We start from the raw sequence: 72,089 nt of genomic DNA on the forward strand, positions 1-72,089 counted from the left end.
ATTATGGCATTTGCAAGCAAATGGATGGAACTAGAGAATATCATGCTAAGTGAAATAAGCCAATCCCAAGAAACCAAAAGCCAAATGTTTTCTCTGATAAGCTGATCCACAGTGGGGATGGGGGTAGGGAAGAATGAAGGAACTTTGGATTGTGCAGAGGGGAGTGAGGGGAGGGGTAGGGCGGTGGGGATGAGAAAGACGGTAGAATGAGACAGACATTATTACCCTAAATACATGTACTGGTGTGACTCTGCACCATGTATAGCCAGAGGAGGGAAAAGTTGTGCTCCATTTGTGTACAATGTGTCAAAATGCATTCTGCTGACACTATAACTAATTAGAACAAATTAAAAAGAAAAACAAGACTTAAGACAACAGGGCATGGTGGCACACTCCTGTATTACCTGAGAGTAGAGAGGCTAAGGCAGAAGAATCGCAAGTTTGAGGCCAGCCTTAGCCATTTAACAAGCCCCCTCAGCAACTTAGACCCTGTCTCAAAATAAAAATGGAAAAAAGGACTGGGAGTAGAGCTTGGTGTTAAACCTCATCCCAAGTTAAATTTCCAGTACCAAAAAAACAGAAAAAAGAAAAAAAAATAAGAGAATAATCAGGGGGGTGAGGTGGTGGTGGCTCAATGGTAGAGAGCTTGCCTAGCATGTGTGAGACACTGGGTTCCATTCTCAGCACCACATATAAATAAATAAAATAAAGGTCCATTGACAACTAAAAAAAAATTTTAAAAAAGAGAATCAGTTCATTACACTATATCAGGATAAGTTATACTCATAGGATGGATTCTCAATTAGATAGGTTTTCAAAATAATAAATAGGAACATGGGAAAATTAGGAGTTGAGAAAGTCAGCAATGTGTACAGTTCTTTTAGCTCAGCAGTATGCCCTGTTGTTAGAGCTAGTTTTGTGTTTGGTGTTAATTTTTGTTTTGTTCATCACTCCCGGTGGGGCGGGGGTGGTGGTGGAAGGAATTGCAGAATTTTTTTTTTTTTTTAAACTGTGATGGAGAGTAATAAAGATGATCAGGCATTCCTTGTAGTATGTTTATTTAATGAACTCTCATGTAACATTTCTTCTTTATTAGTTTTTCAAATTTCTGTTTGGGATGTTATTAAATCAACAGAGCACTTAAACAATTCAGCCAGTTTCTGAATGGCAGTAGGTATTTTTCTACTGTATTTAATGAGGCGTCTCACCCAAATGGTTTCTGTTGTCTTGGATTTTTTTTTTCAGGGTTTGCAGCAGTTTTATACATTCTTTGGAGAGGGCAGGGACTTCACATACATCATAGCCTCTTTTAGCAAATCATCACACACCGCGGGAAAATCAAATAACAACTCTAAAACATGATTAGCACATTCACTGGCGGGAACAAGTTGGGTAGGGGTGATTGGTCAGTACAAAAGGGGTATTCATTTGAACTGATTGGTTTAAGCCATGAGGGGTGTATGTGCTGAACTACATGGTTTCCCAACTTGTTATCAACCACCGTAAACTACTGGGAGGGTTATCTAGCTTGTTGTCTTGGATTTTTATGCAGTGTTGTACAGACTGCACGCATTACATGTGGACAGAACACTTCTTCTTACTAGATTCTTATCTGAATGAATAGTCCCATTCCAAATCATAAGATATTGAGATTGGATAATAAATGACTCCAAATCGACAAAAGACTGAGTCTGTATCTGAAATGTCACTGCTGGCCTTTAGTTCCTCAGAAAGAAGGAATATCTCAAAAATAGAATGGAGGGGCTGGGGATGTGGCTCAGTACTAAAGTGTGCTTGCCTAGCATGCATGAGACTGTGGGTTTGATCCCCAGCACTGCAAAAATAAGTAGATAAAAAATGTAATGGAACACTCTTGTGGAGTGGGGAGTGGAGGCCTTTCTAGGTATCCACTTCTTCTCTGACTCATGTTCCTTTCTCTGTAGCATCCTTCCTCCTTATATTCTTAGGGAATATTGCCAGATGGAGGGAGTGAAAGTGCTTACCTTGAAAGTACAGCCTCTTTTTTTTTTAAACTCTTTTTTCTTAATATTTATTTTTTAGGTGTAGATGGACACAACACAATACCTTTATTTTTATGCAGTGCTGAGGATCAAACCCATGTCCCGCCTGTGCTAGGCGAGCATGCTACCACTGAGCCACAATCCCAGCCCCAGAGAAGTACAACCTCTTAAAGCTTTAACACTGCAGGGTGGTCCTCACATCAAGGTGGACTGCATATTTGTATAATTCTTCAAAATTGTCTTCTGTTGGAACAGTGACAGCTGCAAGAATATATTCTGTCTCACATGGTATTCAAAATATAACCTTGGCATTCCTTTTATGGAAGAGGACTATAATCCTTATGCTTTAAATCCGGGTGTGCTTGTGAATTCCGTTTAACCAACAATGTGACAAATGGATACTGCGTCACTTTGGAGGCTTGATTAGAAAAGGTGATGTAACTTCTGCCTAGTCCCCTGGCTACTTTCAATGGAGCCCTGAGCTGCTCTGAAAGCATTCTGACTGCTCTGAAGGATTTGAGAGGAAGCCCAAAGTAGCCCCCAATTTAGAGTCCTTGTGGAGAAGCCCTGCAAGTTGCCAAAGAGAAGAGAGAAATGCCCTGCGGATACCTAGCTGCTTCCGCCCCTGCTACTCCAGCTCCACCTACTGATTGCTGGGAGACCCTGAGTCAGAAATGTCCAGTCAGGAACTCTCAAGGTTCCTGACCCACAAAAATCACTGGATAGTAAAGTGATTACTACTATTTCCTCCTCTGTCCCCCCACGCCCCTAATGCTGGGGATCAAATCCAAAGCCTCCTGTGCATGCTAGGCAGGTGCTTTACTACTGAGCTACATCCCCAGCCCTGATGGTTGTTACTTTAAACCACTAAGTTTATGGAGTGATTTGTGGTACTGCTGTAGTTACTGGAACATTTCCTAAAATAAGTGAGAATGAGTGAAAGCAATTCTATCAGTGAAGTTTCCTTAGTTACAAATAGGAGAAACTGACTCTGACTAATGAAGCAGATTTATATGGTAAACTGACAAATTTAGAAGTAAGAGGGAGAGGTGGCCCATGCCTGTAATTCCAGCAGCCGGGGAGGCTGAAGCAGGAGGATTGAGAGTTCAAAGCCAGCCTTAGCAACTCAGCAAGGACCTCAGAGAGACCCTGTCTCAAAATTTAAAAAAGGCCGGGGATGTGGCTCAGAGGTAAAGCATATGTGGGGTCAATCTCCAGTTCAAAAAAAAAAAAAAAAAGAGGAATTGAAGAGAGGAAGAGAAAATAAGTCTGTAAATCTGGAACAGCTGTCACCAGCTACATGTGGCTATTGATGCTTGAAACAGGGCTACCATAACTGAGGGACAAAAGTTTACTTTTTATTTGTGAATAACTTAAAATTAAAACTGATAACTTGTAGATTACTTTTCCATTAAACACGCTGTTCTGATAGGACTCTACTTCACTCTAACCATTGCATCTCAGAAGATATCATTTTTGCATGGCGGTGTGTGTGTGTGTAGGGGGGGTGTAAAGTTTGTAGTATTGTCCATAAATATTTCACGGATCTTGTTGGTGTTAATGGATTGATTTGGACTGAATGGATTTTTTTCTATGAGCAGATGTAATATTGGAATGTGTTTATTTGAATATTTTATGAAGACATAAAACAAAAAGGCATGATTTACATAGTAATTCATTCGTAACTCATAACTGGTAATTAAATTGAAACATTTATTACTTAGTTATGACAGTTTTTCTAATTAAAAAATAAGAATAGATAAAATTTTGAATTTAAAATAAAGGCATATGATTGATGAAGAATTTGGGTGCTATATAGAAGCTGCTATAATGATCAGAACAGTAAAGAAAAAGGGAACCTGAAGAAGATAAGCCACAAATGTCACCAGGAATAGCAACTACAATTTCAGATGGTAGAGGAAATGGCCAAAGTTGTTTGTCAACATGTGATGTTGTTAGTGCTCTGAGATTTATGGTTGTGAATTCTTCTTTTTGAGGGGTGGGGGTAACGGGGGATTGAACTTAGGGGCACTTGACCATTGAGCCACATCCCGAGCCCTATTTTGTATTTTATTTAGAGATAGAGTCTCACTGAGTTGCTTAGCTAAGTTGCTGAAGCTGGCTTTGAACTCTTGATCCTCTTGCCTTAGCCTCCTAAACTGCTGGGGTACAGGCATGTGCCACTGTACCCGGGGGTTGTGAATTCTTGTGTATTAAACATTTCTGTTTTTCTTTTCAGTAGTTATTGATTCATGTTGCTCTTAAACACACACACACACACACACACACAAAAGAAAAACACTTTATGCTCTTCAATAATTCTAACAATGTAGAGGAGTTCTGAGGTCAAAATGTTTGAGAACTGCTGATCTAGGGCATAGAAAAGGTAAAGTTTAAGTGGAATGTTGTTGTGGCATTATGAACTAGCAGGATTCACTGGAACATTTAAAAAATAAGGACTTTTAAAATGAGAAACTGGCCTCATGTTTAAGGAAATCCCATCTCCCTTTTTACTTTCTTTTCTCCCCTAATATCCTTCCTTCATCAAGGTCCTCTTATTGTACTGACCCATTGTACTTGAGTTTGGAGCTAGAAGACTCTAATTAGGGTTTTCCCTCCTTCATCCACGTTCAGATTGTCCTGTCTTGAGTTGCACTTTACAGGACCTTGTTAGTTGCATGTAAAGGCCAATGGAGACAGTTTTCAAGGAAATAATTTGCATTTTTAAAACAGATTAATGTTTGAAGACATAGTCACTTCATTCCACAGTTATTTTGGTCTGAGGAATGAGGAAGATAGATGGAGTAGGAGCCCTCCATGCATAGTTTGAAAATCTCAACAGAGTGAGTCTGAGACAATGCAGAATTAATAAATGACACTCCTTGGAATGACAACAGCAAAAGGCAATTTCCACTGCAGCACTCTGGGGCCAATCCAATCTGGTTGTCACTCAGCCTTCTCTTCTGGTACTGAAGAGCCCACCAGTTTCCAGGGGCCAGTGGTGTGACTGGCCACTGACCTGGGTCATAGCTCTATATCCTCTGATGATTATTTGAAAAGCCTCACAAGAAGGCAGTTTTTAAAGATCCTGAGACTCGTAGACACATTTTATTTTACAGACATTATTATAGAAGTTCTTTTCAAATTTATCTGGTGATAACTACACACACACACACACATACACATACATACATATATATATTCCAATCACTTTTTTATTCTGTCAATTTGAAATATAAACAGATAATCAATAGTGACTAGACATATGAGGAAAATTTATTTTTTAGAAATAGAAACAAAAAAGTATATAGGACACAATAAAATATAGTGATAATTCTTTAAATATACAAATATCATTAATATCCTTAAGAAAATAACCAAATATGTTGCATCTGTGGAACAAAGAAGTATCAGACCATAAACTGGTTCACAGACATTAAAAATAGGGTAGCAGAAACAAAATACTAACAGAAAAGAAAGTAAATTTTTTAAAATACCAGAGAATAAAGCAAACAAATGAAAAAAATAAAATGAATAAAAACTTAAAATTGGGCCAAATAATGTTCCAGAAAGAGAAAATCAAGGAAATTAACATAGATATGATTTATGAAAAATATTCAAACAGAAGGCCAGTAGCTTCCAGACTGAAGTTTCTCAAAGGGTGCCCAGCAAAGGGGATGAAGATAAAACTTAATATATTTTTAAAAGGCTATTTTTAGAGCAGTTCTTAGTTTAGAGCAAAACTGAATGGAAAGTAGAGTTCCAGTGTATCTCTTGTCCCCATAAATGCACAACTTCCCCTACTACCAGCATCTTGCCCCACAGTGGTACATTTGTTACCATCACTGAATCTACATAGACACATCACCCAAAGCCCTTAGTTAACATTCAGGCTTCACTCTTGGCGTTGTGTACTTTATGGGTTTTGATTAATGCATAAACACAAGTATTTACCATTATAATATTTTACAGAATAGTTTCTGTGCCCCGATAATCCTTTGTGCTCTGTGTATTCATCCCTTCCTCCATTCAATATCACTTGGCAACTGCTGATTTTTTTTTCTTTTTTTTTTGGGGTGGGGGGTGCTGATGATTGAACCCTGGGGCTCTTACCACTGAGCTACATTCCCAGTCCTTTTTTATTTTGAGACAGGCTCCTGCCAAGTTGCTGAGGCTGGCCCTGAACTTGGGATCCTCCTACCTTATCCTCCTCTGTTGCTGGGAATTAAAGGCGAGCGCCCAGCTCACTGATTTTTTTTTTCCTGTATCACCATACTTTTGCCTTTTCCAGAAAGTCATGTAGTTGGGATCTCATAGTTTATATCAATTTCAGAGTGGTGGTGTCATCTTTTATGACTTCATTTCTGCCTTCTACACAGTTCGTATTAACCTCATTTTTACCTGTGGAGAAGTAGATGATGACTGATACACAAAAGGAAAAAGCAAGCTACAAAGTGTAACCTGGGAAACTCATCCACATCACATGGGGGTGATAAAGCCCTGAGGGAAAGGAGAAATGAGGAGTATTCTGGCCAGGGAACTGTGTTTAGAGAGGGCTTGGAGAGCACCTTTGAAACAGGAGCAAGGCCCAGATCCTGGGCAGTGCTATGCAGGTTAAGGGAAGGCTTTTCTTTCAAGTGTACAGGAAGCCATCAGAGAGTTTGAAGCAGAGTAATCAGAATTCATTTACATTTTAAAAATAACACACAGACTGCTGGGAAGAAGAGACTGTAGGTGGACCCAGAAGCAGTCTGGGGGTTAAATAACTACTGCAGTAGTGGAAGCAGAAGATGATGGTGGTTTGCTCTAGAGTAAGAGTAAAGACACTGGTGAGAAGCACAGAGACTGGAGACACTTTGAAGGTTAGATTTGTTAATGGATTGAATGGCAGGGAGACAGAATAGAGTAACCTAACTTGCTGCATTCAAGAGCAGGCAGATATATACCAAAATAGTAAAGACTGATATGGTGAAAGAACTTCTGCGTTGGGGACTGGGAGGAAGTGGGGGAGGAAGAGTGTTGTACATATAAATGTCTTTCATATGATGTGTTCTTCAACATTATACACCGAAAAATTTCAAAATTTCAAAGAGCAAATTGAAAGAATTTTACAACGAATACCCACATAACCCACCTTCTAAATTTTACACTTTACTATCCATCTGTATATGCCTCTCTTAGCCTTACTTTTGGAGTGCAGTTAAATTGCAGACTTCAATGTATTTCCTTCTAAATTCACATCAGCAAGAATCTAATCTGTTTTCATTTGATCTAAAATTTACATACAAGGTGAAATGCACAAATCTTAAGTGCATACTGGCTGAGTTCTGACAATGCATACACCTATCCATGCCTTAAACTGAAATGCAAGGGGGCTGTTGGATGTGGGAATCTGGCTCTGGGAGGAGAGGTTTGTGTTTGAAATGTAAGTTTTGGAGTCATCAAAACACAGGTTTATTTATGAGACTGGATGAAAATATTCAGGTGTATAGAGGGAAGAGAAGGTCTCTGTCCACAGAGCCCAGCATTTAGAGGCCGGATGGAAGAGCGGGAACCAGAGAATTGGAGGTCAGGGGTTGGACCAGCCTGAAGAAGCTGGCCCAGCCCGGGGTCCTGGAAAGCACTTCTGCTTGACACCTCGGGCGGTCCTCGTAACCTTCGGGGTGGAGGAGTCCAGAGATGGCAAGGGTGGGGTATAGTTCTGGGGAGCAGAGTGCAAGGCCGGAAGGTCAGCCAGGAGGAGCGACAAGGAGGAATGGTGACGAGGGAAATTGGAAAAAGGAGGTGGAAGGAGTGGAGGAGAAAAGGGAGGAGGCAGGGGAGAAGAGAGGAGCGGGGGAAGAGGAGGGGGGACGCGAGCCGAGCCGGGCGGAGGCGCGGGCAGGGGCGGAGTCGCCGCAGCGGCCGGCCGAGGGGCGGGCGGAGGGAGGGGGTGTGTGCGCGGGTCACATGGTCGCGGCTGCCCTCCCTATCAGCCGCCCTCACCGCCGCGGTGCGCTGGCTGCAGGAAGCCGCCGCGCCGCCGCTTTTGTTGTCAGGGACCCCGGGAGGAGCGCCGCTCGCCGGCCGCCGCCACCCTCTCCCTGCAGCCCGCTCTTCAGCGGCGGGGCCTGGGTCCCGGGCGCCCCGCCGGCCCTGCCCATGAGGTGGCCCCGCGACCACCGCCGCCTCCAGCCCGGGGCGGCGCGGCGCTGAGCGGCGGCGGCGCTGCCCCCTCTGCGGGAAGCGGGAGGCCTGGGCCCCCTCCCTGAGGGCACCATGGAGGTGAATGCGGGTAAGAGCTGGACTGCGGCGAGGGGACGGCGGAAGGGTCCAGTGGGCATTTTGGGGGGCGGCGACGGGGGGTGTCCGCAGGGCCGGCGGGGTGGGCTGCCGCGCGCCGCGTGTCTGCCCCGGGCTCGGTTCCTGTCGCCCCACGGGCTGCCCCGCGCTGGCCCTCCCGACACCCCGCAACGCCGCAGCGCGGCCCGGTGGCGCCCGACCCGGCCCCCCCCTCACATGGCCCGGCCGCGCGAGCCACGTGCGCGCTGTGTTTACGTTCGGCGGCGCGCGGGCGCCGGTTGGCTGGGCGGGCGCGTGACGCGGCATTACATAATGGGCGCTGAGGCGGCGGTGGCGGGCGGGGACACGTGAGGCCGCTCGGCTCTGTGACCCACATTCCCCGGGGCCGCAGGGACACGTGGGGGCGGGTGTGCGCGCGCGCGCGCGCCGGCTGGGAGCGCCGCAGCCTCCCGGGAGGCCCCGCCCCTTTGGAACCCTCCGGGCTGTGACGTGGCCGCGATTCCCTCCTCCCCCGCGGGGTTGCACACTGCGGAGGAGGCTGCGCGTGCGCGTCCGCGTCCGCGGAACTCCGCGGCGGGGCGCCCCCGAGGAGGACTCCCGCGCCGCAGTGCGCGGGCCCACGCCCGCACGGCCGCTAGGTGACCCCGACCCCGAATCCGGACTGGATCTGCGCTTGGGGATGTTGTTGCAGCTAACCTTGCAGAGCCCGAGGAAGGACTGCAGGGCGAGGGGGAAGCGAGTGTCTCTAAGAAAGCGTGCGCTTCCCGGTGGAGATCCTCGCTGGAGCATTGAACCGCTGAGATCCTGAACAACGACACAGACCCGCAAGCACTTGCAGTGGGGATGCCACCCTGATGTTGATTAAAAAAAAAAAAAGTTTAGGACGACCTGCCTTATTAAGCTCATTGTCTTAAAAACTGCTTAAAAGTCCCCTTGCATTGGAATTTTACTGTAAAGTGCCATACTAGGAACTATGGTCAGAATGACTCAGGTCATCATAGGTGACTCTGAGATCTTATGGAAAACCAGTCCTTGTTCTATTATTATTTTTTTTTTTAACTAGGAAATGAACCCAAGGATTCACGCATACTAGGCAAGCACTTCACCACTGAGCTACATCCCCAGCCCTTATTTATTTATTTATTTATTTATTTATGTTTGGTGGTGCTGGGGATTGAACCCAGGGTCTTGTGCATGCGAGGCAAGCACTCTACCAACTGAGCTATATCCCCAGCCCCTCATTCTTTATTTAAATTAAAAAAAATTTACAGGTTGCTCACCTTACTTGAACCCAGTTAAGTTGCCACAGAATAATACAGCACTCCTTGTCCTCCTTTAGTCTGCCCCAGACAAATGATGGCCCTTATACCTGAAGCAAATGAAATTACAGCAACAGCCAGTTTTTTTAAAAATTTATTGAGTTTTATGCACCTCTAAAAAATCATACTTTGATAATAAGTATATTGTAAATATTTTACTAACAATAACAATAAAGTCCTTGTCTGATTGTGTGTTGATTACCTATAGTCCTGCTTAGTCTTTGAGGGTATTTAAAAACATTCAGTAATTATGGAATTAAATTTTTAAATGATAGATATTTAAAAGTTATCAGGTTCACTGTCTTCTAACCCAGCCTTTAGTATTAATTCTTCAGATTTTTGCAACCTATAGGGAGTGTTGGCTTACGTGGTGGAAGTTTTCTCTGGTTTGAACTTCCCTGAAACATGTCTGATTTTCATGTTGACTTTTAGAGATAAACAGTAAAAATCTGCCGGATAGACTTGACAGCTCCTTCCCCCGTTCTTTTCAGTTCTTCCACTTGTAGTTCTCATCCCTTGGTCCTTGCTTTGTGTCTTTTTTTTTTTTTTTAAATTTTCCCTGACCACTCATCCTTCTTGCCCTTTGGGATGTAGCATCCAGAAGTGAATAGGTTCCTGTGGAAGTGGTTGGACAATTACCAAGTTCCAAGTTACCTTCTTTGTTTTGGAACCTGCTGCAGATGAATTATCTGGCAGGCTTAGTTTTTTTTTTTGGCATATTGCTTTGCTGACTCACAGTAATCTTGCCACCATCATCTAGAACCTTTTTCACTTAACTGTTTTGAAGTTAGAGTTCAAAATAGTGCAGATAATTGTTTGACCTGAAGTGTAGGAATTTTCACTTACCTTCTAAAATTTTCTGTTATTTATTTGGTCCCAGGTTCAAGGCTGACAAGCTTTTAGCCAATAATATTTACAATTTGTGCCATCTGTCAAAGGGAGTTTTGATAAGAATTCCCTTTAACTTCTTTTAGGTTGTAAATATTGACCGGGGTGGGGCTAATTTCAGTGCTGTGAGGCATACATACCTTTGGCTCTTTTCTCTAGGATTGGTATATACAATGATACAGTCCAATCAGTGATTGTTTCATTTTGCTGTCTGTAATTCATGACCCACTGCATCTCTGCTCTCCCCTAGTTAAGGATGCGAAATAGTTAAGTGAGAAGTTTGTATAGAGATATTAACTGTGTAGTTTTGTCACAGTAGGATTTTGATTGAGTATACTGAATTGTGTAAAGTAAAAGATGACTCACTACACATCCTTCATAACCATGGCTATAATTCAGATTTTTAAAGTGGAAGATATTCCCACAGTTTATTATGTTTACAAATCTGTATTCTATGTTTTTCCAGTCTTGGGGAAAAAATCAGAGGGACAAAGCTCAAAGAAATCTTCACAAAGAGAGAAATAGCAAAATAATGGGAACAATCAGAAGTGAAGTAGGAAGTTGCTTGGCTAGTTAGTGGAGTTAAGGGATTCAGAAAGTTAGTATGGAAATAAGCTACAGAGAAAACACCTGGATTCAAATGACATTAAAAAGTGAAGGAAGGAAAGGAAAAGGGGGTTTAGATTTGTTTGAGCTGTTCTCATTGAGCTCTTCCAATATGATAATGGCAAAATAACAGCACTGTCTGTTGATCTCAGACTGTATGTCAGATCCACTATATATATTTTCCCTCACATTCCATGAAGGAAGGTACCGTTGTCAACATATTAAAGGTGAGGGCCTAAGAAAATTGAAGCTAAATAACTTAGCATAGCAATAGAGTAAGAATTTGAACCCAAAAGTCCACTTGGATTGCTCAGAATACTATGCTGCCATCAAAGATGTTAGCTTACATAACATTTGAAAATGTATGCACAAGTTGGTGGTTCTATGTTGGGCTTGAAGGAAATACTGTAAGGATCCATTTGAATTGCAGTGTTGTGATGTCATAGCTGGTTAAAAAGACGGCCATGTGCACAGCCTCCTTATATCCACATAGGTCTCTTTTTTTTAACCTTGTTGCTAGTTAAGCTGGCTTTTTTTTCCCCTCCCAGACGCAAGATTCCACCTTGGCCTTCTTTTTCCAGCAATTTGCATGGAGATGAAAGTGCTGCTGATTTTACATTTTTTTGTCACCCCATTTAAGAATGAGTCATAGTGATACATCATTTAATTTCTAAGTTCTTTAAGACCTCACTTTGACTTTGTCACCTTTGCTGTGTTTGCCCCCCCCCCCCCCCATCTCTGCCCTCTTTATGCTCTGTGTGATCCTCAGCATATCAGTCATTTGTATGAAATGTTGCTCACATTTCCATGTGCGTTTACCTGGTGGTTCTCTGAGACTTTTTAGGGAAGGGACTATGCTGTACTCTGGAGTCCAGACACCCAGGACCCAGAAGTTTGGTGCTTCTATTAGATCTACCCTATGGTGCTGTGAAGGGGGAATTATTTATAGCCTGCTTTTAGGATGAGAAAATTGAAATTTCTCAGTGGTAAAACTGTTTTATTCTAAGTCATAAGGCAAAAAAAGTATAGTCGTGACTTGACATCCAGCATACTTGCCAGGAGGGTGGGCAGGCCTGGAAAGGGGGAAGAAAACACCAGTGTGTGCAGGAGCAGTGCTTTCCAGCAGTGCAAATTGGATATTGACTTCTGGCTTGTCTGCAGTTGACCACTGGGTAAGCCCTAGCCTGGGAACCTGGCCCAGTGCCAGGGTCCCTTTCAGCTAAAAATAGAGAAGACTCTGCCTCAGCTAATTTTAGCTCAAGGCTTCTAAGAAGTACATTCAGCCTGCTTCCGGAGGGGTTGGGACTTGCTGGTTTGGGGATTTTACCTTTCTTGCTTTATCATCAAAAACTGTGCAAAAAAGCACTTTAATAATAATCCCTTTTATGAGCACCATTTCATTGTGTAATAACTGGCAGATGGTTCCATTTTATGGACAGTGACTCAGGTTTAGAGAGATTGAAAGTAGCTTGCTTGCTCAGGTGTTCTCAGTAAGATGTGGTAGTCTGTACTCGATCACACAGCCTCTGCTGTCAGCTCTGGCCCTGCCGCAGAGTAGCTATATTGCTTAACCATTCTGAGCTGCACTGCTCATCTATAACATGGGTTAAAGGAAGTTGGTTCACAGGACTCTTAGGAGGATAATATGTGACATGAGATTGTGTCGTTTTATGCTTGGTGTCTGATAGGTACATGATGACTGTAGTTTTACTTCCCTTTCTTCATGGGTTGAGGAACTACTTGATGTAGTCCTTACCTTCTAGGAAATTAAATATAACCCGCAGGTTGGTAGACTGGTATGTAGTAGAAAGAATGGATGTTAAGACAACTGACTCAGCGTTGAATATTTTGTTGGGGGAATGCAGCTGCTTCTAGGTGAGTCATCTTAGATTGTGTCCCTGGTACAAATGCTTGAACTCCTCCAAGGTGGGAATGGCATCTTAATTGATAGTGGTAGCACAGTAACTTTTCTCAGGATTGATTTTGGAGCTTTTGTGAAGGAAGTTGGTTTTTGGGTAATTAATTACAACATTTTTTCTTAAAATTTTAATTTAATTTTTTACATAAATGGAATCATTTCTCTGGTTGTACATGATGTTGTAATTACAACACTGTCCATTGTTCATTTGTTGCTTTTTAACCAACTCTTAAGGCATCTGGAGAGCTCTGCTTTCTAAAAGTTCATTTGGAAGCAGAGGTAGTTAGAAGACTTTGAACAAAAATGACTGATTCACAATGCTGGCCCTAGGAAAGTCTTATTTCAGGGAAAAAAATCACTTTCTCATCTTTCTTTCTACCTAAGGCTCTACTTTAGGAAAGACAAACAGCTGTGAGACATTCCTCAGGGAGTTTATTGAGGACTAAAAACGATGTTTTTTCTTTGTTTCCTGTACTAAGTGTAAAAAAGGTAACAGCTAACACCTAGAATTCCTAACGTGAACTTCAAATCTCTAAAAGTTTTATGAGGACAGATGGCCCAGTAATGTGGCATTTGATAGACTTCCAGGTTAAAATGGTTTCTCTGAATTCACAGGGTATTGAAGATCTGGGGGCACTTGTGTCAAGCAGATGTCAGTCTTTACAACTGTGAGCCAATTTATGTTTGAATTTCCTGTAGCCATATTAAACTCCAGTTTACAAAAAGCTTATTAAAAATGCATACTTCTTTTCCTCTCTTTTCGTGGTACTGGGGATTTATGGGGATTGATCCCAAGGGCATTCTACTGGCAGAGCTACATCCCCAGCCCTTTTTATTTTTAGACAGGGTCTCATTAAGTTGCTGAGGCTGGCCTCAAATTTGGACTCCTGCCTCAGCCTCTCGAGTCACTGGGATTAAAGGGCTGTGCCACTCTGTCAGGCAAAAATGCATGTTTCTGAGGGTAACTTCTCGCCTTGGAAACATGGATTTTGAAAAAGCACCGGATAGCTTTGGTGATAAATATTTTACATAATTTCTCTTGGGGTGAAAATAAGGCTGGGAAGATTTTTCTTTGTGTTTAGACTCTTAGGAGCTTTTAGATTTTAAAATCAGTGGTAGGTGAAAACTGTCCTTTGTCATTTCACTATAGCTGAAGTAATTGACTTGTGACGGTGTTCCACAAACTTCATTGCATATCAGAATCATTAAGAGAGAACATATTAACATATTAAGAGAACATATTAACATTTCAGATATGCTAGAGCTGAGAAGAGGGGGAACCTGAGAATTTACATTTTGGGCAGATTTCCAGGTGACAGCTGGTGCCCCAGGTCCAAGGACCACACTTTGAGAATGATTGGTTTGTAGTAGGGACCATATTAATTGTGAAGCTCTAGCTTCCCTTTGGGCAGGTGAAATCGGCAAGACAGCATGTGGAGAGTGGCTCTAACTGTAAGAAAAGCAGATTGACACCTTCTACTTCCACTCTTGCTGGGCATGTACTGAGTGTGTATCATAATGAATGGGATTGTCCACATTATTTATGTTTTTGCCTTTAAAAGTGAAGTACAAGTGAAATTCAAATGAAGTTGAGCTTACACATATTAAATCTGTGTGTGATAAGAAGCATTGTTTCTTGGCAGAGAATTCTCTTCTGAATTGTGCTCAGACCACTTGAGAGTGGTGGTTGTGTTTTTTTCCTCAGGGGTTTCCCAGACTGGATGTGTATATTGATGGCTAAATACATATATCATACCTAATTTCAGCATAATGGACTAAAAGTGGTTTTAAATTCCTCTGCTTGTTCTTTTCTTGTCTAAATTAAAATGTCTGTCTATTCTTTGGAATTGTTTTGGCCTCAACTTTTGTTTTAGTTGTCAGTGGATCTTTATTTTTATTTATATGTGTGTGTGTGTGTATGTGTGTGTATAATGCTGAGAATTGAACCTAATGCCTCACACATACTAGGCAAGCACTCTAGTACTGTGCTACATCCCCAGCCCTTGGCCTCTATTTTTGCTCTGTGTGTGTGTGTGTGTGTGTGTGTGTGTGTGTGAGAGAGACAGAGAGAGAGAGAGAGAGAGAGAGAGAATGAGTGGTGAATCATGGCTTCTCATCTGGGGGAAAAAAAAGAATGGGGAGTCATTTCTCTTTAGCAGAGGATATTTTTTATTTCAGGATGAATTCTCAAATTGCATTTGTTACTTTGGAAAGGTGCAGAGTTCTCCTTTCTGCTCTATATAGACATTAAGACTGTTGTAAGGAAGTGGGTATTTTGTGTTACACTTGTGGCTTTCTGGTAATGTTTGTCACTGCTTAGGATTTGTCTGTGTTACTGGATGTGGGCTTTATAAAGGTGGGAAAATAGGTCTTAAAAACAATTTATGGCAGACTTATCTGTGAAGCATGTACAGAGAATTTACACTGTGCACCTGGTGCTCATGGTCTACTTGAGAAATAGATGGAAACAGAAAACAGTAGTTTATATAAGATTTTAGGACAGTGATCAAAGAGATAATTAAACTTTCTATATGCTGCATACCAAAAAAGCCAATAAATATTTGTTGATGATGGAGGGAAGAAGAAAAGAAAATACGGTAGATCTTGGCAGGGAGGATGAGAATGACTTATTTTGCCTGGGATTTGGAAATATACTATATCTGGCCTTGAGGTTACTCCTGCAACCTTTTATCTATTTGAGAAGTTGAAAATTATACCCTGGGAATAATTTTATGGGTTCTGTCTTAACCTGGGAGGTTCAGGCCAGTTTTCAGAGGATTGTGGGGTTTACATTGGTGAACTGGTAAGCTGCATTTTGAGAGTAGGTTTGTGAAGAGTGCATTAGCTGCAGCCTTACTATTCTCGTAGCCCGAGTTCTTCTTTCAAGCCTCTTTAACATGTACTATGAATAGTGAGTCAGAAGAACAAGTTGTGAGTCTGGATTCCTTAGGAGCTGCTCAGAGCCTGCAAGTCCAGTGGCAGAATAATGGGGTGGAGGAGGGAGAGGATTACGGATTAGTGGACAGTCATAGAGGTCTTCAGAGAGCATCAAAACAAAAGGTTTGGGAGCAACAAACCTTTGGAAATTCCCTGTTGTGAGATATATCACTTTACCTGAAGATCCAAAGGTTACATCTGTTCCCTCCCCACCAACTGTGTTTCAGCCAAGTGCTCGGGAGGCAGATGATGAATTTATTGTTTTATGACACTGTTTGATGAGGGGATAATGGAGGAGGCAAGGAGAGGACTAGAACCAGATCTCTTTACAGCCAGAACAATTTGTTTACTGTAAGTTATGAAGTCACTCAGGGATGATTTTCAGCCCTTTTAGGAAAAGAGTGGAAAATGAAAGGCTTTAGGTTTGGGTCTGTGTGTGCTCAGAGAAATCAAGCCCGCAAGGACCTTCTCACATTTTAAATCAGTGGGAGTTACCTGTGCTTTGACCTTTGTGGAACAAAAGGGTAGTAGGAAATAAAGGAATGGGTTCCTTTTTACTTTTTTAATGTAAGCAAACATTTAATACTAGTAACCTGTTTCTAAAGTGAGTGACTTTACTAACAATTTGGTAAATTAGTATGTTCAGATTTGCAAAAATAAAAAAATGCATATTGTGTTTAACTGTCTGATTTCTCTGTTTTCTAGGAGGTGTGATCGCCTATATCAGTTCTTCCAGCTCGGCCTCTAGCCCTGCCTCTTGTCACAGTGAGGGTTCTGAGAATAGCTTCCAGTCCTCCTCCTCTTCTGTTCCATCTTCTCCAAATAGCTCTAATTCTGATACCAATGGTAATTCCAAGAATGGGGATCTCTCCAATATTGAAGGCATCCTGAAGAATGACCGAATAGATTGTTCCATGAAAACAAGCAAATCGAGTGCTCCTGGGATGACAAAGAGTCATAGTGGTGTGACAAGTAAGTGATTTAAATATTTTGAAGGTTGTTGCCATTAATTGCAGGTGGGGCTTATTTGATCAACTTTTCATTTGGGGGAGTCAATATATTTCTGAGTATAATTTTCATTCCCTTCTGGATAATCATAGATCAGTATAGAAGAAATCAGCAGTGATTTTAAAAGTAACAGCCTAGGGGCTGTCAATGAAGTTATATTCTCTGCCTGAACATGTTTCTTCTAGGGTATCCCCTTTTATCACATATCTTCCTATTTGACTCCTAGTGTTGAATCTTGTTTCTCGAACAAAAGACTAAAAAGAATTGTGGGACAGGGTTTAGTTTCTTGAAGTTGGAGTTGGGAATGCTTAGGATTAGACAACAAAGCAGAATTGGGATAACCAGTGAGAAGTGGATCTGGGTTCCTGAGTGAGTGTGGAAGTAGCAAGCACCGGCAGAGGGGAGGGTCAGAAGGAGTACACTTGGCTGCTCCCGTAGTTGAGTGGAATGAGTGCAGCTGCCTGTGGAGACATCCTTGCACATCTTTTATTGATTGATTTCTCTGCTTAAAATCTTAATTTTTATCAAAAGAGAATTATTTTCTTAGTTCTGATTGCATATCTGCTGCAAAGCAACTACGAATTTACAAAATTTGAGAGTATGTTTAAAATTTATCAAGAAAGGGGAAAAAAAAGTACTCTGAGGTATTTTTGGAAGTTCTATAAGCTGTATTTAAAAGAAAACCATGGCTGCATGTAGGGCACACACCTATAATTTGAGCAATGTGAGAGGCTGAGGTAGAAGAATCACAAGTTCCAGGCCAGCAAGGACCTATGCAACTTAGCAAGGACCTATGCAGTTTAGCAAGGCCCAGCCTCAAAATAAAAAACAAAAAGGACTGGGGATGTAACTTAGTGGTAAAGCGCCCCTGGGTTCAATCCCTAGTACAAAAAATAAAAAAAGAAAGAATACTGTGATTTACTCTTATTAATTTGGTGTGGAGATTTTTCTTTTACATTATGAAAGCAGATATGTATTTTTCAGGTTGAGTGAAATAAAATATTCAATTGGAAAGAAAATATTTTTTTAAGTTTTTCTTCCAGCTCTTCACTTCGTGTCTGTTTGTGCTCTAGAATTTAGTGGCATGGTTCTACTGTGTAAAGTCTGTGGGGATGTGGCATCAGGATTCCACTATGGAGTTCATGCTTGTGAAGGCTGTAAGGTAAAACATGCTTTTGTTTCCTTAAACTACTGATTCTGGGGTAAAATAAATTGGGGTTAGATTTGCAGATTCCCACATTTGAATATCTGGGAGGGAAAAAGAAGTCAGCTGTTCCTCTCAAGTATTATGCATTTATGTAGTGTCTAAATGTAACTTGTTTTGAAAAATATTCTTAATGCAGTGAAAGCATTTCTTTTTTCTTTAAAGTATTGATCAAAATACATTTGCCATCTCAGTTAGGCTTACGGTGTGAGCCGGGTGCACCAAACTGTGTCAGGCACAGTTCTGGGAGTTTGGGAAGCAGTATGGAGCAAAACAGGCAAGGCACTGTTATTACCTTGTTGAACTTCATTTAAACAGAACTTTGAAGTAGGTCTTGGTTCTGTTTGTGTTGTTATAACAGAGTAGCACAGCCTGGGTAATTTATAAAATTTGTTTGGTTGAGAGTTTTGAATGTTTGGAAGTCTCAGATCAAGGGATTTAGTCTGGTGAGGGCCTTTTTCTTACATTATAATGTAGTGGAAAGCGCTGTAGAGGGAGAGAGGGAGGAAGAGCAAGCAGAAATGTGAGCATGAGCATGGAAGGGGCTGGACTCACTTTTATTACAAACCCACACCCAGGATAACAACATAGCCCATCCCTGAAGGCAGAGCTCTCATGACCTAATCACCAATTAAAGGTCCCACCTCTTGACACTGCTGTAAGGGGGATTAAGTTTCTAGTACATGAACTTTTGGGGTGTTGCATGCAAACCATAGCAGGTCTTGGATACATTGATATTCTGATATGTCAGGTACTGGGAGCTGGAAATAATGATTCCTAGTTACTTGTAAAAATGTAATATCTTAAACAAGTGAGTACAATCTTGAGCACTTGGGAATGTAGTTAATTTGCAAGTTGAGTATTTCTTAGCTATCACTAGTAGGACGTTGGTCAGATAATTCCAAAAAGAGATAGTCTTCTTGAGTTTATCCCAGGAATCAGTCAACCAACCAATAGTTTTTCTCCCTGAGTCTCTTTAATATATGGCACAGTCCTTTCTCCTGTTATCAAAAATTAGCATGATGAAGACATATGTTCTCGTTGTTTTTTTGACTTAAGGCCAGAAGCAGAAATCCAGTTTGGCAGGATATGGTGGATGAACAAGATAATGAATGTACATGATGAAAGAGGAAATCTTCTCTAGGGTGGCTCAAAGTAAATTGGAGTTTGAGTTTGATTTAGTTTTAATGACTAAGTCTCTTTGCAAGATTACTTACTATTTTCTATTGGCATATCTCTTTTCTATTGTTTCAAAAATCATATAATATGTATACACTTACAAAAATGTGAAGTAGTTGTGAGGCAGGTATTATTTTCTCTTTATAGCAAGAAAGTAAAAGCCCAAAGTGAATGAAATTCACTGTGTATTCTTGATAAATGCATATGCCTATTTAATACCCTTTTAAAAAGTATTTAACTTAGCTCTTACATGTTCAAGTGTGTAATATAACCGTCACAAAATATAAAAACATGATATCCCACAGGTACTGGTTAAAGATGAAATGTGTAGTCATTCATAATATGCAGGGAAAATGCAGTTTAAAATGAATTTGGTAGCTGGGTGCAGTGGCGCAGGTCTGTAATCCCAGCTCCTGGGAGGTGTGAGCCAGGAGGATTGCAAGTTTGAGGAAGTCTGGACAACATGGTTAGACCATGTCCCCTGTCTCAAAATAAAAAATAGTAAGGTCTGGGGATGTAGCTCAGTGGTAGGGCACCTCTGGATTCAACCCCTTGTACAGGGGAAAGAATAAAAAGAGGAAAGAAATACTTTGGTAATTGTGTTCTTGAGTTTTCTGTTTTCTGGGGAACCACTAAGCCAGAGTTCTTCGAGGACCTGTCAGGGCATGTACTTAAATTCTGTGTGTAGTGAAGGTAGCAATTTGTAGTCCTCTAGCTGGGAATTGTCTTTCCTTGGGTGGTAACCCGCCTATGGGCGCATGATGAAGACCTGGCTGATTCAGGAAAGACCAATCTCTACCAATGTAATTCAGGGTTCTGGTGAGGGAATTATAGCTGTCAAACATATTTCTCTACCAATCTTATAAGAATCAGTCATTTGTATTTCAAAAGTTTTAGAATTTGTATGTGAGTAGAAGTATGAGATGGCAGATGTGGCTATAGGTGGGGACTTGGTAGCAGGGTACCAAGTGGTGAAGGGGGACTTTGGGTCTGTGCAGAGAATCCTTATGGGGAAGAAAAACTTGGTTAGGTCAGTGTATAGACAGCACTTGCTTATCCATAACAGTAAGAATCCAGATGATTCTGTGTGTCAGTATTATATTTCCCTTTGTCCTAAGCTGAAATTATTTCCCAGGTAGCTAGTCTCATAGTAGATAGGTGAGGAAGCAGTGCTTTTGTGGAGTTCATCTCAATGTTTTTAAAGGATGGGTAAATCTTCCTTTGTTCGTAGGGTTTCTTTCGGAGAAGTATTCAGCAAAACATCCAATACAAGAAGTGCCTGAAGAATGAAAACTGCTCTATAATGAGAATGAATAGGAACAGATGTCAGCAGTGTCGCTTCAAAAAGTGTCTGTCTGTGGGAATGTCAAGAGACGGTATGTTTCTAGTTTAAAGAATGTTTTTAAAGTGTATGAACCTGGGCTTTTATTCCTCAGAAGGACCCAGAGCTGTCAGTCAGTTACTCATGGCTCTCTTATGTTCAGGGTGAAGCAGATTTTAGGAGGCACATTTCGATTCCTTGTAGGACACTAAATTCATTAAAATCAGTTTTTAGCATCATCATCTCAAAACAGCTTTTGACTTAATTTCTTTTTTTGATGTTGTTACTTCTTATAAAAACCCATTTTTACCCACTAAACAATTTGAAGACTTTTTCTAAGACAAAGATTTGGTTTCTCTTCACATAGGAATTTTGGACTCTTCATTTCTTAGGATTACTGAGGAACCCATTTCTTACGTGAATTGTCTATAATTTTTTTAGCCTGAGATGAAAATATGCTTTGGTGTACAGATTCTGAACACATGCAGAAGAGATGCAAAATTGAAAGAAATATTGGGACCTGAAGTGGAGGTAGTTGCTCAATTCTGGCATAATCCATTTTCATTGAAAAGAAAAGTGTTTATCTGTGGAATTCTTAGTGGTATCTATGTTTGATATGATTGAAGATTTGACTCTTCTCTTGTAGTTAGGGAAAATCATTTCTGGATAATGTCTTTCTGTAACATGATAGAGGAATGTGAGGTTTTCAGAGGCCTTAGTCTAGTGTGGATAGTTAGGAACTGCCGAGCAGTTCTATTTATCTAGAGAGGAGTATTTAGGCAATCCCTCTGATTACTCTAACTCTAATATCCTCAGATACAGAAATTGAATATTGCAATGAGGAATTTGTAGAATAAGAGATTTGAATAATTAATTTTTTCCAGTTGTCTGGAATTTTGTAGTATTTGTAAGACTAGCACTATAAAAATAGTGAATGGAGCCAGGTGTGGTGGTGCACACCTAACACCAGAGGCTGAGGCAGGAAGATCACAAGTTCAAGGCTAGCTTCAGCAGCTTAGTGAGACCATGACTCAAAATAAAAGATACAAAAGGGCTGGGTATGTAAAGCATCCCTGGATTCACAGTCCCTAGTGGGGGTGGGGGAAAGAAAGAGAAAATAGTGAATAGATACGATTGCCTCAAAAGACAAAACCAATAGTCATTTGTGAGGGAAGGAGTAAAATATGAAACATGATAAAATTGTTTGTCTTTGATTATGTTATTGTTAGAGGCTACAATTAGAGTAGAAGGCTTTCTTGCTAGGTAGGTATATAGAATTTTTATTATCTTTGATTAAATATTAGATTAGAAAATAGCTTTTCTTTGCCTCGGAGATAGGATTATTAGGGACCGTATACTTCCTAAGGCTAACTTCTAAAACAGTGGCGGGTGACTGATCTAATTTTTGTTTATTCCATTGATTTTAATTAAAACCCAGCAAGTGTATTTTCCAGTAACTACATTTCTGTTGATTGTATGTGTGTGTGTTTTAAAGTGATTTTCTTTCTTAGGAAGCCAAAAATGATAATGTGCTTTTGGGGCATAGATAGTTTAACATTTAGGTTCTTGAGAGTAAGCTTACAAGTGGAATTGATGAGTTAAGCATTTTGGGAGTGTTTGTGCCTGCTGGGTCGGGTCAGTGTTCCTGGTCATGGGTCCTGAATCCCTCAGGCCTGCCTGAAAACAGCGCCCTCACTCAGCCTTGTTAATAGGTGCAAGTTAGTAATGCTGGTCTGTTTCAAATTGTGGTTTTCATTAGTTAATTTTATATTTCTTTCTTACATTTTATTTGTAAAATACCTAGGAAATAAATCTCCTTAGTTTTGATTTAGAAGAAGAATAGAAAAATTTCCTTCGGTTTCCTACTTTCTTTGGAACATCAATACCAAGTTTAGAAAAATTTGGTCCAGAGACATATAGATGTTTTTTATTTGTGTGACTAAAGGCCTTAGCTATCAGAGATAATTTTTTGTAATTTTTTTGTACTAAGAGATCTTACTTAGAATTTATATGTTAAATATCTTTTTCTTTAATAGCTGTTCGGTTTGGTCGTATTCCTAAGCGTGAAAAACAGAGGATGCTAATTGAAATGCAAAGTGCGATGAAGACCATGATGAACAGCCAGTTCAGTGGTCACTTGCAGAATGACACATTAGTAGAACATCATGAACAGACAGCTTTACCAGCCCAGGAACAGCTGCGACCGAAACCCCAGCTGGAGCAAGAAAACATCAAAAGCTCTCCTCCTCCCTCTTCTGACTTTGCAAAGGAAGAAGTGATTGGCATGGTGACCAGAGCCCACAAGGATACCTTTATGTATAATCAAGAGCAGCGAGACAACTCAGCTGAGAGCATGCAGCCCCAGAGAGGAGAGCGGATTCCCAAGAACATGGAGCAGTATAATTTAAATCACGACCATTGTGGCAATGGGCTTAATAGCCATTTTCCTTGTAGTGAGAGCCAGCAGCATCTCAATGGACAGTACAAAGGGAGGAACATAATGCATTACCCAAATGGGCATGCCATTTGTATTGCAAATGGACATTGTATGAACTTCTCCAATGCTTATACTCAAAGAGTATGTGATAGAGTTCCAATAGATGGATTTTCTCAGAATGAGAACAAGAATAGTTACCTGTGCAACACTGGAGGGAGGATGCATCTGGTATAGTGCAATCAATTTTTTGCTCACCTTGTATCAAGGAAAGCTTTGAAGGTTTTCTTTTATGTGGGGAAGTACCAACTTGGGAGGTGGGTCAGAAAGCCTAAGAAATTTATAGAGTTGATTTTGTATAGTATTTAGGTCAAAGAATTTAATAGCCTCTGTGGAATGCTAATTTCACACAAGGCTAGGTCTAAGCATATGATTTAATTGATACTGTGATTGGGATTAAGATTTCATGTAAAATACTATTCATACAGAATTGGGCCTTTAATTCTTAGAAATCCCTTTGAAAGTTTAAGTAGCGTGATTAATTAGTACTGTATTAGCTTTGGGATTTTTCTCCAAAGGACTGATCTTTTAGCTTGCCATAGTCAGAAATTTTTGATTTTGGTGGAGAGAGGTTTTTGTTAATTTTTTTGAGATGGAATCCTGCTTTGTTGCCCAGGCTGGTCTTGAGCTTCTTGGCTCCTTAGCCTTCTTAGCTGGGATGACAGGCATGTGCCATCATAACCATTATTATGCAGAAAGGTCTTTGAATATAGAATATAGATGATTTACTATTTGAGAACTTAGGAATATTTCAATTTAATAAGCTAATGTAAGGATTTTCTCAGCTTTCATTCTGTGAGATAAGTTTAATGCTGTTCATATCATTTAAATTGTTTCATCAAATACAACATTCTACATGAAAATACAGTGTTACTATTCTGCCAAAATTTCATCAAAAACAACAGTACTACACCATTTCCAGTTTAAACCATGAGGTCCTTTGATAGTGCTTGATATTATTCTACCACCAGGTAATTAAAATCATCTTTTTTCATTTTCAAAATAGTTGACTCTAGTCCAGTTTTTGTCCTTTATAAATATTCAGTTCCAGGATCTGTGTGAAAGATAGACTTATATTTTGTTAAGCCTTGTGGCTTCCTTAAAGAAGGAAACATTCCTAAGCATTCAGGGGTTTTGATTTCATGATTGTCCTCCATGGTTTTAGAATTGTCCCGTTCTAGGATCTCAAATTGATTAATGAAAATTGAAAGTCTGGTTACTGATAGAATATACAGTACATGTTTCATTATAGGTCGCTCCTGACTTCCTGGCTTCCTGTTTTTCGCTCCCTTAGTCTGCATTTAGAAAGTACACCTTGTGTCTGTAGTCATTCTTAATTGAACAGTGGAGGTCAGTGATCACATCATTGTTTATGAAACAAAAAGGTCAGTGACCTTGTCTAAAAAATGGAACACCTTACTGTCTTCCTCTTGGAAATCACAACATTGTAATTTTGCCTATTTAGAAATAAGTGAGTTTAAAATAACTAAATATAGGCTTGGGTTGTAAGCCTGTTACTGCCAGCTGTGTATAGATAAGTCACCAAACCTTTTAGAGATCATTGCCTCATCTAAGAAATAATTATGGACTGGGGTATATCTTTGTTAGAACTTTTGCTTGGCATGCGTGAGGCCCTGAGTTTCATTCTCAGCACTGGGCTGGGCGGAGGGTGGAGGAGATAGTTATAACTGGTCATAACTAACAGAGTTGAGAATCAAATATACGTCAATTTGTTTTTTAAAAAACCTAAAGTACTATATAGCAGCATAAGGTGGCAGCAGTGTTAACAAACTCTTAAACCTGTGCAGTAGATTTTTGTGATAGATTACAGGTAGCATTTTTGCTTAGCCACCTCTTTTTATAGTAAATTAATTATTACTTAAATTGGGTTGCTGTGAGACTTTTTCTTATGTGAAGGTTGTAATACCTCTATTTTTTAAATATTTGCACACCTTTCATTGACTAGAATTTATTTTTACTGTAAATTGACAATGTGCAACTGTATCTGTTTATTGCCATGAGGCTTCCTATATTAAGGTGTGAGCAGCAAATGGAGAATTTATCTGTAGATTTTACTTGTGTTTGGGGGCTGTTTTCATTGTAGGGTTTTTGACATCTGAGGTACTACTCTTGAAATTTCTTCATCACCTCTTACAGTTAAAGAGTTTTTCTGTTTTGTGTATACTAGGTTTGTCCAATGAGTAAGTCTCCATATGTGGATCCACATAAATCAGGGCATGAAATCTGGGAAGAATTTTCCATGAGCTTCACTCCAGCAGTGAAAGAAGTGGTGGAATTTGCAAAGCGTATTCCAGGATTCAGAGATCTCTCTCAGCATGACCAGGTCAACCTTTTAAAAGCTGGGACTTTTGAGGTAGGTTTTAGTTATCCTAAATATTTATATAGGACATGTAGTATCTCATTTTCTTTGGTGTTTTCATTCTTTTCTGTAAGTATTTATAGTTCATGATCTGAAGCTACCAAGAAAAGAATAACCATCTCAGGGTTTTGGTAAGAAACTAGGTGAATCCAGAGTTACTTGTGACTTAGGGACTCTGTATCCCTAGCATATAAACTCCCAAGTTCTTGTATTAGTTTTAGGGGCAGACTTGGTGGTTTCTATAGTGTTAGACATCTACTAATAGCCTAGTTTGGTGTTTCTTATGTTCAATCAGAATCAGAAGGGAGAACAGAATATGGTTTTTGTCTTTTAGGAACTTGTAGAATATTTTCAGGATTTATCAGATGTCTCTATGTGCCATTTCAGATCCTTTGGGGGCTCACCTTGCTTTAGGATCCTTGGCTAATTTTTCTACTCTGTTTCTTCTGTGTTCAGCCTGGGCTTGAGGCAGCCATTGCTTCCCACCTGGGTTGGACCTGGTGAGCTGGTACCTTTTATTCTGTCTGCTCCAGGGCTTCCCTATTGCTTGCTGAGGTGTGAGAAGTCTTGGGACCTGCAAAACTCTGAGATTAAGCAAAAACTGAGATTTGGGGGGTGGTGGAAAGTTGATGTCTGCTGGGCCAGATCTTTGAGCCTTTGATCAGCAGGATAAAGGAGCCTAGGATGGTCCCACAAGATGGAGCTATCAGTTGTACTTGCTGTTCAGTGGTGGCCTGCTCAGTAATACATACTTTAATATTTGCTTGCTCTCTTCTCTGTCTCCTTTCCCTCATTCCTGTTTTCATATGTGCTTGTCTACAGTCCACAGAAGCTTTTGCCCCAGGCTGTCTTTTCTGGAGCACCTGGACTAGAACAGAAAAGACATTTTCATAAATAAAATACTTACGGAGTAATTAAAAAGTAGCACTTACAGGGTAGGCTTTTTTTTTTTGAAGGAGAACTTTAAACTTAAGGTTTAAAGCCAGAAGGGAAATCAGTGATCAAGTTCAGTTCACTTGTTTTGAAGAGGTAACTACAGCCCAGAGAGGCCAAGAGACTTTTCTTGGATTACCAGTAAATTCATAACACATCCAGGATTAGAACACAAATCCCAGATTCCAGGACTTGTATTCTTTCCACCTTGTGATTTGTCTTGGTATTGCTGTATTCTAAGGTAACAACATTTTCATCGGAGGTTCACTTCCTTTTGAACTGTCTTGGGTAAAACAAGTCCTTGCTTGGGAGGATTGCAAAAGGAAGATGTTTGTTCAGTGTTCGTTTGATTATGAGAGAAATGTATGACAATAGATGTCACCAGTTAGTGTAACGGAGGGAATGCTGTAGGTAAGTAATGGGATTGTTCACTGATTTGGTTTGAATGGCAATCATGACTTGGCATTTAGAACACTTTTATTGTGATAGTTATCTTGTGTGTGGTCTCTCTGGGTTATGGTTTCTTGAAGTAGCCTTATTAGAGGGCATCTGCTGTGTTTGCCTTGTCTGCATTTGGTGTTTTGATGTTTCCAGATGTTGCTGCATTGAAATATTATTCTTTTTACTTTGGTACAGAGACTGAGTGATGTATTTGATGGTCTAAGTTTATTTAATGCTTTTGTTCAGGCCCCATTTTAAAACTTCTTGGTGTTATTGACTGCTTTAATTTTATATTTGTGTTTCAAAATCTTTAACTATTAGAGTTTCAGAGTATCATAGGACTCATGTATTTTGCCTTTGGTTGCTGAATTTCTCTTGATGTTCTCCTTGGAATATTTATTGCTTTGGTAGAGAAATTATGTTAAAGTGTTTTCTAGGTAAAAATAAACTTTTTTCCCCCTTTACAGCTTCCTTTTTATTATATATATGTGTGTGTGTGTAGAATGTTTCTTAACTGACTTGAATACTGAGTTATTTCTTAGTATTACTATTGAACTTTTCCAAATACATTTAAGTCTTTTTCTTTTTCCAGGTTTTAATGGTACGGTTTGCATCATTATTTGATGCAAAAGAGCGTACTGTCACCTTCTTAAGTGGAAAGAAGTATAGTGTGGATGATCTACACTCAATGGGAGCAGGGGATCTGCTAAACTCTATGTTTGAATTTAGTGAGAAGCTAAATGCCCTGCAGCTTAGTGATGAAGAGATGAGTTTGTTTACCGCAGTTGTCCTAGTATCTGCAGGTAAGCAAGCTGATTCTAAATTGTGACACAACTAGAACATAAGTGACCAAGGATGGAGAAGGTGGCAGTTAACTAGGTCATAGCAAGCTATATAGAGGAAATAAGTCCTTTAAGGAAAGTGGTATATTACATGAATCTATTATTTTTGTGAAATTAATTTTTTAATAATGACAGTACAAATCAAATAATGTTTAAATTTGCATTTACCACTAGTAGTTTTTAGTGTTCATAAATTTTGCAAGTGTAAATCTTTATTTCACAGATTTATTTTTTGGGACATTATGTATTGTCAGGTAGGTAGGTGGTTCAAATATGAATCTTGAGTTTTAATTATAATGTGGATTACTTGAAAATGTTAAAGGCATCAAGAGCAAAGAAACATGATTATATTAAGTTGTGGTTTCAGCCCAGCTTTGCTGAATTTTCTGTGTGAATTGGTAAGTAATTTTATCCTTTGGGTCTTGGTTTCCTCATCCTTTTAATGGAAAGGGATTTCACTATGTGAACTTATTGTGGTGTCAGGCACTGTTTGAATGATCAAGGTTTCTGAGTCCTTACATTTAATGCCTATTTATGTGAGTCATTGATGTTTCTGAATTTCCCTGCCATCTTGAATTTATATTGCAGTTGTATCAAACTAAAATTTTTCAGTTCAATAAAGACAATAGCCATTAAGACACAGATAGTATGCAATAGCAAATTGGAAGTTGAGACTTTGATTTTCCTGGGAAGCATCTATATAAGTGCCAGCATTTTTAGGTATCACTTACCTTCATTTTAAAACATTTTTTGGACATTTTACAATATTTTGATCTTTTAAATTTCCCATTTGTTTCCTACTCTGTAAAGCATCCTAGGTGCTAGACACTGTGAGGGTTATAAATTATGGCCTCCGATTAGATGGCTAAGTTATAATAAATCTTAGAGAACCCTGTGTATCTCAAAGGCCTTTATATCAATAGGATAACTAAAGACTTATGCCATTTGGAAGTACAATTTGGTTGCTTTTTTTGATTAGCTCTACCTGGATAACTAGAAGTGCATTTATGATATGGAATAGTGTGAAAGTCAATAGAGGATGCCTGTTTCTCATTAACCTTGTAGTTCCTCTTGCATTGTACCATTTTTGCAGAATCTCTTGATTAGTAATTAGAATTGATTTGAGTTGACATCAGATTAATTTTTGTGAAACCAGAGATATAATCAATACTAGTTAAATTCTTCATGAATACACTCTGTGGTAGGTGCTCAGGGGAAACAAAAAACATTAAGACACAAGCTTACTCCCAAGTGTTTGTGTTCTGTTAGGAGAGACACAACTAACCCACAAGACTTTTTGGTACTAAACTGCATAGTTTTTTTTTTTTGGCTGAGAGGGGCAGGAGTTAAAAGAAAGGAAGATGAAATGATCAGAGAAGGCTTTGAGGGGAAGAAGGAAGTGGAGCTGGAATTTGAAGGTATTATTGAAATTTTCTTTGTGGAAAGATGGAAAGGCTTGGAAATACATGAGATGGGTCAGAGGAAGGGGCAGGTGGCCAGAGCCTGGGAACAGAGGGCTTGAGAGTTAGGGGAGCACGGGCTGGTGGGCTACTAGCTATGAGAATGAAGCAGGGAAGTTTTAACAGATCTACAGGCAATGCAGAATCTGTCATCTCTTCAATAGGGGAATGATTGGGCATGAACATAGCAGTGCTTAACATTATTTCTGCCTTTTTATCATGGGTAGATTAGATAGGAAAGTCACTGCTGGCGAGTTAGGTTGAGAGGATGCAGAAGCAATAGAAATGAGGCAGCAGAATCAGTGCCCCTGGAACAGGGCAGGGGCGAGGTGCTGGAAGGGACCAGGTCTGGAGATAGTTCAGAGAGAGACAGGAAAGTGAAGGGAGCTCTGTGCCGGAGCCATGCTACTTCACTTATGTTTTCCACTAGGCATGTGTTTTTATTTTGTTTTAATCTTTCAAAAAGGACTTTCCCCTCTGATTCTAAGATTAATATGGATTATTTGAAAAATTAGAAAATATTACGATGAAAATAGCATTACCAAAAAAGATCTCTATTAATTTTGGTGTCTTTATCAAACATTTACCTAGCCCTTCATCTCTCTATTTACCTATTTATTGAAATAAAATATTTGAAATATTAAGCAGAAAGACTGATTTTAAAAGAACGCAACACATTCTCATTTTTGTTATGTCTATATTTGAAGATATACAAGCATACACAAATGTACTTTTCACAATCAGATTTAAATTTTTACTACTGAAAAATCACCTATTTGTAAAGTGGGAAAATGAGATTAAAAAATTTAGAAGAGCATAAATGAAAAGTCTCTGCTTTTTTCCTCTAATCTCAACTTTATTCATCTGAGGACTAAGTTTCTAATAATCTTTCTTTCTAATTTTCTGATGGTTGACCACCCAACACTGAATGTACTGCTTCTAACTCTTATTTAGCAGATACAAGTGATAATGAAAGTGCCCTTACATTTTCCTCTAAATTTTTGTCTTATTTTTTAAGTTGCTTGTCTTATTTGTAATTTAAGTACATTAATATTTTCTGTTCCTTCACTTCTACATTGTCTTTCTTGGGTAGTCTTGGTAGAGTTTCTCCACTACAGAGTATCTTCCTTCTGCTCTATCTTAAGTGTCTTCTATACCATGGTTTCTTTGTAATTAGGAATCAAAACATTTGTGTCCTGTTCTGGAACTGATTGCTTTACAATGCTTCATTTTTCAACTTCAAAGTTGGAATGTTAAAAATCATATTTGTAGAATAAATGGTATGTAAATAGTGCTCATAGTATTCACACAGTGGGCAATGAAATGATAGTCAAGGTATAATGCACATATGATTATGTCATAATGAATCCCACTGTTAGGTACAGTTATAATGCACTAATAAAACATTTTTAAAAAATGACATAAATCTCTGCCCCAAACTGCTCTAGCCTGGATGGGGAGTGTTCCATGTCAAGTAACAAATAGATTGTTTATAGTCTCTTCATTATAGTTTTGCTTCTTTTTTGAATAGCTTTTTGTTTTCCTTAGAATCTCTAGTTGTCTTCTGTTTTTTTTTTTTTTTAACTTCATTTATGTAAAAAAAAATTTTGATGATGTTAGAAGAAATGCTAGCTAATTTCTAGGTCTCCTTGTATAATTCTATTTCCTAAACGAACCTCTCATGTGAGCCTAGGACATGTTATCCTTAGTCATACAGGCAAGGGATTTGAGCAATAGAAGGGTTAAATGATTTACCCAAGGTCACGTTTCTAATAATTGGCTAAGCAGGTGTTTGAGCTTCCAGTGCCTGGCTTCAAAGCCTTCCCACTGTACTGCTTATGAAGAAATAGCTCTAGCTGCTAAGGGAGAGGGGAATCTCAACATGACCTTGTCTGTGAGATTGGAAGAATCCTGATGCCATTGAAGGGGAGTTACACCTGGAAGGTAAGTTTTTTTCAGGTTGTGTGAAGTGACAGCAATAATTTTTGGTTGAAGGTTAGGGACCAGCATGTCAGTATTTGGCCCAGACTCTTCTAGATAGAGATTTCAGTTGTCTTTATAGATGCATCCTGGAGGAGGTTGGTGAGGTGTACAGGCTTTTGGGAGTGGCAGGAAGAACCAGCTGAAGAAGCGGGGGACAGATGTGAACATGTCACCTAATTCAGTGCACTTTTTAGAAGATGGGTTTCCACTTCAGTCTGTGCATTCAGTGTTACAGTCTATAGCAGATTGTTGTTTATGGTCCAGCCAGATTTATCATCGGGTCCTTTGGCCTCAAAATCATAAAGAACTTGGTTTTAGAAGTTGAGGCTTTTGAGCCAAGTGTGGTGGCACACACTAATTCCAATGGCTTGGGAGGCTGAGAAAGGAGGATCGGGAGTTCAAAGCCAGTTTCAGCAACTTGTTGAGGCCCTAAGTAACTCAGAGAGACCCTGACTCAAAATAAAATTCAAAAAAGGACTGGGCGTATAACTCAGTGGTTAAGTGCCCTTGGGTTTAATTCCTGGTACCAAAAGAAAAGAAAGAAATCGAGGCTTTTGTAAAATGTAATTTGATTTGCATTTTAGTATAGGCATCAATTTCCCTGAGTTCTGAGTTGTGGAAACAAGCATAGGTCATCTAAACCCAAATGTTAACCAAAGGACCAATTTATTCATGATCCTAGTTCCCACTCAAACAGTTTTTACCTCCTTAGCATTAGTTTCTCTCTTTGTCCATGTTGGTTATTTTGAGGGGAACGCTGTCATTCTTTTCTGGTATGGTAATTACCTATGATAAGATCCAAAATATTATATTCTGCTAAAATGTGACCTTAAAAAGAAAGGATTTTGGTTTGTTTTGTTCATTGCTGATTTCCAAGCACCTAGAAGAGTAGCCAGCACATACATTCAGAGTTTGGCTAATGATTTAATAAGTTACAAAGATGTTTATAAAACAAAACAAAACAACAATTGAATATCAAAGGCAAAACAGATTCTTGGAAGCATTATGGAAAACTTAAAGTTATCTTTGCAAAAATACTTAATGATTGGCTAAAAGATGCCAAGAGAAAGAGGTTTTTTGTCTAATAGTTTTATCTGAAAAATTCAGACTCCTCATATCAATAATCAGTATTCAATTTGTTTCTTTTTGCATAAGAGTTGACATAGTTATGATTTCAAATTTTGTATGTATAAGGTAAACTCAGTAGGCATGGTGATGCATCTTGTAAGACCAGTTACTGCTGAGGCAGGATTGCAAGTTCAAGGCCAGCTTGGGTAACTTGGTGAAACCCTGTCTCATAATAAAAAAGGACTGGTATTGTAGCTCAGTAGAAACCCTGCCTAGCATGTGCAAGGCTCTGGATTCCATGTCTAGTATGTCTTCCTCCCCCATCTTTTACAGAAAAAGATAAGCCTTTTTCATCATGTTTCCTGTGCATTTTCTGTATCACACTCCCTCCCCACTTTATTATTAAATTTTAGTTCTTATTCTAAATGCTTGCATTGCAGTGGGCTTTTTAAACTACCAGTGTTAATGCAAGACATCCTCAGTATCCTTGTGAAAAATGATAGGGCATGAATGACCAAAGAAGTTTGCCTCCTTGTAGAAGAGAAATCTTTTTCATGTTAATTACAGCTTCCTTCTACTGGGGACCATTGCATATTTCTTGTGCACTACTGCCTCCTTTTGTAAAGAGAGGAAATAACTTGCTGATGAAAAAAGCCTATGGGTTGACTACATATGGTTTGGCTAATTTTGAGATACTTTATTGCTGGTTTATTCTAAATCACTAATTAACATTTTGCATGGCAAGCTTAGTAAACATAGTCTTGCTAAATGAAAGTGAATGTAGTGTAATATAACTAGTATAATAAAATTGCATGGTGTATTAGTTATCTATTACTGCATAATAAATTATCCCAAAACTTAGTGCCTCATGAATGCAAATGGTGAATGCCTATAATCCCAGCAGCTTGGGAGGCTGAGGCAGGAGGTTCATAAGTTCAAAGCCAGCCTTAGTGAGGCCCTTCCTAAGCAACTTAGCAAGACCATGTCTCTAAATAAAATATAAAAAAGGGCTGGGGATGAGACTGGTTAAGTGCCCTTGAGTTCAATCCTTGGTAAAAAAACAAACAAACAAATAAATGTTTTTTATCTTACATTTTTTTGAGGATTGGGAATATAGGTGTGGCTTAGAGACAATTCCCCGGCTCAGGGTTTCTTAGGAGGTTGTAGTCAAGCAGAGGCCCCTGACCTCATTTGAAAGCTAGGGGAGGAAAGGCTCTGCTTTCAGGGTTATGTGGTTATTGACAGGATTCAGCACCTGGAAAGCTATTGTGTGGGACCTCTTGTTTCCTTGTGGCCTGTTGGTTGGAGACCCATCTAAGTTCCTTACCCTGGAGACCTCTTTATAGGGCAGCTCACAAGTGTGGTAGCTGACTTTTCTTAGTGAGATAGATACCTAAGATGGAAGTCACAAGTTTTTGTAACCTAAACTTCTCTGCCAGAGTTTTATTCACTAGATATGATTCAGCCAGTCTAGTCCATGAAAGAGGAACAGATTACACAGGGTATGAATACCAGGGGAATTATTAGAGGTTATTTTAGAGGGTCCCTGCATTTCACGTGTGGAATTTGGCTTATATGTATTAAAAATATATTTCTGTATCACATTGTTCATTTTATCTTGGCACTTGGAAAGCCATTGACATCACAGATGGCATCTGATTTAACAGATCAAAACTTCTTGTTTTATGTGAACCAAAATTCCAAAGCACTAAAGAATTTTGATTTATCAAATACATTGTGTGATACGTGTGCATTTTAATACAGTTAGAAAACTTGCCGTTAGATTGAAAAAATTTTGCCGGATTATCTTTTGCCTTTGTTTCAAAGTATAAAGACCTTGTTTGAATTTGTTAGTAAGATTGATGAACAAGAATTGTATTTTTATTTATTGTCAATAATATATCCTCTTCCTTTCTGTTTCTGTATTCCTTACTTCCTGTTAGATCGATCTGGAATAGAAAACGTCAACTCTGTGGAGGCTTTGCAGGAAACCCTCATTCGTGCACTAAGGACCTTAATAATGAAAAACCATCCAAATGAGGCCTCTATTTTTACAAAACTACTTCTAAAGTTGCCAGATCTTCGATCTTTAAACAACATGCACTCTGAGGAGCTCTTGGCCTTTAAAGTTCATCCTTAAGGCCTTTGTTTATTTGAACATGAACTGATGCTAACTGTACATTTTGTGCTAAAATGCTTATTTATATGTGTATACCATATGTGGAGATAGAAAAGACCTTTAAGACAATACAAGATTGTAGGCTATCTCTGTAATCATACAGTAGCTGTTTGGATCAGGAACTCTTCAGCTATGATTAGACATTGACTGCATCTCCCCAGTAGACCAATCAGCTGTGTCGCACTTAAACTGGAGAAGTTACACTGAATTATAATCACACTGAATGTTAGACTTTTTCATCTGCCAAAACCAAAAACCATTTTAATCTCCCTGTGATATACATATAACGCACAATCACAAGTACAGGAGGATGTAGAAATCGATCCTTTGTGGTAGAAGTTGTGTTGAATGTTGGAAATATTGGTATCACCACAGGACTGTTAGATCTGGTTATCAAAGACTTTGGGAGCTGGGAGAGCTTAATGTTTGTATTTTACTCTGCCACTGTTAAAATGTATGATCTTGGGCAGGTACTTGGTTGTGGAAAATGAGAATTGATAGTGTCCTCAGTGCCCAACCTCACAGAGATACTAAGAAATGTCTATAAAGCATATTTACCTCTTGGGAGATAGGCACTATGTAAATAAGGTAAAATGTTTGTTATTACAGTTATTCATAATAATATTCTTTTCTGAGCATTTCTGGGAAACCATTTCACACTTCACACCAGTCTATTTAGGATTCCTGCATATGTGTGGGTATCCTACTGATACATACATTCAGAGTTTATGGATACATCAAATACATAGTATGTGTACATAGTATGTATGTGAATAGTTATACATAAATATATTTCTTCACAATATTTTAAACTGTGAAGAACTTTATCATACAATAAACTTAAGAGGTGTCAAAAGACCCAAATTAGGTGCATTTTACTTGTTGATGATAACATAACCATTGCTTTAAAATGTTTAGATGGTAGAATATTGAATTTATGCTCTATTTTTGTTTAAGCGACACTTAATGTAAAAGTGCAACAGGCAGTCAAGTCCAAATTTTAAAAAAATGTGTATTTTAGAGTTCATCTTTGGTAAAATCTTTGGTTCGAGGTACTAGTTCTTTAAAAGTTCATTCAGATTCTTACCTTGTGCTATAAGGTTGCATTGCTGCCCCTCGTACACATGCTGCAGCTTGATGATATGATAAAGAATTTTGGTTCTTTCTGGAGAACTAATTAAGGAAACTGTTTACTATGTGGCACGTGTGCTTGTGTGTGTTTGCACACGTGTGTGTGTGTCTTGAGTTCACGTGTTGTTTTTTTTTCCCCTCATAAATAAACACTACAGGGATTTTTGTCAATTAGATTTAATCTATAATTTGGAATCATTTATTGTGTGACCTACAGGCTTAGAAATGGCATAGTCAGAGACTGATCCACATGTCTAATGGCTTTATTAAACACTTAAGATCAGTCTCTGTTTATGGCAGTGGGAGAAATAGCCAAAGTTTGAGAATTTTATGTATGTTTTTCTGTTTCCCTGAAAAATAGAAATTAATTGGACTTTTTGGGTAGAGATTGCCTTCTTTATACTGTTTGGATTATATAAAATTGTAAAATGTTAAGAGCTCGCTTTACTGCACTAAGCCTGTTACTTTCCTGATATGCGAACAGAATGCCTTATTTTGTAATATTGTTTAACTTGTTGCTACTGGGATTTGAATTTCTGTGGCACTCGTTAAATAATTTTTAAAAAGATAAAACCTCTCATTATAAAAGAGGAAAAGTAATGGTGATGTCTGTAACACAATACAAACCACAATTGTGATTTACCTTAAGTAGGTATGACTGTTATGGAATATACAGTTATAGTTTTTGTGAATTCTTACATGATAGCATTATCTTTTTATATTTTTTTTCCCTAAGATAAACAGTTGCATAGTTTTCTTCTATGAGGGATAGAAACAGCTTTTTGAAGTAATATTGAAAACCTCAAAGATCACGTTCTTAAGTTTTGCCTTTTGCATAAGCCTCTTTATTACATGTATCTTTAAGACCATTAAGTCTTTAGGAATGTGTAACCAGAACTATGTTAGTATTGCTTGTAAAACTTTAGTTAGGTTTAATATATATATGTATGCATCCACATGTAGGCATATAGATTCTCATTTTGTCTTGTAAAATTTTATTTGAATAAATTCCTCCTGTAGGTAATGGGAAACAAAATTAATAGTTCATATACCACTCGTAGCCTTTCTCATATTTGAAAATAGCCCAGTATAAAACTTCTAATTCTAAAGTTAAACCAGCAGCCTATTACAAGCACATTCTTTGATTGAGTCATGTTACAGACTTATTAAGTGCAAAGAAGACAACCAGTGTAGGGAACTTCTGAGTCTGTGGGACACTGTTGATTAATAATGTACTGTACAATTTAAGTGATGCTTTAACTCTGATTTTACATTTTAAAGTGAAAATGTGGGCATTATGTCAGCAAACTTAAGGGCATTATGTCAGCAAGCTAAAACATTTTTTTTTCCCCCTGTGCTTTTAATGTATGTCTATGTGATCTGAGAGAGGACTCCAGGATTCAGAGAGAAATAGCTGAGGGTAAGGAGAAACATCTTGGGATGAAGCTTGTCCTTATGGTGATAGTTTAATTACAGATTAAAAAATTAGAAGGAAATTTCAGTGGATTAAGTGTATTGCTTTCATATCTACATTTCAAGAAATTACCATTGTAACTTGATAAGAGGTGATTTATTTTATGCAAACATCATTGCAAAGCAAGGTGTAGAAGCTCAGCTAGATTTATTACTGTGCACGAGAGTAAATACCTATGTCAATTATTCTTTTTCTTTTCCAATATAAAGTTTGCTGAATGTACAAGAAGAGTTTATCACTTAGGATATAGAATTTTTTTAGGGGTTGGGGGGAGGGACTCTGTCAGAAAATTGTTACCTGTAAACAAAGACTGTATTGATTTGATCCAAAAAAATAAAACTTGAAACTATTCTTGAACTAACATAAAAAAATGAAATAAAGCGGCTATTGTTTTAAAAAGATAGAAAATATATTGTTGACAGGATATGAGTTGTTTATTTTCTACATACTGTAATTGATGAGGACATGGATAATATCTTCATGTTTCTGAGAAGTAATATGTACATGGGGGGAGGGGATAATAAATATTATTTCTAACTGAGTGGTGTTTTGTTGTCTACCTCCCTTGACATTTTATAAAACCATTTATAATTTAATTTACTGAGCTAATCTTTCCCCTGAGCATAGCAGAAACCCTGATGTACGTATTTGACTCAGCCTGGGGAAATGGATATATGCAGGGCTTTTTAAGAAAGGAGATTTCAGAGTTTAGAGAGTCCAGCAAGGAAGGACTGCTCCCGTTTTCTGTAATGTCAGCTGAATCATGGACCACTGTATCTGAGGAGGTCTTTCTCTTTGGGTGGGGAAGAAGAGGAGGAGGTGCTTGATCGGCCTTGGCAATGAGTCGGGTGAAGTGCCTCCAGGAGACAGCCCCCTGCCCTTCCTCACAGGTCCCCATGCCAGCTGCCCATATCAGGGCGGTTGCTTAAATGGGTAATGCCCACTGCTTTTCTGTGGATATTAATTGATGTTAGGTGGGAGAAATAGGCTCCTTGATCAAATACATTTGGAAATGCTGGGTTAAATGAGGTGGCTCAGATGTCTTCATGTCAGTCCTGTTCTCTAATAAGCATGAATTAAGGAAGGCTTTACTGAGATGCCATTTGCCACAGACTCGCCACAAAATAACGCCCCCCCCCGCCCCTTTTTTCCTTTGCAAATTGTGCTTTTGGGAAAAAACAAAACCCTTGTTAATCTCATACCTACTTTGAGGTGTTGATCAGGATATTGATCAAATTCAGCGATTACTCAAAATTTGCACTTTATTCTGTCCCCCCATTTGGCATAGCCTAACAAGGTATCACTGAACTCCAAATAAATGGTCAGTTGATAGAAAAAAGGGTTGAATTTCTGCTGAATTTAAAAACTGTTGCCTGTGAGTCATCGAGGAAAGACAGGCGATTCACGGATCTGGTTTTAGTTTTCACACTTGCATTGAACCCATGTTAAAATTTGTTATGTTTGCTTTCCCAAGTTTTCGGTTTTAGTTTAGAAACAGCTGTGGCTTGTGTTCTAGTAGCAGGGCACAGTTGCTCCCACTCTGAGAGTTGGTTGCTGTTGAGGGGATTGACCAACACCAAGGATCAGATGCACGTAGGACAACACTGAGTGGGCATGGGAGCCTGAGGGCACTCTTGGAGGAAGCTCAGCCCCCTCCAGAGGGTTAACTGGGGCACATTCCCTGGGAGTGAATTTGCTTTCAGAATTTTAATGTACAGTACTGAAGAGGGTGGGGTCCTTGCTTTTATATAACTCAAATATAGATTACACAGGTAAATATGGTATTCCTGATATTTCCCCCCTATTTTTCCTAATGGAGTCTGCAGAGTCAACTCTGATCTTCTAATGCTTCCGAAGTAAGATGTGTGCATTTTTCCCCCCTGTTGTCTCATTTTCTTCTGAACACTTATCCTTAACCTTAGCACCTGCCCCACCCCTTGTTACGATGTTGCTTTGTTTCTAACTTCTATTTTTTTTCCCCTATGAAAGCCATTTCGTTTCCTGTTTGGTGTTTGCAGTTAAATGTCAGTAGGGTAGTTTCCAAAGTGGAAAGCACCTACGTTCATTCTCTTTTGATGAACTTCTTGCTCCTTGTGATAGCTGCTCTTTTTCTTAGCTGTTGTATCTGAATTTGGAGCAGTAACGGTTTAGTCATTTACTAATAATGCACACATTTATTGAACATCTGGCTATCTTTTATTTTTAAATCCAAATGCAAAATGAGATTCCATGAAAAGCCAGGGAGTTAATCCTGATTGTGTTGGGGGAGTTGTGTGCACGTGGAGCATGAGGGCTTCCAATTACAGGATCTTCAAGAAAAAGTACCAGGACAACCTGGTGTTCTAGCTGTAATGTACTCCAGCTGGCTTGAATGACTCACAGGATCTGTTACCTTTCCAGGAATTTAGGGAGCCAGTGATAAACACAATCATTGTTAAAAATTATAGCCAGGTGTGGTGGTGCATGCCTGTAATCCCAGCAGTTTGGGAGGCTGAAGCAGGAGGATCATGAGTTCAAAGCCAGCCTCAGCAATTTAGCAAGGTCCCAAGCAACTTGGTGAGCCACTGTCTCAAAATAAAAAATAAAAAGGACTGGGGATGTGGCTTAGTAGTGAAACGCTCCTGGGTTCAATCCTCAGTACCCCTCGCCCCCCCAATTTTTATATATATATAACTTTCAGTAAATCCATCCTTAAAAATTCTCACTTTCTAGTTACTGAGTTTTACTGTTAAGTTTTTGAGGTTATGTGCCTTAATTCTTACTGGTATGGTGAAAATACTTCAAATTACTGTGTTCCTGCACATTTCTTTCCTGCTAGTGATGGTACATTTGTAGCTCAGAACTGGCCAGAGTGGAGTTATTTATACCATGGAAATCTCCAGATACTATGAAAACCAAGGTGTGATGAATCAGGTGTAATGTCTAGACTTAAAAGTGATGATGAAAACGTTAATACAGACTAAATTTAAAAACATGTCATGTGTGTAACTGTAAGGAATAGCACATAAAATTGAAGAATATTCCAGCAATTGAGAACTATTATCTGATTCATCAAATTAGCTCCTCACATCATTGATAAGTTCTAATGTAGTTTTCCTTGTTTCATTTTGTTATTGCTAATTAATACACATTAAATATCAATCAGCTTTTATGTCAGAACTATACTTGACAGTTGTAACTTCGGCAGAAACCAAGTACTACATTCTGTGAGAACTGATTGGTTATATGGAATTTACAATAAAGATTATTGTATGTTTTATAAATTGTGTGCTTTATATCCTTTCAGTAACTAAATAAATATGCACATACTTTTTTCCTACCCAGGGGGCTGGTTGTTAAACTGTTACCAGGGCTCCACTATTTTCACACATTAATTCTTATGCTAACTTCGAGAGGCAATAAAATAAAGTGGTTGTAAGAGGGAATTAAAATGTATTCAAAGATCCTTTACTAACAGGGAAGGCCTACACAGCCATTGTTTTTCCTCCATAGATTAGCATAGCCAGTTCTAAGACTTCACATAAATGGAGTCATTGCAGTGTTCTCTTTTGAATGAAGTTTTCTTCACTCTGCATAATGTTTCTGAGATTCATCTATGTCATTCATGTACTGATAGCTCATTCCTTTTTATTGCAAAATGGTATTCTTTTGTATGGATATACCATGGTTTTTCCAGCTTCTTACTGAGCAGACATCAGGGCTGTTTCCAGTTTGTGGTTATCACGGGTGAAGCTGGTATGAGCACTCCTTTGAGGTTGTACTGTGTTGTGATTTGATCTGTGCTAAGTTCTCAGTGCAGGAAATGATCTGTAACAGAAAACATGGGGAAAAGATAATTGAATCACGAAGAGAATGTATCCTTTCTGTTTTGGGTCTTATAGGAAGAGCAGTGTATCTGTTAGAAAATGCTTAAGACATTTCTAAAGGAGAGTTCAACAATAAGGATATTATTTATTTTGTGTACAAGATCTCTAGAGGCAGGGCAGTTCCACACTGGCTCATAGGCTCCATAAATGCCATCAAAAGGACAGGACCAGGGCTGGGGATACAGCTCAGTTGGTAGAGGGTTTGCCTCAAATGTCTAAGGCCCTGGGTTCAATCCCCAGCACCACAAAACTAACAAAAGTACCGGGACCATACCTCATACCCATTAGCATGGCAACTAGTAACAACAAAACCCAGAAAGTGAGTGTTGGTGAGGATGTGAAGATACTGAATGTAAAATTATAGCCACTGGAGAACACTATGTGCCAGGTCCTAAATAATTAAAAATAGGCTAGGCATGGTAGCACACGCTTATAATCCCAGCAACTTGGGAGGTTGAGGCAGGAGGATTGCAAGTTCAAGGTCGGCCTCAGCAATTTAGTTAGCCCCTTTCTAAAAAAGGTGGGTGGGGCTGGGGATGTGGCTCAGTAATTAAGTGCCTTTGGGCTCAATCCCCAGTGTGTGTGGGGGGAACCTGAAACAAACAAAAAACTACCATAGAACAATGATTTAGAAATCCTACTTCTGGATGTATACCCCAAGAAATTGAAAGCAGGGTCTCCAAGAGATCTCCATACTCTGGTTTATAGCAGCATTACTCACAGTAGCCCAAATGTGGAAGCAACCCGGGTCCATCGAGGTACGAATGGATACACAATGTATAAATAATGTGAAAAGAGAACACCACAGCAAAGGTGGCTGTCCTAGCATCAGAACGCTACAGAAGCAGGTTCACTCGATGGCTCACACCTGTGCTCCAACCACCTTCAAGGCGCAGTGGGAAGATCCCCCAGCCCAGGACTTTCAGGTGACAGTACTGAGACACGTCCCAAGAAGTAGAATGTCACATCCGAATGGCCCAAGCCAGTGGTCAAGATAAGAACTAGAAGCAAGAACTAGAGGCACCTCATCTGCCCCAAGGACGGGGCTCTTGAGCTGGCGTTTGGCTTCCTGGGAATCGGGCCACGCGGGCCTCGCCCTGGTCCCGGGTATATATATACCGCTAGTTGCAGGGGCTGCAAGCGCTCTGCCTCGCTTCTCGTTCCTGCCTTGCACGACTCACCGCGTCCTCCCGGCCCAGGTTCTGTAAGTAAAAATCTCCAAATTTGTTTCTCATTGTGGTGATGAATTTGTGCCTGCCTTGTGGAGAACCAGGGGCCACCCCAGCCTGGGGTTTCCTTGGGACATTATAGGGAACCCAAAGCTCAGACTGCAAACCCAACAGGGCCAGATGAGAGCCACAAGGGCTTCTGTTGGTACAGTAGTGCCCCTCCGCCAAGAAAGTTCAGCTTTTCTTGGTTTCATTACCTACTGTTAACCATGATCTAAAAATTAGATGGAAAATTCCAGAAATGATTCATAAGTTTTAAATGGTGTGCTGTTCTGAAGGTGTGATAAAATCTTGTGCCATCCCATTTCTTTCCTGCCCAGGATGTGAATCATCCCGTTGGCCAGTGTATCCATGCTATATTCTGTGTATGCAAAGGAAAAATCATGATACTATAGGGTTTGGTACTGTGTTTCCGGAATCCCCTGGGCGTCTTGGAAAGTGTTCCTTGTAGATAAGGGGGGGGGGGGGGCACTACTGTAGTTACATTCATAGAGACAGGATATAGAAAAGTGGTTACTAGGGGATGGGGAGAGATGGGAATGGAGTGTTGTTTCCAAATTTATTTTGCAAGATGAAAGAAGTCTGAAGACTGATGGTACATGATTGTTCTTAACCATTTAAGTATACATTTCCGGTAGCATTAAGATGGTAAGTTTTATTAAGTATATCTTGCCATAACTAATTAAAGGAAAACAATTGGGAGTTTTGATCTTTCTCTGTCATCTTGTATGTTTGTAATGCTTTCTCTCATGGTTGTGAAGTGGCTGCCAGGGTTTAGGCATTGAAACAGAAGTACTATGTCTAGAAAGGAAGAGGAGAAACCTTCCTCTTGTTTACTAAAGGGTCAGAGATACAGGGGATCTTACCCAGAAGGGCCCAGCAGACTTCCCCTCTTACCTCCCACTGGCCAGATAGGGCTTATTGCTGCAAGGGAACCCGCAGAAGCAAGTAGCTAACTTTTTTCGGGCTCTTCTAGGAAAAAAAGTGTAGTCTACTTGGAATACTGCTAGGGAGAAAGGGTACTCTTCTGTGAGCTCGGTATCCATGGCCTAGTTGATGGAAGAACGGTGGTATTTATAGGGAACCAGGCCTACCTCTGATAAATGCCAGCCAGGGCAAGAATATAGAGGAAGACCTCAGTCCACCTCCCGCCCCTGCCCCATTGCACAGCAGTCTTTCTGTTACACTGATCGTGAAAGCCAATTTTGAAGCTAATTAATTTCACTCTGGTCTCTCAGAATTGCCTTGGTAGGAGTAGTGATTACTTGGATGCCAATGAATGCTATACATGAGGACTCTTTCTATCCCAGAACTAAGCCTCATGCCCTGTTCCTCTTAATCACCTCTAGGGTTTAGGATTAAGCACACTGGCAGTGTTTACTAAAGGGGCAGGGATACAGGGGATCTTACCCAGAAGAGCCCTGCAGACTTCCCCTCTTACCTCCCTGTGGCCAGATTGGGCTTCCTTCTGCAAGGGAACCTGCAGAAGCAAATAGCTAACATTTTTCAGTTTCTGTGAAGAGTAACGGGCTCTTCTAGGAAAACATGGGTTGGGGCAAACTAAAGAGGCTTGTTCAAGTACAGGGCCATTTAGGCAAGGTGTTAGAATACCTGGGGCTTCATCTAGAAAAGGGCATGGTTTCTGGGCTAGGTTGCCCCCTTGGAGGGGAGGGAACAGTTAGAGGAGGAAAGTAGGCCTTCTAAAGTGTGGTCTTGAGCAGGGACCCAGGTGCCTCTGGTAAGGTCAAGGAGGGAATACTTCTGTCCCCTCTGAAGGGATGGATGTGAACTTCTTTACCCTTCATCTGCTGGCCTAACTTTTCAGTGAAGGAGAGTTAATGGTCTAATTAATCAGAACTTGGTGCAGCTATTCATGGGCTAGGTTTCAGTAACAGGCAGGGTTACTGTGCCTTGAAATTTAGCATCTCTCTTTCTGCAAAATACAGCTTTCATTGATTGTGTTCTCCAGTAGGCAAGTGCCCCTGGGCAGTATCCCTCTGGTGACTGCACCTGGCTGTGAACCTCCAGCTGGAATCCTTTCCATTTTTAGATTCAGGCAGGAGGGAGCACCCGGGCTGCCATCTAGAGTTAGCTAAGATTAGATGTAGCCTCTCCTTCATTTGATGCAAATGTTCTCGGGTAGACCTTCAACACTTGCATCAGCATCACCTGGGAACTGGTCAGAATTCCCAATTCTAGGACCTCACTCCAGACCTCCTAGATCAGAGTTCAGGACTGGGGCCTGAACTTGTTTTTAACAAGTCCTCCAGGTGATTTCCATATAGTTAAAAGATTGAGAACTACTGTGCTGGAGGAACATAGCTCGGTTTGTTAGATTGCTAGGGCTTTTGTAACTGAGGACCCTACTGGTTGGATAAAAGCAGAAATTAATTTTCTCATCCCTGGAAGTGGGTGGGGTGGAGAGTTTGAGATGAAGGTGTGGGCAGGGTCATTTCTTTCTAGGGTTGTAAAGGAGGATCTATCTGTTTCTAGTGTCTTCTTGAACACCAGTCAGTTTGAATTAGGGTCCATCTAATGACCTCTGGCTTTTTTTTTTTTGGTACTGGGCATTGAACCCAGGGGTGCTTAACCACTGAGCCACATCTTCAGTCCTTTTTTGTATTTTATTTAGAGACAGGTTCTTACTGAGTTGCTTAGGGCTTCACAGAGTTGCTGAGGTTGGCTTTGAACTCACGATCCTTCTGCTTCAGCCTCCTGAGCAGCTGGGATTACAGGCATGCACCACCGCACCTTGCCTCCTCGGCTCTTTAAAAAATGTTATTTTATTGAGACAGGGTCTTGCTAAAGTGGTGAGGCTGTCTTGGAACTTGTGATTCTCCTGCCTCAACCTCCTGAGTTGCTGGGATTACAGACATGTACCACCACACCCAGCCTAATAACCTCATTTTAATAGAGACATATTAAGTTTACCTTCTGGGGTATGATGGGTTAGGACTTTGACACATGAGTTTTTTGGGATATAGTTCGGCTTCTAACACTTGGGAAACCTGATCATATGGTTTTATGTTTACATGTCTATGTTTAGTTTCTCCATTTATGAGCAGATAGAGGTCACGTTATTTTTATAGCTCTAGTGTCCTCCAAAAATGCCTTCTATTTTCAACAAGTGTTACATTGGTTGACTATTAATGAGGGGGCTTATTGAGGTTTATTGATTATGATCTTGCTTTTTTTGTGTGTTCAAAGCACACCTGTCTAGACTTGGTATGGCTTCAGGTGCTTTCAAGGAGGTCTGACATGGGATCTTGATGGATCCAGCCTTACTACAGCAGGCTATGATAGATTTCTGGATTACCTAATCTTTCTTGCTACTTATGTGCAGTGTGTATGTGTACAGAGGGAAAATTCTTCTGGGGACAAAAAGCAGCTTAGCTTCCTCAAAAACATGTTTGTTTTCTGTCTGAGAGCTTTTTGAAAAGTAGTTAAAAAAAAAAAAAAGCCCTGCTTCATTCCAACATAGCAAAGGAATCTAGGTGTTGGATTTTTTAAGTATGGCAAAAGCCAGGCCCCAAAAAGCAGATAATTGTCATTGAGAAGTATCACACTTTATCTGCTAGGGAGTTTCTATTGTTGCTTTTCAACTTAATAGACAGTAGAATTACAAGTTGCTATGGAAACCTACCCATTGCCAATGCCTCCTGGGCCTTAAAGACACAGAAACCACATTTTGTTTTCTTCCATAGAGCTGACATTGTTGTAAAACAGAGCGGAGCAAAGTGAATGTGGAATTAGAGCTGACATCCTGCTCCCTCTTCTGTCCCTTTCCCTCGCCTCTGTGGTTTCCAAGTTTACCAGGCCCTTGAATAGCCCAGTGTTCAAAATTGTATACTTTGGTCTCTGGAATTCTTTCAAGCAAACAACCACATTACTGTCTCCCTGCAGTTTTGTTACTTTAGGGATGGTTGGCATCTATGTAGTTAATAAACTCCAGCTCCCACCCAAGGTTTGACACATGGCAGACTTCTATTATTTCTGTGACCACGTTTCGTCCATTCAGGTGGGACATCTAAAGAAGGTGCCAAAATAACGAGACTGATTCTTGAGAGATTTCCAACTTGGGCGAAGCCACAAAAGTCTGGCAGATCTAGGGATCTATTCTGGGTTATGCTAAGGAATTGAATTTAGTAGGCTAAGCTTGAGGAAACACTGGAAATTCTGGCAACTGCTCTAAATGGATTTTCTCACTCCTCTGAGCTTTGCCCACAGCCACTGAATGCATTATATATTCCAAAGCTAATTATAAAAAATCCAGACAGCCAAGGGACATCTGATTCATCTGATAAGCTGATTTCTGAGCAGACCTACAGCCTGTGTTGCAAGTCTAGGAGGCATGGTTAAGAAGTTAGATAAAACCTTAGTTGTAAAAACAAAAATTGCAATTGGCAGAAGTTTGCTGGCTAGGACAGTTTAGATTTTACTGGGATACATTTATTTTGTCTTAGTTTAGACCATCATTTAGTACTGATTTTTTTTTATGGTTGTGTTAAGGGAGGAGTAACCTCGTGTTTTGGTGTAAAAAGTGCCTTATTTCATAAGGAAAGTGGGGTCAACTATGAAAACATGGATTATATACCCTGGCATTGGGGTGATTCTTGTCTTCACCCTGTCACTTCTTTGAGAACTCGGGGGGCAATCTCAGAAATTTGTAGGTAACCAAATTTATACAATGGATAAGAACAGGAATTTGGGCCAGGGAGACGCCTTAGAGATCATCTGTTACAACACTACTCAGACTTTTCTCTCACCAGGACACAACATCATGGAATTTTTAGTTGGGTGGGGGGGGGCTCTCTAAACAGACTTCGAACAAGAAGTGGAAACGATGCCAGATTCCCCTTCATGCTGGGAACCCCTTGTAAGTGCCTCAGAATTGTCCCACTAAGGGACAGGAGAGTTGGCTTTGGCTCAGGATTGTCCCTGAGAGTTGAGCTAGTTCCCACATACCAGAGAAAGACCTCAGGCTGAGTAGCTGACCTGGTGTCCCATCTGTTTTAACCTGAGGCTGGTGTCACCTCAATATCGGCAACAGGGGAATTACTGCAAGGGACTTCTCTGAGCCATCCTGAGTTGGGGCCAGTTGGGATTAAAAAAAAAAGTGCCAAATTCTAGAATGATCAGTCTAAAGAATTTATTAGGGGAGAGCTTATATATAGTGTGTTCTAGGTATGGACAGCAAGACAAGGGATGTTCTGCCTAGGTATGCCCATAATGATGGGGTTATGATATGGAGTTTGTACGAGAGTTTAAGGGATTTGGCTCAGGGCAGTAGGGGCTAGTTTCTGCATGGTTAGCAGTGTGTTTGATCTTTTAGTGTTTCCACCAATATTTTAAACAAGTTTGTCTATGTTTAGAAATATTCAAGGCCATATCTTGGGCTCAAACCTGCAGGGAAAAACATGTTGACCTAGTCATGGAATGATCAAGGGACTCTGAATCTCTGTCAGGACAAAGGAAAAAGTGGGGATAACTGGGGGGGGGGGGCCCTACACTTGGGCACCCAAGGTTAAAGCTGTCAGCAACCATAGGAACGGACTCAGATGTGGGCCAGGGTAGCAATAGTGTCTGAGGGTATATCCATGGTTATTAAGACTATTTTAAAATTTTATCTGCAAAATCTTGAAATACCTCCCCTTAAATGGTAGGGATCTTTTGGTTTTGTTTCTTGAATCTAGGCAGGTTTGTGACCGCTTTGACCAATAGAATATAAGAAAAGTGATCTATGTAACTTCCATGGTTAAATCATAAAAAGCCATACAGCTTCTACTTTGGTTACTGGTACATTTGCATCTAGAGCTTTGATCTACTGTGTCAGAAGTCCAAATACCCTGAGACTGCTTCACTGAAGAAGTCGTGTGTAGGCTCTCTGGCCCAGTTGAGTTCCAACCAGTGGCTAGCATTCATTGCCACTGGGTGAGGGCACCATCTTGGATGTCTAACACCCTTGAACCTTCATTTCTGCAGCCCTAACACAACACCTGACTGCAATGCATGGAGTGACCCCAAGTGAAAACTGTCTAAATCTGTCTGAAACCCTGACCTCCAGAATCTGTGAGTTAAAATATGATTGTTGTTTTGAAGTACTTAGCTAGACAACAATACTAACTGGAACACTTTCACAAATAATTTCCAGGACCCTAGTGGTAATCTTACCTTTCTTCCCCAATCAATAAAATAGTGGTAAGAGTAGCATTTTTAATAAGGATAACCTCAAATCTGTTTTAACTCATATTTAAATTGAATTTCTCAGGACAAAGGAAAAAGTGGGGGTAACTGTCCATACCTAGAACACCCTAAATTATTGAAATGACTTCATACACACACATCTGACATGTGATACTTTCTACAACTGGTGGCCAAATTAATCCATCCACACTCATTCCTTTAAATTTATTTTTATCCAGTGCAGAAAACCTTTTCAAATAAAAAAAATCAAATTTAAACATTTCTTTTTTCAAAATCAGTTCTCTAAAGCACTTAAATCTTTAAAACTGGGGCTGGGGATGTGGCTCAAGCGGTAGCGCGCTCGCTTGGCATGCGTGCGGCCCGGGTTCGATCCTCAGCACCACATACAAAGATGTTGTGTCTGCCGAAAACTAAAAAATAAATATTAAAATTCTCTCTTAAAAAAATTAAAATAAAAAAATTATTAAAAAATCTTTAAAACTGTTCCTTGTCAGTGTCACTAGCTCATCTGCCTGAGCACAGAGGCTCAACAAACTGCCCAATGTATGATGAGTGTGTGGAGGAGATGCCCACATAGGAGTCTGGGGTGAGGATAGCTTGTCATTTTTCCAGAGGAGGCAATGGAAGCCGGGGGCTTGCTTTTGTAGGATTTTTCCAGCTGCAATAACTGAAGATAAAACAAAATATGTATATATTTTTAATTATTAGGTGGACACAATATCTTTATTTCTATGTGGTGCTGAGGATTAAACTCAGTGCCTCATGTGTGCTAGGTGAGCGCTCTACCACTTGAGCCACAACCCAGCTCCAAAGATAATATTTTGAAAAGGGCTTTGTGAAGGGGCTGCCCTGCCTCTTACTTCCTCACTATGGAATTCTCCAGTGTTAGGCTGTTCTACTTGGGCTGAGAGAGTTGAAAGACTGGACTGAGTGCTGCTTCATAAGGACTCCAGTTCATTCTGTTTAACCAGAGCTGTTAAAATCCAGGGCCAAAGGGAGAGGGGAAGGCCTTGCCTCACTGGGCTTTCCATCACATGAATATTGAATTTGGACTAAAGAAATTTAAGAAGCTGATATTCTGGGTGAGGGGTCAAGAGTCTGGTTTGCAACTCTGGGAACTATTTGAGGAACTAGGAGAAGCAAGTTCTGTAAATTTTAGCCTCATAATCATGTGGGTCATGAAGACTCGGGTAAAAAGAGTGTTGCATGGTAACGGATGAGTGGAAATACACTGAATACATGGATTCCACTTTCTTTGTTCAAACATTTTGGTTTAGAAATAAAGAAAAGCCTTCAGAAAATATTATGCATTTTTTTTAAAAAACCTAAAATATATTAAAGAGAATTTCAAAATCCCAAAGCCTTCCAGACACCAGATGAACCCAAATGTCTGCCATATTTTTTCTACTTCTAGTTCAACCCCTTAAGGCTAATTTATTACTTGAGTCTTACAGAAGTTGATAATAAATCCTTTCTTGTTTCAATGAGAATAAAAATTTTGAGATGATAAATGGTTGTTCTAATGGTCTTCCTTGACTCGAAGTGAATCATAGAGACTATATGGCTGGTTACAGAAAGCGACTGTGAAAATGATCCTTAAGCCAGGCATCGTGGTGTACACCCGTAGTCCCAGAGACTTTGGGAAGCTGAGGTAAGAGGATCACAAATTTGAGGCCAGCCTCAACAACTTAGGGATCCAGAAGCAACTTAGCGAGGTCCTGTCTCAAAAAGGGCCAGGGAATGTAGCTCAGTGATAAAGCACCCCTGAATTCAATTCCCAGTACCAAAAAGCCAAACAAATCCTTAAAAAGTTTATCTGAGAAGAAATCAATTTAGAAGCTGCATAGACAAATCTTTACCACAGTTTCTAAAGGAATTGGATTCTAACACTCTTTAGGAGGACTCACCAAGTATAATGTCACATCTTCCATCATTAGAACCCTATAATGCCATAAACAACACTGGGGACATTAGTTTTATCCTTTAAAACCTTTTTTTTTTTTTTTGGTACTATGGATTGAATCCAGGGTGGCTTTACCACTGAGCTACATCCCCAGCCTTTTTTACTTTTTATTTTGGGACAGGCCCTCACCAAATTGCTAAATCAGGCCTCGAACTTGCAATCCTCCTGCCTTAGCCTCCCAAGTTGCTGGGATTACAGGTGTGCATCACTGTGCCTGGTACTTGATACTCATTTGGTTTTAGTCTCAGGTAAGAAGTGCTAGGAAAATGCCTGACAAAGTCCTCAGGACATTCTCTAACTTGGCATACTAAATTAAGAGTGTGAATGAAGTGGCACCCCCTTTCTCTACAGAAAAGTCTTAACTGGGCTTTTCCAGAAATCTTCACCAGGCTGATTTTTAGGACTATCAGCAAAAGAGTCTCTACAAAAGAGCTCAATGTAGATAAACTTCCGATTTTCACATTGCCCTGTTTTACTTGGCCACTGGCGGGGGGAAATTGGCACTCCAGGTGCTGGACACTCCCTTACTAGTTTCTCACAAATGTATCCAGTATAGTAGTATGTAAAAATGAGTAAACAAGGCCTCTGGCCTTGAGCTGGGGCTTTACACAGATGTCTACATTCCTAAGATAACAGAGGTTACCAATTGGGCTCCCTGGTAACAGCTGGCAGGGGTGGGGGGGAGAAAGGGGAGAAGAAACTCCCCCCTTCTCAGGTATTGTCCTTGAAGGGTTAACTTGCCCAGAACAGTAAAAGAAAAAGCTGCATTTATGTGAACTTCTGCAGACTGGGAACTTCTGAGCCCCTCCCCTTACATGCTGGGTATAAAACTCTGAAGCTATCTGAACTCCGGGTTTAGGGGATTGATTGATTGCAGCAAAAGCTGTGCCCTCTGAACCTGCTGCAGACAAATAAAACTGTTTCCTGCTATCTTCGGTGCCTTGCTTTGTCTGTCCCTACAACATAGATTGTGTGTAGAGTGTACATTATATGTATTTTGAAAAGTTAACTTTTTCTTCTATCCATTATATTTCTAATAATCTGAAATTATAGACAAAGAATTGATTGGATTCAAGTTGGTTAATTTGTAGCTCAGATACACTATAGGTGAAGTGGCAGGTTCAGATAACATCATAGCTATTTAGCTTGTGGTTCAGCTGGCAAGATCTGGCTAGGCTGGGATGGGTTGGTGTTGGATAGTCTTGCTTATGTGCCTCCAGCTAGCTGGTGGTTTGGCTGGGTCTACTGATGGATGCAGCTTATGTGGCTGGGCCTTTATCCCTAAGTCATTCTTGTACATGCTAGTTGGTGCTCATTCAGATGGCAGTGTGGGCTTCAAGAAGAAGACAGAAGGCCTCTTAAGACATGCATATCACTTCTATCAAAGACCATCTCAAGGCCATTTAGATACTAGAACAAAAGAATTTGTGACCATTTCTTTGCCACACCTAGACTTATAATTTTTTTGGGGGGTGGGGTGGGACTGGGAATTGAACCAAGGGTCTTAACCACTGAGCCACATCCCTAGCCCTTTATTTTTTTTTATTTTGAGACAGGGCCTCTCTAAGTTGCTGAGGCTGGCTTTGAACTTGCGATCTTCCTGCCGCAGCCTCCGGAGTCACTGGGATTATAGGTGTGCACCACCACACCTTGCTGGACTTATAATTTTTGCATATGTGTGCACATAATTTCTCACCCCATATACGAGTTGCTATGCTAACAAAAGAATGTCCCAGGTTGCTGTTGAAAATGGAACTTTCTGAGAAACCAGGTGCTAAGAATGTCAGAGTCACAGAGAAGCCCTGAAAATGAGTGTTTTGAGTTGGAGACATTAGCCATTGGTGAGGAGCTTTTCACAAAAATGGTTGTAACAAAAACTTAATGTGGCCTTTACTTTTCTAATCTATCATTTTGCCACTGTCTCAGCTACAGAATAAGAAGATCAAGTTAGCCACCTGAAAATGTAACTACTGGGGAATAAAATTTCTAAAATATAGAAGATGGTGGCTCATGGCAGGATGGAGGAGTGGCGAGTCAGGGTGGGGTCCCTAACACTTTAGAGGCTGGGGCTGCCACCTGCTATGTTAAGTCAGACACGGAAGCAGGCTTTCTACCATACTGATTTATAGTCACCGGGATATGATCACTATTTTCAAAGTTTAGAGGGATGTGATTGCAAATATTTGAGGTACTCATGTAATTAAATTTTCTATTGTCTTAGAAGAAGATTGGAAAATTATAGGCAAAAGCTATAAAAATGATGGCCAGCTGGCTTCAATGAAAAGCCTTTTTTGGAATCATCTGGGCTTTTAAAAAATATTTATTTACTTTTTAGTTTTTGGTGGACACATCATCTTTATTTTAGTTTTATGTGGTGGTGAGAATCGAACCCGGCGCCCCACGCTGCATGTGCGTTACCGCTTGAGCCACATCCCCAGCCCCTCATCTGGGCTTTTTGTAACAGGCTCATGGGTTGCATATGTTTGGTTCAAAGAAAAGCCTTATCCCACGTTTTGGGACATGTTTAGCTTGCATCATGTATGAGGGCAGATGTGTGGCATTTTTTTTTTTTTGGTACCAGAGATTGACCTTGGGGGCACTTAACCACTGAGCCACATCCCCTGCCCTTTTTTTTTATTTTTTATTTTTTATAGAGATGGGGCCTCGCTGAGTTGCTTAGAGCTTCACTACATTGCCAAGGCTGGCTTTGAACCCCCGATCCACCTGCCTCAGCCTCCTGAGCCACTGGGATTATAGATGTGTGACACCATGCCCAGCTGTGTGGCTAAATGTATTGGGAGAGAAGGTGAATGTGTGTGGTGGCAGTGACAGGGTGTGAGGTTGCTTATCAGATACCTTAAAAGGAATATTTAATAATCTTAGTCATAGCTTCAGATTTGTCAGAGGGAGCTGGTTGAGTGGAAAGGGTGTAGGTTTCTGAATCAGAATTGGATTCAAGATCTTGGGTAAAGAACTTCACCTCCCTGAATTTGCTTCTACATCTGTAAAATGGGCAGGCTTAAAGGAGCTGAGAAGACGTTGGATACCAGGAATAGTTCTTTTTCTAAAGTTTTTCATTGGTTCTTTTTAGTTATATATGACAATAGTTTATTTTTATATATAAGCATGAGATACGTTATTCTGATTAGAACCCCATTCTTGTGGATGTACATGATGGAACGATTCACTATGGTGTATTCATATATATAGTAGAATGAATCTAAAATAATTTCCCCATCTTTCTTTTCCCTATCTCCCTTCCCTTCATTCTCCTTTGTCTAATCTACTGAATATCTATTCTTTCCCTCTCCTACTTTATTGTGTGTTAGCTTCTACATATCAGTGAAAACATTTGACCTTTGGCTTTTTGGGACCAGCTTATTTCACTTAACATGATAATCTCCAGAGCCATCTATTTACTGGCAAATATCATGAAGTCATTCTTCTTTATGATGGTAATAATGCTTGTGTGTATGTACCATCCATCTGTTGAAGGGTACTTAGGTTGGTTCCATAGTTCAGTTATTGTGGATTGAGCTGCTATAAACATTGACGTGGTGCATCCCTGTAGTATGCTGATCTTATGTCTTTTGGGTATAGACCGAGGAGTAGGATAACTGGGTCAAATGGTGGTTCTGTTCCCAGTTTTCTGAGGAATCTCCATTCTGCTTTCCATAGTGGTTGCACCAACTTGTAGTCCCATCAGCAATGTATGAGTGTACCTCTTCCTCCACATTCTTACCAACATTTGTTGTTACTTGTTTTCTTGATAATTGCCATTCTGACTGGAGTGAGATGAAATCTGTGTAGTTTTAGTTTGCATTTTTCTAATTGCTAGAGATATTAAACATTTTTTTCATGTATTGACCATTTGTAGTTCTTCTAAGAACTATCTGTTCAGTTCCTTTGCTCATTTATTGATTGGGTTGTTTGTTGGGGGGGTTGTTTTTTGAATTATTTATATATTCTGGAAATTAATGCCCTAACTGATGTGCAAGTGGCAAACATTTTCTCCCATTCTGTAGGCTCTATCTTCATGCTTCTGATTGTTTCCTTTTGCTGTCAAGAAGCTTTTTAGTTTGATGCCATCCCATTTATCGATACTTATGCTTTAGGAGTCTTGTTGAGGAAGTCAGTTCCTGAGCTGATACGTTTGGAGTGTTGGGTCTACATTTTCTTCTAGTACGTAGAGAGTTTCTGGTCTAATTCTTAGGTTTTTCACCACGTGGAGTTGAGTTTTATGCAGGGTGAGAGAGAGGGGTTAAATTTCATTCTACTACATATGGACTTCCAGTTTACCGAGCCTCTTCAACAAATGGTGCTATCTTTTCTTCCATGTATGCCAAGGATAGTTCTTAGCACCTGAAAGGTATGAAAAATGGTGACTATTATGTATTTAGAATCATCATCAGTATTTTTCAAACACATTCTGAACATATATTACACAATCTTAGCCAGTCCTGGGGTCCAGTGGTGAGACACAGTTTTTCTATTTGTTTCTCCCACGGTTCCAGGGGCTGTTACTGAGGGACAAAAAGAAGTAAATGATTAAAATGCAGTTTGATAAATGCTCTCACAAAATATTAGTTGATTTCTATCTATAAATATTGAGTGCCTATTCTCTAGAGGGCATTTTGCTAACTACTTGGTAGATGGTGGTAAGAAAATAGTTTTACTATGCCATGGAGCATAGTTCTTGGGGATAATGTACAATATCTTCTGCAGGAGTTTTTGGAAAAGAACAATATCAAGAATACTACTGCCAGGTGTGGTGGCACACACCTTGTAATTCCAGAGGCCTGAGGGGCTGAGGCAGGAGGTTTGTGAGTTCAAAGCCAGCCTCAGCAACTTTGTGAGGCCATACATAACTTGGTGAGATCCTGTCTCTAAATAAAATATAACAAGGTCAGGGGATGAGGTGCAGTGGTTAAGCACCCCTGGGTTCAATCTTTGGTTTCCCTACACCCCTGCCCCGCGCAAAAAAAACAAAACAAAACAAAAAAAAAAAAACAAAAAAAAACTACAGCAGACCTTTCTAAGGAATCTATTGATAAAATATGGCCCCAAATTCAATTATTAACCTTGGCCAAACCAAAGGCAGTGTAAGCTGTCAATCCTCGATTCCTCAGCAGGCGGCGCTCCAGCATCAGGGATGGCTTGGAAAGTGACAATTCTGTGAAACAAGGACGTTTTTTGGTTCATGTTTGTTTTTTCAGGCTAAAAAGGAAAGCTGTTAGGAAAAATAAACAATTTATCAGGCATTGCGACAAAGACACTTGAGGGGAAAGACAAGCTGTCGCTTCAAGGACAGCAAGAAAAATCCCTGCCTCTGTAGAAGCATGAGACGCCTGTGAACCCTTGTTTGAAAGCGTCCTGAAGTAAGGAAAGCAAAGCATCGGAAATAAAAGGGAAGATTAACAAAACAGACCATTGGAATCATCTGCCAGGCAGGACGGAGGAGTAGAGCCTCGGGAGAGGGATGTGGAGGAGTATCAGCAATTCAGAGAAATGAAGACGACTGCAGTCTAATTGGGACTCGTTCTAAGTATTCAGATTCCCCAGTGACTCCGGTGTAATTGGCTTCAGCTGCCCAGACCACAGCCAGCTCTTGTTCTGTAACTTTCAGTAGTTTGACGTCTTTAGCACAAACGCTTGCGCCTAATGACAAGTGCCTGATTTCAGGCTCAGGATTGCTTCAGTGTGACCCAGTGCTGCCAATGAGCGGAACGGGACAGCTGAGTTAGGAATTAGGCTTTAGTTACAGGGATTGGGACAGGAGCAACTCAATGAAAACTTTTATACTGTGAGGATGGCTGGATGTTTGGAGTGTTAGTAATGCTGTTGAGGTTAGGGCGGTATGCCTGATTCAGGCTTCATTTCCTCCACTTGGCCACTAAGATGGCTTTTTTAAAAAAAAGTTCTATATTTATCTTTGTATCAAATCAACAGGTCAGTCTTTTTTGGGAGGGGTAGGTTTCTTCTGTATATTTTTTTTTGGGGGGGGGTGGTTACTGGGGCTTGAACTTGGGGGCACTCCACCACTGAGCCACATCCCCAGCCCTATTTTGTATTTTATTTAGAGACAGGTTCTCACTGAGTTGTTAGCACCTTGCTTTTGTGGAGGCTGGCTTTGAACTTGCGATGCTCCTGTCTCAGCCTTTAGTTGTACATGTTGATGGGATTTGCTGTTACATATTTGTACATGTATGCAATATGACCATCTGATTTGCCCAGTATCCAGCAATTCCTCTGTCCCACCCCTTGGTCCCTCTCCTCTACTGATCTCCCTTTGGTTTTCATCAGATCTCCCCAGTTCTTACTTTTTTTCCTTTTCCCCCCCCTCTAGCTTCCACGTATGAGAGAAAGCATATGACCCTTGACTTTCAGTTTGGCTCATTTCCCTTAATGGTCTCTAGTTCCATGCATTTTCTTGCAAGTGACATAATTTCTTTCTTTTCTTTTTTTTTTTTTGGTAAAAATTGCTCCTTTTTAGTTATACATGACAGTAAAACTCATTTGTTCTAATTCAGTCCCCAGTACTTCCCCTTCCCTTCTTTTCCTCCCATCCCCTATTTCCTTCCTTCTACTCCACTGATATTTCTATTTCCTTATAGTTCTTTTTTCTAATTAGTATCTTGTGGATGTACATGATGGTGAGATTCACTGTAGTATGTTCCTATATGTACATAGGAATGGGTCAGATTCATTCCACTTTTTTTTTCCTTTTTCCTTACCCTCCTTTTCCCCCTTCATTCCCCTTTGTCAACTCCACTGATATTTCCTCTAATTTTTATCCTGCCCCTCTTTATTTTGGATTAGCTCCTTTATATCAGAACAAAAATTCAACCTTTGACTTTTTGGCTTATTTCTGGCTGGCTTATTTCATTTAGCATGATAGTCTCCAGTTCCATCTATTTACTGGCAAATGCTATGAAGTCATGGTTCTTTATGGCTGAGTAATACTCATTGTGTATATGTACCACGTTTTCTTTATCCATTCATCTGTTGACAGACACCTAGGTTGGTTCCACAGTTTGGCTATTGTGCATTGTGCTGCTAAAAAAAAAAAAAAAAAAGGGTAAGCATGTATAATGCATGTATAACTCTGGTATGCTGACTTTAATTCTCTAGGATCAATACTGAGGAGTGGTATAGCTGGGTCCTACAGTGGTTCCATGCCTAGTCTTTTAAGGAACCTCCAGACTGATTTCCACAGGGGTTGGAGTAAGGTTTTTGATGTGACACCATTTCACCTGGTTTACTTTTTCTTGGAGAGAGGTAGAATCAAAATATATTAAAGTAATCTGAAACTAACCTATAAAGCACAGAAGGATGAGCAATGGTTAGCTTGGTTATGAGGACTTGGACACAGTCTATAGAATATTTTGAGTTAATGTAATAGAAAAATGATTCTACAAACAGTTCTGGAACCTTAGTGTGCATCAAAATTGCACAAATATGGGCCCCACTTTGAGTTTCTAAATCGATAGGGGTGCGGTCATAACGTGCATTTCTGACAAATTCTGGGTGATACTGATGCATCTGGCCCAGGGACCTCACTTTGAGAACCACCGATTTGAATATCTACTGAAAATTTTTTCTATTTGATTTGGTTATGGCTTTGGTATATAACCTCCTGTGGTCATATATGCTCAGACTCGGGTACTTAATGAAGAGAAGGAGGACGACAGTGTGCAGATACTTATTGAACCCCAAGTATGTGCCTTTTTCTATTCTGGTATCATGAACCTTAATTTTCTCCATGACCCTACAAAGTATGACATACTCTCCCCACTCCACCTGTGTAGAAGCTGAGTCTTGAAGATCTTTCCAAAGATCTAGCTAGTAAGAGACTGAGCTAGAATTTGGACCCAAATATGCTTGACTGTCAAGGCTGCCCTGCACCAGAGGACTTCAAAATGTCTATCACAGTTTGATTTACTGGCTATCGCAGATCGCAGTTCACACTGGACATTCTTGACCTACCCCAGCCAATTCCTTAATTTCAGAATCTGCTTCTGTCTCTGAGAGAGAAGTACCCGCCTCTCAGGGCTGGTTTATTGATGAAGTGAAACCGTGTAAGTGGGAGTGCCTACTGTAGTGTCTGGCACATAGAAAAAAGTGACAGCACTGTGATCAGGACAGAGATGCTCCAATTCTGGCTTGCTTTGTGGACTTTGCAGCCCCTTGGTGGGGAGGAGGGGAGCCATGTTGTGTTAGAAGATCTGGGTGAGTGCCCTGGATTCCCCGAGGAGATCCTGTTGATGCATTTGCCTCCCATCACCCAGGGCCTCTGATGGAGGCAGGTGTCTGTCCCATACCACCTTTTCTTAGCAGGGCCACCAAGGGGAACCGCACACAATCCAGCTGACCTCTCCAGAAGCCCTGTGCATCCAGCTACTTGGCTTGGCTTGGAAGTTTTGTGTGTGTGGGTCGAAGGTCTTGAGCTTTTTCCTCTGAAATAATTTTGGACTCACATTAAAAAAACCATCCAGGGAAAGTCAGGGAGGGTGGTGCAGCCAGTCATCCCAGTGACTTGGCTGAGGTGAGAGGATGGCAAGTTTGAGACCAGCCTCAGCAACTTAGTGAGACCCCCATCTCTAAATAAAAAAATAAGGATGAGGATGTAGCTCAGTGGTAAAGTGCCCTGGGGGCTGAACTCTCAGTGCCAAAAAACCAAATGAACACCCTTCCCCGCCAAAACTCCCATGTACCCTTTTAAAAATTTTACGACATGTATATGTAATATGTTGTTTTTTTTTTTTCTGAACTTCAGTATGTACTTAAGACCTAGGACTGACTTTTACATGAGCATAGCGGTTTCCAAATGCAGGAAATCTAACATTGACTTCATATTTATACATACATACACATAATATGTACTATTTTATTTATATGTGTATGTAAGTCTATCTGTATTTTTTTGGTGCCTGGTATTGATCCAGGAATGCTTACTGAGTCACATCCCCAGACCTTTTCGTTGAGACAGGACCTCACTAAGTTGCTGAGGCTGTCCTTGAACTTGTGATCCTCCTGCCTCAGCCTCCTGAGTTGCTGAAATTACAGGCATATGCCACCATACCTGGCTACATTTTCTTTCTGTATATATATCTGTGTGTGTGTGTGTGTGTGTGTGTGTGTATTTACATATCTCGTGTCTGTGCCTTAAGTGGTTTGGGACAGGTGCAGCTGCCCACCCCTGGGGCTGAGGGCTACTCTGTGCCTGTATTCTGGCAGGAACAACAGAGCTCCAGCTTCTTGGTTTGAAATTATGTCACCTTCCCACCTACCTTCACTTGATAATTCTATCTTTATTATTTCTAAGTCTGTTTATCTTTCATTTTTCTTCTTGGCACCAGGGATTGAATCCAGGAGTGCTTAACCCCTGAGCCACATCCCCAGCCCTTTTTGTGTTTTTTATTTTGAGACAGGGTCTCACTGAGTTGCTTAGGGCCTTGCTAATTCAGGCTGGCTTTGAACTCCCGCTCCTCCTGCCTTAGCCTCCCAAGCCACTGGGATTAAAGGCATGTGCCACTGTGTCGGGCTCCAAATCTGTTGCTGTTGACTGACATTTCTCTTGGGTGTGGGGTCATATTGTCCCCCCCTTTTTTTTTTTGCATAACTTCAAAATTAGATATTGAAGTTATAAATGATATATTTTTTTGAATTCGAATCTTGTCTAAATATCATCAAAGTTTGTTTTGGTAGGTAGTAAACTTACCTGCAGATCAACCTGATTCTTTCTAGCTTGGTGTTTGGCTTTGTTAGATCTTGTGTAGAGCAGCCTTTTATTACAAAGGCGTGACACATCTGGAACCTCTCTGAATGTCTTTGTATTCCTTGAGACCCCTCTGCTGTGGCTGGGAGACCTCAAAACATTTTCCAGCCCTGAATGGGCTCTGGAAATTATACAGCTTCAAGCTCTCTGGCAGGTGGAGTTTTAACCTCAGTGTGTATAGATTATATTCAGTCAAGGATTCTAGGAGAACTTTGGCAGATTTCTGGAATCCTTTTCTGCATAGCTCCCTCCTTTCTGGTACTCTGGCCCAGAAAATTCCAGCTGTCTCGGTCTCCTTGTACATAACATCCACAGCCTGGTTGTGCTAGGGCTGTGCCATAGGTTGCTGAGAGACCAAAGACACCTGGCGATGGGGTGTGAGAGATGAGGCTTATTAAGAAATGCTCAAGGGAAGATCCAGCAGTGATGGGTTGGATAGGTACCTTGCCAGAAAGTCCAGTGGGGACAGGCTGGACAGGGGCACCTGGGTTTCACACAGTGCTCTGGTGCTTTGCCAGACAATACTACCTCCATGACACTTAGCCCAGTGGCAGCTGGCCAGAGAGCACTTCCTCTCCACTGTGCTTTGGTAATGCACCAGTTACTGCAGGAAAAGGTTCTGTGAGCAAGGCTACAAGAAGCGGGAACATCACTAGCTTAGATTGCTTCGTCCCATTGTATGACCAGCATCCCAACAAGCTTGGCATGCATGCAAGAAAGGAGCTCCCGACAGACAACACTAACTTGCCCGAATTCCCAGCATGCATGAGAGAAAGGCAGGGTCCTATGAGATGCTACAGAACTGGACACTCTAGTCTGGACTCTCCCTTCACTTGGCTAAGTTTTTGGGAACAGGGAGGCCATTTCAGGAACTGGTGATTTACTGTCTTTTTAAGCCAGAGTTCTCCAGCAAAACAGACCAATAGGATATATATATATATATATATATATATATAGACACATAAGAGGACACTTGTTATGGAGACTGGCCCATGCAGTTACTCAAGATAAACTGCTAGCTGAAGAGCCAGGGAAGCTGGCAGGGTAATTTAGTCAGAGTCCAAAGGATGGGAAATTAGGGGAAGGTGGTGGTGTAACTCCCAGTCCAAGCTTTGGCAGGTAGGGCACAGAGTCTCCAGGCCCAAGAACTAGGAGCTAGAGCTCGGTGCAGTGGCTCACGCCTGTAATCCCAGCAGCTTGGGAGGCTGAGGCAGGAGGATCACGAGTTCAAAGCCAGACTCAGCAAAAGTGAGGTGTTAAGCAAATTGGCAAGATCCTGTGTCTAAATAACACACACACACATACAAACACACACAAACACACAGAATGGATGGATGTGCAAATGAGAGATTGATTGATATGTGTGTGTGTGTGGGGGGGGGGTGTGTGTGTGTATGGTGTGGAGGTGATACTTGCCCTTCTTCTACTTTTTTTTTTTTTTGGTCCTATTTGGGTACTCAACAGATTGGATACCCTCACAGGCACAGCCAGAAATAACATCTTACCAACTTTTGGGTAAGACACGCCCTCGTGTGGTTATTTCTTGTTTAACTGACATCTAAGGCCCAGTTCAGCCCATTTCCCTTCTGGGAAACCTTTTTGGTTCCCACCAGTTTGTTTTAAGGGCTCCTTCATCTATTTATGTTCTCCCCCACCCCAACCACTCTTCACACCATGAGCATATGTGAAGGCATGGATTGTAATATCTCAGTGTTATTAGTCCCTTGCATGGCCCTTAAACATAGTAATTGCTCAATAGATGCTCATTGACCAAATGAATAAAGTACATTAAAATTATAAACCAGGGTCTAGTTTATTTTTTAACCTATCTTTTAAAAAATTTTTATTTTTAAAAAAATTTATTTTAATTAGGGATATGATGGCAGAATGCATTTTGATTGTGCACTTTACCTACTATCTTAAGGTCTATCAAAAATGCTTCTGGGGAGGAGGCTGGGGTTGTGGCTCAGTGGTACAGCGCTCGCCTAGCATATGCAAGACTCTGGGTTCGATCCTCAGCACCACATAAAAATAAATAAAGGTACTATGTCCAACTACAACTAAAAAAAATAAAATAAAATAAAAAAAGGTTCTTATTCTTCCTTTACTTGTCAGAGTTCTCTATTCCAGAATAGAATAGAGAACAAGTCACTGTCCAAACTCGAGAACAAGTCACTGTCCCCTCCCCTGCACTAGCTTGGGAAAGTTGGCCCTAGTTCATTTATATCCTATGAATGAAATGATTATCCATCATAATATGTGATTGCCCTGTTGTAGAGAAACCTGTTCCTGGGATAGGGTTGCCAATTTTAGCCAACAAAGAAACATGAAGAATAAGACACCTGATTAAATTTGAACTTAAGATACACTATTTGGGACATACTCATACTAAAAATCAAATAGTTTTTTTTAAAAAACACCTGGGAAGCACTTACTCAGCCGGAGACTCTAATTCTCAGCTCCCTTGCCTGTGGACTGTCTTATCAACTTTTGGGGAGAAGCAATATGTACTGTGACAGTGGTGCCTTCTGTACCTTTTTTTTTTTTCCCCTCTTCTGCCTGAATGCAGAGGACAGTGAGATCCTAGGGGAGGAGCCAGCTGCCAGGAGGAGAGACCCAAGTTATCTCACCCAGGATGGTGAGAGCTGCTCACACCTGCTTTGCTGTTTGTGAAACATCAACTTCGGTTGCGTTTAGGCAATAAAACTATGGGGCTTATTTGTTATAACATTTAATTGTATCCTATTTCATGTTCCATTAAAAAACTGAAATGGAATTTCCCCCCGCCCATGAGCTTCTATGGCCTACTTCACAGCTCTAGTCACATATCTCACAAATACCTCGACGTGTCCATGTCCAAACCTGAGTTCATGATCTCACCAGCTCCCAATTGGTCATGCGCTCTTGAGGTGAACAGAGTGACCATTATCCCTTCTTGAATGGACACGTTCAAATTGCACATACTTATGGGGTACCATGTGACATATCAGTCCATGTATACATTGCATAAACTCTCAAAGGAGTGTAAGCATTGCTGTCTCCTCAAACACTTCTCATTTCTTTGTGGTGAAAAAAATAAAATCTTCTAGCTTTTTTGAAATCTACAGTACACCAGTGTTCCTCCCCACTGTGGAGCGCCACACCAGAGCCCGCCATCCACACCTCCCTGGCTCTCACTTTAGCATCTGGTCCATTGTAGCCTTCATTTTACTTTCTAGATATATCTTTAATTGATGCACCTCTCTATTTTCATCACCACCACTCTTTTTCTTTTTCCTTTTTTGTATGGACCATGGCTCCTGCCCACATCTGTGATCCCCTGATCCAGGACAGCCTCTCAGAGAATCCTTTTTCTCCCTTGCAGCCAGAATTTATTTATTTATTATTTTTGTACCTGGAATGGAACCCAGGGGCACTTGACCACTGAGCCACATCCCCAGCCCTTTTTTATATTTTATTTAGAGACAGGGTCTCTCTCAGTTGCATAGGGCCTTGCTAAGTTGCTGAGGCTGGCTTTGAACTCATGATCCTCTTGCCTCAGCCTCCTGAGCTGCTGGGATTACAGGGGTGCACCACCAGCCCAGCCAGAGTTGATCTTTTCCAAACCAGTCTCTTGTTTCTTCCCTGGCACAAACTCTGGATGAGTTCCCCTTGCGGTCAGGATGGGGACTGGGGCCTTTCCTGTGGCCTTGAAGGCCAGGCATGGTCTGGCCTCAGGCTGCATTTCCAGGCTCATTTCCTTCCTGCTTCCTCTTTTCTAAGTCCCAGCCCACTGGCCTTCCTCCACTTCCTGGGAGGCTCCACACACCCTCCCTCCTTCAGCTTCCTCTTAGCCAGTGTGTCGCCCTGGCTCTTAGCTGAGCAGAGCCTCCTGTTCTTTATTTCAGAACTCAGCCCGGCCACTTGGAGAAGCCTTTTCTCTTGGCCAGTTCTCAGTCTTTAAAATTCTCATAGCTACAAGGAGCAGGTTTTTAGTAGCCCTTGCCACAATGTGACTCTCATTTTCATTTATCTGTGTGGGGCTTTGACTTAATTCCCATTTTTCCACCTGTTAACGCCCTAAGGACAGAAAAAATGTCTTTCTTCTTATGCTTATTGCTAGATCTTCAATACATATTTGCATGAGGTAGAGATCTAACCTAAGTGTTTTCTGAGCATCTAATTGTCCCCAAAACATGAATAACTTTTCTATTCGTATTGGTCTTAAACACTATTTGTATGTGAATGCAGTCTGATCTAATCAGTGTCTTAAAAATTTCTTTTTTTGTACTGGGGATTGACCTCGGGGGCACTCTACCACTGAGCCATATCCCCAGCCCTATTCTGTATTTTATTTAGAGACAGGGTCTCACTGAGTAGCTTAGCACCTTACTTTTGCTGAGGCTGGCTTTGACCTCATGATCCTCCTGTCTCTGCCTCCCAAGCCGCTGGGATTATAGGTGTGCACTATTTTCTTTCCTATTGCACCACTGTTGCACTTTAAAAATCTTTTTGCTATTTTGTGGACTTTTTTTTTTTTTTAAGAATATTTCTCGACTATTGAGCATTTTCCCATCCAGAGGAAATTTATAATTAATTTGTCAAGTTTTATTATAAAATCATACTAGGATTTGGGTGGTTCTAATTGAGAATTTATGGATGCTAAAAAAATATCCTTTTATTCTTTGGTTATCCATGACAATAGAGAGTATTTTGACATATGTACGTGGAGTATAACTTGCCGTTTTTGTGGTTGAACATGATGTGGAGTCACACTGGTCGTGTATTAATATATGAACAAAGGAAAACTATGTCCAGTTTACTGTCTTTCCCATTCCCATCCTCCCTCCCTTCTCCCCACTCCCCTGTACTTCCCCCCTGTCCAATCTAGTGAACCTCCCCTCCTCCCTCCCTTGTACCTATTGAGTCAGCATCTTCACATAACAGAACATTCTGCCTTTGTTTTTTTGGGAATTGGATTATTTCACTTAGCATGATAGTTTCCAGCTCCATTGACTTATGGGCAAATGCCATAATTTCATTCTTTTTGGCTGAGTAATATTCCATTTGTGTGTGTGTATTTGTGTGTGTGTATGTATGTGTAATATATATATACACACACACACACACACATATATATAATCACATTTTCTTTACCCATAATCTGGCAAAGGGCATCTAGTTTAGCTATTGTGAATTGAGCTGCTATAAACATTGATGTGGCTGCGTCCCTGTAATAGGCTGATTTTTAAGTCCTTGGGGTCTAGACCCAAAAGTGGGATAGCTGGGTCAAATGGTGGTTCCATTCCAAGTTTTCTAAGGAATTTCCGTACTGCTTTTCAGAGGGGTTGTACCAATTTGCAATCCCACCAGCAATGTATGAGTGTGTCTTTCTCCCCATATCCTCGCCAACATTTATTGTTGTTTGTGTTTTTGATAATTGCCAGAGAATTATGGATTAATTTGAGAGAAGAATGAGTTCATCACAATAACGAGCCTTCTTAACCAGGGGCATGGATGGTTGCTTCCTTTATCGGGTCGCCTTTTTTTGTTCTGGAGTACATTTTTATTTAGTAATATCAGTCTTTTACATTTTTAGTATATGCTTAGATATTTTATTGTTTTTGTTATGATGAATGGAATTCTTAAAATTATATTTTTAATTGCTTATTTAAGAAAGTACTGCCTATTTGTAGGTTGTTTTGTTCTTTTGCCTATCAGTTGGCTCTTTTGTCTGGCTAAACTGCAGAATTCTATTAATTTTCATGTGTTTTTAGTTTTGTTGGATTTCCTAGGTTACTTTCTAGGGTGCTGCTTTTCTAGATTCTGTAGGTTTTTCTTTTTTTGCATTGCTTCATTATTTCTATCATTTATACTTTTTATTTTTTCATATCCAATTGTTTACTATCTCCATCCATACGATGTTAACAGTGGAGGTCAACTGTAACATGGCACATACTTCCTGATATGATAAAATTTATGGTTTGTCCAATGGAGAGACAATGTCCCCTCCTCTTCATCCTTTTCCAGTTTTCAATTTCTCTGTATTTTGTCCCCATGACTCTCATGATCAATTTGGCTTTATGATGTCCCATCTTAGTTTATTTTATTAGCTTTCTATGGCCATAACAAAATATCTGAGATAATCAATTTAAAAAGAGGAAAAGTTTACCTTGGCTCTTGGTTTCCATCTCAATCCATGGTTGGTTGACCCCCATTGCTTTTGGGCTTGTGATAAGGCAGGGTATTGGGGTGGGGAGATATGGTGGAGCCAGCTGCTTACTTCCTGGCCTCTAGGAAGTGAAAGAATAGAGAATAAGAGACCAGGGTCCCACAATTCCCTTCAAGAGCATGTTCCCAGTGATCTAAGACCTCTCCCCAGGCCCTAGCTCTTACGGGTTCCACTGCCTCCTCATAATGCCACCAGCTGGGGACCAAGCCTTTACCACATGGTCCTTGGGGACATTCCTGGTCCAAATGATAGCATTTACTATTTCCTTCTTTGTTGTTTATCTCACTATTATTTGAACCAAATTTGAAATTTGCATTTCAAAGGAGAAATAGTAATAAATATATTAGCTTTCTATTGCCATAACAAAATACGTGAGATGATCAACTTAAAAAGAGGAAAGGTTTATCTTCTTTTGGTTATAGCTGGAGAGGATCAAGGAGTTAAACCTTGCTCCTGTCCAGCTATACCTTAGCATACCTCTGCCTGCCTCCCTGACCCCCTACACTCTCTGGTCTCTGGTAGCTGTCATTCTACTCTCTACTTCTATGAAATCTTAAATAATAGTTTTCTTCTCTTTCACTAGAACCATTTCCTTCTCTCTTCTCCCTCAGCTGTCTTCCTGAGCCTCCTGTCTCCAGCATGGAAGGACTGCTGCACTAGCAAATACTATCTTGATTCTGAGGCAGCTCTCAGATGAGGATTGTATACTCCAGAGGTTTTGGCTGCCCTGTGGGGACACATGCTGTTGCTCCCTCAGGAATTTCCTCTTGATTGTGCTTGAAAGTCTTGTCTTTGCACGTCAGTGAAGGGGTTTTGTAGCTAACCGCATTTCTTGGTCCAGTCCAGGCTCACGTGAAACCATTTTTGTTATAACTTGTTGTTAAAGTCCTGCTGAGGTACAGAGTTCATTTTATTTCATCTATAAACTCATGAAGATTTTTTTTTTTTTTTTTTTTTGCAGTGGGGATTGAACTTGAGGGCACTCACCCACTGAGCCACATCCCCAGATCTATTTTGTATTTTATTTAGAGACAGGGTCTCACTGAGTTGCTTAGTGCCTCCTTTTGCTGAGGCTGCCTTTGAACTCGAGATCCTCCTGCCTCAGCCTCCTGAACCCTTGGGATTACAGGTGTGCACCGTTGCACCAGACATGATAATGTTTAAATCATAAAAAATACCTGTGGGATTTTTTGCGGTGCCTGGATGCGCCCCCCGCCCCCCCAACCTTTTGCTTGCCTGCCAATCCTCCCCCATCCTACCCTCTTTTTTCGCAAGAGTTACTTGGGTACTCTTTTTCCAATGCTCCCCACAGAGCTGCTGCACTTTCCTTCTGTGCTGCTGGACATCTATCATCTGACTCCATGGTAGCATGCTTTTCCACTTACTGAGATGATTTGTTCACGGCATTGTTTCCCCTACCCTGCCCAGAGAAGTCCAAGATGGGTCTCTCCTTTGTTCCTAGGTTTTGGCGCAGACAATGACCTGATATAAACATTGAGAGAACTTGCAAATGAACAGCCAACTGCAGAAAGCAGTTCTGAAGCTGTTTGGATATTGGCAAGACTCGCTGTCTGGCCAGGGTGAATTCATCATGGTGTGCTGGGACTTTCCCTATTTTAGCACTGAATATTCTGTGTTGTGGGAAATTGCACCCCCCCCCCCCCAGGCAGGCAAACTGGGACATGAAGTGTCCCCTGGCTCTTAGATTGTGTTTTCCGAAAGCTTAGCCTTGAGACTTGATGCAGGTGGGTTATTTTGGAGGTACTGGCAATGCCAAGTTGCACAGGTGAGGGGCATGGGGAGAAGGGAAGCAGCGCATTCATGAGGTCAGTGCTGGAACAAGTGGGGCTTGGTCCTGCCTGGAACATTCTGGGTAAAATGCCTCTCAGAACAGTCGACAGGAGGATTGACTGGGAGAAGTAATCAGGCATCAGCTCCTGGTCCCCATTATTGAGAGGCTTTCCTGGGGGCTGGAACCCCCCCCGCCATGTGCGTGCTTGGTGAGGCCCCTGGGGTCTGGAGCTGTGGAGGGGTCCCAGCATGCACTTGAGGTGAGTGCTCAGTGAGAGGCGAGTTGAAGTCCCTGGAGACCTAAAGTGAGTTGGGGTACTGAGATATCTACATGCGTAACCTTAGGATTGGTCTTGAGTCTGGATTTCATTTCTATCAACTTGCGCGCGTGCGTGTGTGTGTGTGTGCGTGTGTGTGTGTGTGATGTGATGTGATGTGATGTACCTGGAATTTCCTCTAAAAATTAATTTCATTATCAAAGTTAAAAAAAAAAAAAAAAAGATCAAGTAGTGCACAAAGACTTAAAAGAATTGTTCCCTACTCCATGTGCCCCCCAGTCCCATTCCATTCATGATGCTGTTGCTTCTGGGACTTAAAACTTACATTTCTAAATACTGTCCTGATTCTTTTTTTTTTTTTTTTGATACTGGGGATTGAAACCTTTTTATCAACATGGGCTCAGTTTTTCTTCGAACCTGCTGCTGGTTTATCTCACTTTCCAGCAGATGATGAGCCAGACTGGCTCCCCTTTCCCCCGACCACCCTTGGAGTTCCCCATCCTTTTTCTCTCTGGCCCTTAACTACTGAGCCACATCCCCAGGCCTCTTTTGTTTTTAATATTTTAATATTTTTTAAATATTTCATTTAGAGACAGGGTCTTGCTGAGTTGCTGAGGCTGGCTTTGACTTGTGATCCTCCTGCCTCAGCCTCCTTACAGGTGTGCACTGTCCTGATTCTTTGTCTCCTAATGCATCTATTTTGGTTTTTACTGATTTTTTTTTTTTTTTTTTAACCTTATGGGACATGGGCATTTAGCTTTTTTCCATGACTTCTACTCCACCCTGTCATCCAACTCCTGTGCTTTCCCTGGCTTCCCATTACAGTCAGCATTTCTGGTTGTAGAATATTTGAATATTTGAATATTAGTTCAGTGTTTGTGACTATGCCCATGTGAATATTGTTGAGTGCTAAAGTGAGGACTGCACTAAGACTACTTAGAGAAGGAGGGCCTCCTCTACCCCACCCTGATGAGTTCTCCCGTGGGCTCTTGGACTGGATCTAGGAACCAAGTGAATGCAGGCAGATGAATGACAACAAACGCATACAAATTTTATTCGTTTTTGGATGAGCATGGGCATCCTCTCAACAGGGAAGTCCAAAGAAAGGGCTAAAGCAAGATGCTTTAGTATCTTTTAGATGAAGAATGATACATCTTAGAGTAGTGACGGTATGAAAGGGGGGTGTCTCTAAAGTCAGTAAGCGGCGGAATGCAAATATACCAGGAGAATTTAATAAGCCGGGCTTGCTTGGAGATCCCTCTGGTGCCTGGCTCTCAGCTGATGACAGTTGTGTCCAGGAAAGAGCAATTTATTTCCTTGCCTAGAGGCACACAGAGGAAAAGGATAGAAATCTCTTGTAGTCCTAAATTTCTTCAGCTCAATAATCCTCAGTCCATCAGGGAGAAATATTTTGGCTTCCTTCAATTACAATTCCTTTCCTGTTATTTTTTTTTTCCAGAGTTGTTAATTGCATCAACATGGGCTCAGTTTTTCTTCGTACCTGCTGCTAGTTTATCTCACACCTTCCAGCAGAGGATGAGCCAGACTGGCTCTCCTTTTCCCTGACCTTCCTGGAGTTCCCCATCCTTCTCTCTGGGCCTGTAGCTCTCCTGTGACACCAAAGTCTTAGTTTCTAAGATTTCTTCCTCTTTCTTTGGTGGGGCGGGGAGGGGTGAAACCAAAAAAACCAATTTGCCTTTGGTTCGTGGATATGACAATCTCCTGTGACACTGTGTGTATGACTTAAAAAAAAATTGACACATAATAATTGTTTATGGGGGAAATAGTGTGCTCATTTGAATCATGTGTATGATGTGTCATGACCAAATTGGGGTAATTATCATTTTCATCTCCTTAAACGTTTCGTCATTCCCCTTGGTTGCTCAATTTCTCCTAAGGAGCATTTTTCTGCCTCCAGCCAGGGGACTCTCCAGCTTGGCTCTGGGAGTTTGGAAAGGAGGCTGGAAGGGCTCTCACCTAGGAGACCTCTGGTTACTCAGCCTTATTGCTCTTAATCCCCTGCTCCACCCCCAACCTCCCACTTTTCCTGGTCTTTCAGAGCCAGGAACCTCCCTGGTATATTTCCCCAGAGGCTAGAATATTCCTTCCCTGCAGAGGTTAGGGAGGGGTAGACCCTGAGCTCTAACTGTCCTTCATTTACCCTTCTAATCAAGACCCTTGCTTTACGGTAGGTGAAGTGTGCCATCCCCCACTCTCCCTTCAAGGAATGTCTTGTTGCCTCCCTTTCTGTTGGCAGAAAGCCTTCAGCTGTCATCCCTTTCATGGATGGCCTCAGATCAAGGTCATATCCTTCCCTGGTAGTCCACATCCAGTCACTGATGGAGGCAGGGATATAGTGGCCTGGCCACGTCCAGCCTACCTGGGGCAACTCTGATGGGCTGTCTTGGCTCCAGAGCTCACCTGCCTGGAAGGCCTGATGTCTAACTCTGCTTTGACCCTTCCTCTCCCTTCCTTTCACAAGTGTTGATCCCAGGGGTGCTCTCTAATGTACATCCTGTCCACCAAACTCCAACTCGGACTCCATTGCCCAGGGTGACAACAGCCCAGTTCTACTCGGCTCTGTCCCTTCCTATTCTCTGCACCCAAGGCAGTCCCACAGTGCAGACACTCACTCTTAGCAGGTAGGAAAAATGTCCTTTCTTGCCAGGAGACCTGGAAAGCGCATCTCTGTGTCCATGCAGTGAGACCTCTCTCCATGAGCTTTGGGCTGGGGCAACTTGAAGGATGATCATTCTCGGAGATGGAGGAAAAAGTAGACTGTTCCAGGAGAAATAGAATAGGCTTTGGAATTGATAGAATTTGAATGATCCCCAAAGAGCCACTTAGAAACTGATTTTTGGGTGAGCTACTTTGTCTTTCTGGATTTCATTATCAATTATAAAATGTAAAATGTAATGTCTGTCTCTTAGAGCTGTCATTGAGAGTTAGTCAATAATTTGTGAAATGGTCCTAAACAGAGCCTGGTGCATAGTGGTTCTTTTCACATCTGGATTTTTTTTTTTTTTCCCTCCCCTGTGATTCCAGATTTTTCCCCAGTGAAGTATAAGGAATAAGAGAATGGTGTCACATCTGGCTCAAAATAAGTGTCATTACTTAAAAAATGTTTATGGGCCAATCCATGGGCAGTGTATCAGAGCTCTATCTTTGTTTCTAATTTTTTTTTAAAAACTTAGTTTTAAAATTTTCTAAAAATTATACAAGCAGTGGAAAAACATACTTTCACTATGATATATTCAAGTCAATAGAGTTGAAGTTCCTCTTGACTATTTCCCCAGAATCACCGTGACCAGTGTGGTGTGTCTCCTTTAAGGCTCTTCTAAAATCATTTATGGAATTATGGACATAGAGAAATATAGTGTTTGCTTTGACAAATATGGTATCTCACATGGTTTTGAGGGGGATTTCCAGTGTTTTCTCCATCACTCCTTGTGCTCGGACAGTTTTCCACATGCCTACCTTCTTGTGGACAGGCATCAGTTCTTCTCTGGGGTATTTACTTGGTAATGCAATTGTTGGATCAAAGATATTCATGTTGGAGCTGGGGTTGTGACTCAGTGGTAAAGTGTTCACCTAGCATGTGTGAGGCACAGGGTTTGATTCTCAGCACTGCATATAAACAAATGAACAAAATAAAGGCCCATCAACGTCTAAGAATATTTTTTTAAAAAAATTCACATCTC

At 40.6% G+C, this 72,089-nt stretch overlaps 1 protein-coding gene and 1 non-coding gene across 2 annotated transcripts; one reads left to right on the forward strand and one right to left on the reverse strand.

The window, feature by feature from the left end:
- The first annotated feature begins 8,022 nt into the window (after positions 1-8,022).
- Nr1d2 (nuclear receptor subfamily 1 group D member 2) lies at positions 8,023-37,605 on the forward strand. Its single transcript, XM_027923183.2, has 8 exons — positions 8,023-8,295; positions 16,677-16,943; positions 18,053-18,141; positions 20,594-20,738; positions 22,720-23,348; positions 25,366-25,551; positions 27,524-27,734; positions 34,228-37,605. Exons 1-8 carry the CDS (start codon positions 8,280-8,282, stop codon positions 34,422-34,424), a joined length of 1,740 nt encoding a protein of 579 aa, XP_027778984.2. The 5' UTR covers positions 8,023-8,279; the 3' UTR covers positions 34,425-37,605.
- On the reverse strand, positions 9,463-9,535 carry Trnaa-cgc (transfer RNA alanine (anticodon CGC)). The gene has a single exon. It is a non-coding gene; the product is annotated as a tRNA-Ala (tRNA).
- Positions 37,606-72,089: the final 34,484 nt, after the last annotated feature.

This window comes from Marmota flaviventris, chromosome 1 (genome assembly GCF_047511675.1).
Source record: "Marmota flaviventris isolate mMarFla1 chromosome 1, mMarFla1.hap1, whole genome shotgun sequence".
Classification (NCBI taxonomy): Eukaryota; Metazoa; Chordata; class Mammalia; order Rodentia; family Sciuridae; genus Marmota; species Marmota flaviventris.

Excerpts from the sequence above, each read along its gene's own strand:
- Nr1d2 (XM_027923183.2), top strand. Across the intron at positions 18,142-20,593 it reads ATGCTTGTGAAGGCTGTAAG|GGTTTCTTTCGGAGAAGTAT; the intron begins GTAAAACATGCT and ends CTTTGTTCGTAG. Across the intron at positions 20,739-22,719 it reads TGTGGGAATGTCAAGAGACG|CTGTTCGGTTTGGTCGTATT; the intron begins GTATGTTTCTAG and ends TTTCTTTAATAG.